The 71,070-nt window shown below is 43.9% G+C and overlaps 5 protein-coding genes across 7 annotated transcripts; all 5 read left to right on the forward strand.

Moving 5' to 3' along the window:
- Positions 1-18,783: 18,783 nt before the first annotated feature.
- On the forward strand, positions 18,784-22,714 carry LOC124654285 (probable glucan endo-1,3-beta-glucosidase A6). Of its 2 annotated transcripts, XM_047193300.1 has the most exons (4): positions 18,784-18,859; positions 18,969-20,321; positions 22,412-22,480; positions 22,525-22,714. In XM_047193300.1, the coding sequence occupies exons 1-3, from the start codon at positions 18,784-18,786 to the stop codon at positions 22,447-22,449; spliced, it is 1,467 nt and encodes a 488-aa protein (XP_047049256.1). In that variant the 3' UTR covers positions 22,450-22,480; positions 22,525-22,714. The 2 variants fall into 2 exon arrangements, with proteins under 2 accessions (XP_047049256.1, XP_047049255.1); XM_047193299.1 differs by having other exon boundaries at positions 22,412-22,714.
- Positions 22,715-28,592: 5,878 nt separating this feature from the next.
- LOC124657254 lies at positions 28,593-34,423 on the forward strand. The gene is made up of 5 exons (XM_047195835.1): positions 28,593-28,794; positions 28,924-29,052; positions 31,201-32,556; positions 33,250-33,670; positions 33,716-34,423. The coding sequence occupies exons 1-5, from the start codon at positions 28,593-28,595 to the stop codon at positions 34,287-34,289; spliced, it is 2,682 nt and encodes an 893-aa protein (XP_047051791.1). The 3' UTR covers positions 34,290-34,423.
- Positions 34,424-41,909: 7,486 nt separating this feature from the next.
- On the forward strand, positions 41,910-44,819 carry LOC124653027 (peptidyl-prolyl cis-trans isomerase FKBP15-1-like). Its single transcript, XM_047192082.1, has 6 exons — positions 41,910-42,026; positions 42,111-42,160; positions 43,528-43,590; positions 44,025-44,115; positions 44,192-44,296; positions 44,490-44,819. Exons 1-6 carry the CDS (start codon positions 41,966-41,968, stop codon positions 44,579-44,581), a joined length of 462 nt encoding a protein of 153 aa, XP_047048038.1. The 5' UTR covers positions 41,910-41,965; the 3' UTR covers positions 44,582-44,819.
- A 386-nt stretch (positions 44,820-45,205) lies between these two features.
- LOC124652917 (60S ribosomal protein L32-1) lies at positions 45,206-47,229 on the forward strand. The gene is made up of 4 exons (XM_047191964.1): positions 45,206-45,252; positions 45,374-45,463; positions 46,575-46,756; positions 46,901-47,229. The coding sequence occupies exons 2-4, from the start codon at positions 45,374-45,376 to the stop codon at positions 47,028-47,030; spliced, it is 402 nt and encodes a 133-aa protein (XP_047047920.1). The 5' UTR covers positions 45,206-45,252; the 3' UTR covers positions 47,031-47,229.
- Positions 47,230-61,794: 14,565 nt separating this feature from the next.
- Positions 61,795-64,029, forward strand: LOC124652216 (transcription factor BHLH089-like). 2 transcript variants are annotated; one of them, XM_047191237.1, is made up of 8 exons: positions 61,797-62,226; positions 62,317-62,571; positions 62,693-62,758; positions 62,853-62,921; positions 63,018-63,092; positions 63,179-63,367; positions 63,461-63,554; positions 63,636-64,029. In XM_047191237.1, the coding sequence occupies exons 1-8, from the start codon at positions 61,933-61,935 to the stop codon at positions 63,674-63,676; spliced, it is 1,083 nt and encodes a 360-aa protein (XP_047047193.1). In that variant the 5' UTR covers positions 61,797-61,932; the 3' UTR covers positions 63,677-64,029. The 2 variants fall into 2 exon arrangements, with proteins under 2 accessions (XP_047047192.1, XP_047047193.1); XM_047191236.1 differs by having other exon boundaries at positions 61,795-62,571.
- The last annotated feature ends 7,041 nt before the right edge of the window (positions 64,030-71,070 follow it).

Below are 71,070 nucleotides of genomic sequence, written 5' to 3' on the forward strand. Positions count from 1 at the left end.
GCGGCCCAAAGTTCTTCTCTAACAATATGCATGCTCCAACCATGAAGGTGGTAGATCTCTCTTGCTTCGGACAAGACGGACATGCATAGCAACTCACATGATATTCAACAAAGAATAGTTGATGGCGTCCCAGAAGCATGGTTATCGCACAACAAGCAACTTAATAAGAGATAAAGTGCATAAGTACATATTCAATACCACAATAGTTTTTAAGCTATTTGTCCCATGAGCTATATATTGCAAAGGTGAATGATGGAATTTTGAAGGTAGCACTCAAGAAATTTACTTTGGAATGGCGGATAAATACCATGTAGTAGGTAGGTATGGTGGACACGAATGGCATAGTGGTTGGCTCAAGGATTTTGGATGCATGAGAAGTATTCCCTCTCGATACAAGGTTTAGGCTAGCAAAGTTATTTGAAACAAACACAAGGATGAACGGTACAGCAAAACTCACATAAAAGACATATTGTAAACATTATAAGACTCCATACCGTCTTCCTTGTTGTTCAAAACTCAATACTAGATGTTATCTAGACTCTAGAGAAACCAAATATGCAAACCAAATTAGCAAGCTCTAAGTATTTCTTCATTAATGGGTGCAAAGTATATGATGCAAGAGCTTAAACATGAGCACAACAATTGCCAAGTATCAAATTATCCAAGACATTTTAGAGTTACTACATGTAGCATTTTCCAATTCCAACCATATAACAATTTAACGAAGAAGAAACTTCGCCATGAATACTATGAGTAGAGCCTAAGGACATATTTGTCCATATGCTACAGCGGAGCGTGTCTCTCTCCCATAAAGTGAATGCTAAGATCCACTTTATTCAAACAAAACAAAAAACAAAAACAAACCGACGCTCCAAGCAAAGTACATAAGATGTGACGGAATAAAAATATAGTTTCAGGGGAGGAACTCGATAATGTTGTCGATGAAGAAGGGGATGCCTTGGGCATCCCCAAGCTTAGACGCTTGAGTCTTCTTAATATATGCAGGGGTGAACCACCGGGGCATCCCCAAGCTTAGAGCTTTCACTCTCCTTGATCATATTGCATCATACTCCTCTCTTGATCCTTGAAAACTTCCTCCACACCAAACTCGAAACAACTCATTAGAGGGTTAGTGCATAATAAAAATTCACATGTTCAGAGGTGACACAATCATTCTTAACACTTCTGGACATTGCATAAAGCCACTGGACATTAATGGATCAAAGAAATTCATCCAACATAGCAAAAGAGGCAATGCGAAATAAAAGACAGAATCTGCCAAAACAGAACAGTCCGTAAAGATGGATTTTATTAGGCCACCAGACTTGCTCAAACGAAAATGCTCAAATTGAATGAAAGTTGCGTACATATCTGAGGATCATGCACGTAAATTGGCTTAATTTTCTGAGCTACCTACAGGGAGGTAGACCCAGATTCATGACAGCAAAGAAATTTGTAACTGCGCAGTAATCCAAATCTAGTACTTACTTTACTATCAAAGACTTTACTTGGCACAACAAAACACAAAACTAAGATAAGGAGAGGTTGCTACAGTAGTAAACAACTTCCAAGACACAAATATAAAACAAAGTACTGTAGCAAAATAACACATGGGTTATCTCCCAAGAAGTTCTTTCTTTTTAGCCATTAAGATGGGCTCAGCAGCTTTAATGATGCACTCGCAAGAAATAGTATTTGAAGCAAAAGAGAGCATCAAGAGGCAAATTCAAAACACATTTAAGTCTAAAATGCTTCCTATGCATAGGAATCTTGTAAATAAACAAGTTCATGAAGAGCAAAGTAACAAGCATAGGAAGATAAAACAAGTGTAGCTTCAAAAATTTCAGCACATAGAGAGGTGTTTTAGTAACATGAAAATTTCTACAACCATATTTTCCTCTCTCATAATAATTTTCAGTAGCATCATGAGCAAACTCAACAATGTAACTATCACATAAAGCATTCTTATCATGAGTCTCATGCATAAAATTATTACTCTCCACGAAAGCATAATCAATTTTATTAGTTGTAGTGGGGGCAAATTCAACAAAGTGGCTATCATCATATATAGGAGGCATATTGTAATCATAAAAGAAAATTTTCTCCTCAATGCTTGGGGGACTAAAAAGATCATGCTCATCGAGCCGGCTTCCCCAAGCTTAGAATTTTCCATAGCATTAGCAACAATGGTGTTCAAAGCATCCATAGTAATAACATTCCCATTAGCATGCATATAAAGTTCCATGGGTTTTTTAATTCTCTCTTCAAACACATCATGTCCTAATTCAAGATAAAGTTCATAAAGATCTCTCATATTTTTGTCGTTTTCCATTATGCTTAACTAGTGAAATAAAAACATGCATGATATTAAGTAAAGTAAAACAAGTAACTAATTTTTTTGTGTTTTTGATATAGAAAACAAGATAGCAAGTAAAGTAAAGCTAGCAACTAATTTTTTTGTGTTTTGATATAATGCAGCAAACAAAGTAGTAAATAAAATAAAGCAAGACAAAAACAAAGTAAATAGGTTGGGAAGTGGAGACTCCCCTTGCAGCGTGTCTTGATCTCCCCGGCAACGGCGCCGGAAATTTGCTTGATGCGTGTAGTTGACACGTCCGTTGGGAACCCCAAGAGGAAGGTGTGATGCGCACAGCGGCAAGTTTCTCTCAGTAAGAAACCAAGGTTTAATCGAACCGAGTAGGGAGTCAAGAAGCACGTTGAAGGTTGATGGCGGCGGGATGTAGTGCGGCGCAACACCGGAGATTCGGCGCCAACGTGGAACCCGCACAACACAACCAAAGTACTTTGCCCCAACGAAACAGATGAGGTTGTCAATCTCACCGGCTTGTCGTAACAAAGGATTAACCGTATTGTGTGGAAGATGATTGTTTACGAGAGAAAACGAGTAAAACAAGTATTGCAACGAGATTTGTATTTCGAGTATTAAAGAATGGACCGGGGTCCACAGTTCACTAGAGGTGTCTCTCCCATAAGATAAAAGTATGTTGGGTGAACAAATTACGATCGGGCAATTGACAAATAGAGAGGGCATAACAATGCACATACATGACATGATAAGTATAGTGAGATTTAATTGGGCATTACGACAAAGTACATAGACCGCCATCCAACCGCATCTATGCCTAAAAAGTCCACCTTCGAGGTTATCGTCCGAACCCCTTCCAGTATTAAGTTGCAAAGCAACGAAAAATTGCATTAAGTATGGTGCGTAATGTAATCAACAACTACATCCTCGGACATAGCGCCAATGTTTTATCCCTAGTGGCAACAACACAACACAACCTTAGAACTTTACGTCACTCTGTCCCAGGTGTCAATGCAGGCATGAACCCACTATCGAGCATAAATACTCCCTCTTGGAGTTAAGAGCAAAAACTTGGCCAGAGCCTCTACTAGTAACGGAGAGCATGCAAGATCATAAACAACACATATGTAATAACTTGATAATTAACATGACATGATATTCTCTATCCATCGGATCCCGACAAACACAACATAGAGTATTACAGATAGATGATCTTGATCATGTTAGGCAGCTCACAAGATCCAACAATGAAGCACAATGAGGAGAAGACAACCATCTAGCTACTGCTATGGATCCATAGTCCAGGGGTGAACTACTCACTCATCACTCCGGAGGCGACCATGGCGGTGTAGAGTCCTCCAGGAGATGAATCCCCTCTCCGGCAGGGTGCCGGAGGAGATCTCCGGAATCCCCGAGATGGGATCGGCGGCGGCGGCGTCTCGGTAAGGTTTTCCGTATCGTGGTTTTTCGCATCGGGGTTTCGCGACGGAGGCTTTAAGTAGGCGGAAGGGCGAGTCGGGGGCCTCGACGAGGGGCCCACACCAGGCGGCGCGGGCCCCCCCTTGGCCGCGCCGCCATGTGGTGTCGCCACCTCGTGGCCCCACTTCATATGCTCTTCGGTCTTCTGGAAGGTTCGTGGCAAAATAGGCCCCTGGGTCTTCGTTTCGTCCAATTCCGAGAATATTTTGTTACTAGGATTTACGAAACCAAAAACAGCGAGAAAACAGGAACCGGCACTTCGGCATCTTGTTAATAGGTTAGTTCCAGAAAATGCACGAATATGACATAAAGTGTGCATAAAACATGTAGGTATCATCAATAATATGGCATAGAACATAAGAAATTATCGATACGTCAGAGACGTATCAATTGGCGGCGGCGGCGTCACAGTAACTTTTCTCGTATCGTGGCTCTCGGTACTAGGGCTTTCGCGACGGAGAGAATAAATAGGCGAAGGAGCAGAGTCGGGAGGCGGCCGAGGGGCCAACCCCACAAGTCGGCGCGCCCCCCCTCCAGGCCGCGCCGCCCTAGGGTGTGGGGCCACCTTGGCCCCTCTCCGTCTCTCCTTCGGTGTTCTGGAAAGCTCCGTGGAAAATAAGACCGTGGGCTTTTGTTTCGTCCAATTCCGAGAATATTTCCTGTGTAAGATTTCTGAAACCAAAAACAGCGAGAAAACGAGAGCCGGCGCTTCGGCATCTTGTTAATAGGTTAGTGCCGGAAAATGCATCAAAATGATATAAAGTGTATATAAAACATGTGAGTATTGTCATATAACTAGCATGGAACATAAGAAATTATAGATACGTTTGAGACGTATCAAGCATCCCCAAGCTTAGTTCCTACTCGCCCTCGAGTAGGTAAACGACAACAAGGATAATTTCGAAGTGACATGCTACTATCATAATCTTGATCAATACTATTGTAAAGCATATGAGATGAATGAAGTGATTCAAAGCAATGGTAAAGATAATGACTAAACAACTGAATCATATAGCAAAGACTTTTCATGAATAGTACTTTCAAGACAAGCATCAATAAGTCTTGCATAAGAGTTAACTCATAAACCAATAGATTCTTAGTAGAAGGTTTTGAAGCAACACAAAGGAAGATATAAGTTTCAGCAGTTGCTTTCAACTTCAACATGTATATCTCATGGATAATTGTCAATACAAAGTAATATGATGAATGCAAATAAGCAAGTATGTAGGAATCAATGCACACACACAAGTGTTTGCTTCTAAGATGGAAAGAAATAGGTAAACTTACTCAACATAAAGTAAAAGAAGGGCCCTTCGCAGAGGAAAGCAGGGATTACTCATGTGCTAGAGCTTTTTATTTTGAAAACATAGAAACAATTTTGTCAATGGTAGTAATAATTCATATGTGTTATGCATAAAACATCCTATAAGTTGCAAGCCTCATGCATCGAATACCAATAGTGCTCGCACCTTGTCCTAATTAGCTCGGATTTCCATGGATTATCATTGAATTACATATGTTTCAACCAAGTGTCACAAAGGGGTCCTCTATGTCACCTGTACAAAGGTCCAAGGAGATAGATCGCATTTGATTTCTCGTTTTTGATAAATCTCAACTTGAGGACATCCATACCGGGACAACATAGAAAACGAGATAATGGACTCCTCTTTAATGCTTAAGCATTCAACAACGAGATAATATTCTCATAAGAGATTGAGGATTAATGTCCAAACTGAAACTTCCACCATGATACATGGCTTTGGTTGGCGGCCCAATGTTCTTCTCTAACAATATGCATACTCAAACCATTTAATCATGATAAATCACCCTTACTTCAGACAAGACGAACATGCATAGCAACTCACATAATATTCAACAAAGGTGACAGTTGATGGCGCCCCCAGAAACATGGTTACCGCTCAACAAGCAACTTACAAGAAATAAGATACATAAGCGACATATTCAATACCACAATAGTTTTTTAAGCTATTTTCCCATGAGCTATGTATTGCAAAGACAAAGAATGAAATTTTAAAGGTAGCATGCAAGAAATTTACTTGGAATGGCAGAAAAATACCACATAGTAGGTAGGTATGGTGGACACAAATGGCATGGGTTTTGGCTCAAGGTTTGGATGCACGAGAAGCATTCCTTCTCAGTACAAGGCTTTGGCTAGCAAGGTTGTTTGAAGCAAACACAAGTATGAACCGGTACAGCAAAACTTACATAAGAACATATTGCAAGCATTATAAGACTCTACACTGTCTCCTTGTTGTTCAAACACCTTTACCAGAAAATATCTAGACTTTTAGAGAGACCAATCATGCAAACCAAATTTCAACAAGCTCTATGGTAGTTCTTCATTAATAGGTTTAAACTACATGATGCAAGAGCTTAAACATGATCTATTTGAGAACTTAAAACAATTGCCAAGTATCAAATTGTTCAAGACAATATACCAATTACCACATGGAGCATTTTCTGTTTCCAACCAAATAGCAATGAACGAAGCAGTTTTCAACCTTCGCCATGAACATTAAAAGTAAAGCTAAGAACACCAGTGTTCATATGAAACAACGGAGCGTGTCTTTCTCCCACACAAAGAATGCTAGGATCCGAATTTATTCAAACAAAAACAAAAATAAAAACATACAGACGCTCCAAGTAAAGCACATAAGATGTGACGGAATAAAAATATAGTTTCACTAGAGGTGACCCACTATGCACATGCTACTGAAACTAACATACATAGTGGAGAGGAGACGAATAATATCACCAAGTATGCACCTTCCATTATATATCGCACAACAAGAGGAATCATATCGCAAGGATCCCACTCAAGCTCCCCTTGCTTTTGGTGACATAGAAATTTAGAGAGGTCATCATATTCATGGCATATGTAACATAATAGAATTTGTCACATGAGATATTGTCAAATGTTCAAGGACCAATGCATTAATCTGTCAAAATGCCCGAGGAATTACATGTCATGCCACCTTTGCAGCTTCGAAGACATGTGGTGTATTGTAGTGCCCTAGTCCAAAGTAAATATCTTAGCACCAGCCGATTATTTGGTTTTACAGGTTATGTGCATCTAACCGTCATGCTTTTTTTTATTGCAGAAAGGTACATTACTGCAATGAACATAATACATTCCAAAAACATCGAGAATCTAAAATACAATGAGAAATACTGTTATGAGCATTTTCAGAACATGAAGGACCGACTCTCCATTACTATTTTGCTCACCGGCTAAGTACTAGCCGGTGGCAGAGATCACTTAGGCGTATAGCAAATCATTGTTGAAATGCTTGTTCTTCAGGCCGGCTTCGTATGACTTTGGTGTTATCCTTTAGAAGCAAAATTTAATTTAATTTTATACTAAACAATTTTACTTCACCATAATTAATCTAGGCACTAAATATATGTTGCTTTCATCAATACATTTTTGAATATGCTACCTTAGGTACTATTTTCAAGTAACACACGCTCATCTATGTTAAAAAAGATTTCTAGTGTTAATCACTGCAATACAATTTCCTGTGACAAATAGGAACTTTGTTTTGTTGTTTTTTTTATTATTTAATGTAGTTTAAGATGATTGAGGAAAAATCTTTACTATTAAATGGGAGTTGGTCGTTTGACACTCAACGCACTTTGGTGTCGTCATTGGAAGCATCCTGTCCGTCCAATCAATCCCACGGTCTCCGCTTCGTCTGATTTAATTTCACCATCTTCACGGGATTGCATAGTCCCAGGAGCAATCATAGCATTTCCACTCACGGAATTGCATAGTCAATGTATATGGAAACCAATCAAGCGGTAAAGTAATCAGCAAGGTAAGTCAATCAGTCACATGCATAAATGAGGCACGGGAGATCAGTCTATCAAATCAATCAGATCTTTCCTACTCAAAGTAATCCTTTTGCCGGGTCGCTTGATTAACTATCGAGAGAATCACGGCAGTACATGCCTCGTAGGTCCGATCCTCGACATAATTTCCTTCAGCCTATTTTTCTGCCAGATCCAATTTCCTCGCATACACCATCGTGCTTACCATCTCTACCAGCTCTCTTCCGCTATCAGCTCCTGCCCCAGCCGGCACCCCGTTCCCCATGACACACCTCACCCTTCGCATCTTCATCTACCCGCGTCGCTGCTCCTTCGGCCTCCTGCCGCAGCCTACACGATGGAACTTGACGGGAGGTCTGACTCTTCCTCCGGCGCGACGCCCGTGCATGCGAAGCGGCGAAGGGTACCATCGAGCGACCGCGGTTCAAACTACGGATGTCGAGCGAGACGGGCAGCGGGAATCCCCAATTCAGACTCTGCATGTGTCTCATGGTCGAGACGGTCGCAATTGACAATAATAGAATCGGTATGTGATCCTCATATATACGTAATGTCACTTTGATGATTGTTGAATCCACCCTAGCTTGCTATCCACCACTTCCGTCTCTCATGCCTCCACCCACCATGCCGCCGTCGCCCCTCTACCCCCTCCTTCCTGGCGCGTATGATGCAAAGACGGGAAGGACACGGCAGCGGTGTGGCCTGCAGGGCACGACCTTTGGCGGGAGCTGTGACGATTGCCGGCCGTGCGGCTCCGGCGATGCATTGACGAGGGCGTGTAGGAAGGGATAATGTTGTCGGAATGAGTAGCACAAAGGCAACCTGCCTCTCCATGATGATTTAATGATCTTGTCGTCATTGCTGCCCACGTTCCATCAAACAAATCAACCGAAATATGAGTTTGGACCTGAACTAGACACTTGGAGTGTGGGAACGTTGTCACCTAGAGCTTGATCTGTCAACTAACAGGTGGAGCAAAAGAGCCTTCTCGCAGCAGCCGCACGGCCGGGATCCATCAAGCCAACACTATAAGTATGAATTGTCGTACGATCTGACACCTTTCCTCAGTCCCACGTCCAATCGATTTCAATCCAATGCTGAAATAGCAAGTTACTAGGTGCATACAAGAGTGTTTACTTCTTCTTCTTTTTTGGATTGACTGCTTATATGCCGTTGAATATTTGCACCATCGACTTGTTTCATTCAGCTATGTGTTTTGTTTAGATCATACTTGAAATAAGCAGGAAAACAAGATTACTCAGTAGAGTACTATACTAGCATATGCAATGTTCTTGCTATCGTAATTCTCTTAAAATCTTGACCATGTCCTACTACATATTATTTGTGCAATCTTCGAGTTACATTTTCTCTCCCCGACACTAAACACACAATCATTATCTGCTAACATTTGCTTTTTCCCTAACTTCATTCAGAATAGCCTGCTACGGTTTTTAGTATTGTACAAAATCACGACCCTAGAGCAGAAACAAATATAAAACGAGAGAAGAAGTTGGGCCCGGAACATGGAGGCATCATGAAGGGGCGTTCAAAATAAATACATCATTGGTTGTTTCCATCCTTTTACGTGTGTTTTTCGTTTGTCGTTGTCATTCACAGTGTATGGTTTATCCCAACTTATAGTTTCCTGTGCTGAACTATGAGGTGTGTGTATGGTTGCAACGAGATTGTGCGGCAGCTGCCTTCGCCTCCGTCGCAAGTATCACCGTTTGTATTTGCTCACAAAATCGAGGTTATTTTCTAGAAACTTGAGGACCTCTTTGCATTTGCTTAAAGTATATATGTTAATGGGCTGCTTGAAAATGATGATGATTCAAGCATTAAGAATGCTACGGTTGTGCTACTTACAGCTGTCAAATCATGCTTCCTGAACTTAAAACTCACACCACCATCATCGCCTATACTTGCTTCTAAGGTGTGTTTTTTATGGCACCCTGTGCCCATGATATTGGCACTTACTTTCTACTAAAAATCTGAATGTTAAATTGTTTTTCATGTCGATCGGAAAAGCCCTCAAGATCTTAAAGGAGAATGTTCTGTTTGGGGTTAAAACTTCAGCCATAAAAATCTGAAATATAATGAGAACTGAGAACCAATATAATAAAATGTATGAAAAATGTAAGTTTATAATTTCTGTATCTGCCTGATTGATTTAAGTCCTTTGTGAGCACTACATGGGGTTGTCGGATGGCATGGTTATTTATTTTCGTGATTGGCAATACGATGACGATTTGGTAGTAGATGGTGGTCATGATTAAAAGAACATGTTCATCAAACTTTCACGTTCCTTCTGTGCATGAATATATAAATATGTAGCAGCTATCCTCATTTTCCCAGTGGATCTAAAACTTTCAGAATTGGGAGTCCTTTATGTGCAGCACCATATATGTCATGTCTATTTTGTTCTGAACCTTACTAATGTATTTAAAGAAATAAAAAAACTCTTGTGGTTTGCCCAATTTTCTTGTTTTGTACATTCTTTGTTACGATACCTCTTAGTTGGTTTGGCGAGGAAAAGAAGTTTAACTTACATGCAAAAATTGCTTTTGCCAGGTGACATGCTACTGTATATGCTTGCAATTTTCATTTACTGGCAAATTTTATCACCCTGGCATGCAAATCCGCATGGCCTGAAAACTTGAAATGGTTCAGTTGGGACTTGAGAGTGAGTGTGCATGCGGAAAATGGCACTTGCAGACCTAGCGAAAAACTTTCCGGCATCACAAGTTGTGTCAGGATATTTCTACTCTCTAAAGAGTGGTAAATGATGGAATGGAAACACCTCAAGAAGGATGCGTCATGGCCAAATCTAGAATCAGGTCATCATATTGCAACATGCAGGGGTGGCTTGACGTCAAGTTACCTTTGTTGTTTGCAGGGGTACATGACATAGTACAATTTGATCAAAATATTTATGTATCTTTGTTGTTGGCTTAGCAACACACATGTTGCTTGAGGTGCGGATATCGATTTGTGTCACGACATGGTGCAAAGTGAACAACAATTTTAGTAATTTCTTTTTTCATATTATTGTTTTCCTTAGCTTTTGGTTCTCTGAAGCCGTTTTGAGTGGTTTTGAGTGGCACGCCAATTAGGTATGTATAATACAAGAATAATAGATATTAAATACGAGTTATATGTGAGAATCTATCAAAAAAAGATATCAAAAGTTCTCAACATTTCATCTACCAAAATCCCAAAAATAATAAAGAGAATAATAAGAAAAATTGAAAATTCATGAAAATGCAAATGTATACATGGTTACTTTAGTTAGAAATCAACAATAAACAACGTAAATTTCATATTATAGTAAGAATATTAATAATATGCTCTTGTATTTTGAGTAACCCAAACAAAAATGATGTCCCCATGGGCTGGTTAGTATTGCCGTAAAAATGGTGATTAAAAAATGTCTTCATTTGCAGCTCCTTCACGCCACCATATATTTTACATGGATTATGTTTACATTAGCATTGACAGTTAATTTAAGAAACCGTGGCAACGCACGGGCATTCAACTAGTTGTATAAAAATAACTCTAAAACTAAGAAAATTAAAGCTATGCTTATTTGATACGCATTAGTCTATGCCAATTAGTATGTTCAACTGCACTTATAGGTGTACTTGTCCTATTTTCTGAAATATAATAAAAAAAATTGTGTTTGTAGTCTATGTTTGAAAGATTCTAGAGTATAAGAATATCAAATTTGGGTATAACTAAATCGTGAATTCTAAAATTAAAAAATCTTGAATTCTAATGTGCCACTAGTTAGTCCTCGAGTCGTCTCTTTCCGTTTTGGTTGCCAAACACAACAGTATAGAGAGTATTGACGTGTTTCTTATCAAAACATGCACACCGCTTGTAATAACGTGTTTCTTATCAAAATAATATATTAGTATCGCTAAGATACCAATTACATCTAGCATCAGATACGTTAGATGAGCCGTGTCCCGTTTTTATGGCACTCTTTAGTCGGTGGTAGGGGTGTGGTATTACCTACGACCGTAGCATTATACAAGTAGCTGGTAATTTCCTCTGCCTTTTTCAGAACAAAAAAGCGATTTTGCATCAGACAAAAGGCAGTAATAACAACACTTAGAGCATCTCCAGCCGCGTCCCCCAAAGCGTCCTCCAAACCGCGCCGAATTGAGTGTTTGGGGGACGTGGTTTGTTCGTGCCGCGTTTGGGGGACGTCGCTCCCCAGCCGCGTCCCCCAAACGCCGCCCCCAAACATTTAAAATAATTTTTTTAACACATAAACCATTTATATCAAATGTAGCATATGAATAAAAATGTTTGTGAGGACTGTTTTCAAATTAAATTACAACAAACAATAAAACAAGTAATCAAATATAATAAATAGGGCTAGATGCTACATCAAGGTGCCACGGTATTTCCTTTGATCCTCCACAAATGCTCAACGAGATCAGCTTGAAGTTTCTCATGCACATTGCTCGTCACGGATCTATGCGTGCATGGCGAGAAAATCAGCAAAATCTGCAGGCAACTCATGATCAACCTCCGCGAGAGGGCCTTGACACTCATAGGGACCAACATGTGACCTAACATGATTCTTGCGGTCATCCTCGATGATCATGTTGTGCATGATCACACAAGCCTGCATCACCTCCCACATTTGGTCGTGAGACCAGCTTAGAGCAGGTACCGGACAATGGCAAATTGTGCTTGAAGCACACCAAATGCCCGCTCGACATCCTTCCTGCAAGCCTCCTGTCGCGTAGCAAAGTGAGAATTCTTCAGACCTGATGGATTCGAGATTGTTTTGACAAAAGTGGCCCATTTTGGATATATACCATCGGCTAGATAATAGTCTTTGGTATATTGGTGGCCATTGATCTCATAGTTGCATGGTGGAGCATGCCCTTCCACTAGTCTGCTGAACACCGGAGACCGCTGCAACACATTGATGTCATTGTGTGACCCCGCCATGCCAAAGAAAGAATGCCAAATCCATAGGTCATAATCTGCCACAACTTCAAGCACCACACTGCAATATCCATGACGGCCTTTGTATATACCTTGCCAAGCAAACGGGCAGTTCTTCCATGCCCAGTGCATGCAATCGATGCTTCCAAGCATTCCAGGAATCCTCCGGCAGCATTTTGTGCCATGATCCTTGCGGTCTCTTCCTCGCTTGGCCCTCTCAAGTAGTATTTGCCAAACTTTCCCACCACAGCCTCGGCAAAACTTGTACATGCACTCAATGGCAGTAGACTCACTCATGCGAAGGTAGTCGTCCCGTGTATCGGCAGGTGCTCCGTATGCAAGCATCCCCATGGCGGCGGTGCACTTCGAATCGACGAGAACCCGAGAACGCCTACAGCGTCGAGCTTGAGCTTGAAGTAGGGGTCGAACTCTCGAACGCCGTGGAGGATATTCATGAACAGCCCCTTGCTCATCCCGTACCGGCGCCGAAAATTGTCAGCCTGTGTTGCATCGTCGGCGAAGTAGTCGTTGTGCAGCATGGCATGCCCCTCCATCCTCTCGCCGGGCTTCGACTTCCTTCTTCCCGGCCTTGATCCTCGCGGCGCGCCTCTTCCTCTTCTCCGCCTCGCCGTCAAGCATGTCCTGGAGGGACGCGATGATCAGCAAATGCTCCCGCAGGTCGTCGTCGAACGCTTGCTCGTCCTCCAGCAGCAGGGCAACCATCTCATCGTCGCTGTCCATGGCTAAAGCAAAATCAATGGTTAAAATTGCGCCGAGGCAGACGACACAACAAACAGCGGCCAATCACGCCTACCTGGCAAGTCGTCGAGCACCTTCTGTGCGTGGAGGTGGGGCGGATTTGACGGCGCGTTCTGGGACGCGCTGGCGACGCGGCGGCGGCGGCACGACCGGCGTGGAGCCCCGCCCGCGACAACGGTGCCGACTCTCGGCAGAGATCGACGCCCAAACGGCCGGGAAATCCAGCGGCGGCGGTGGGGTGGGAGGCGCGGGAAGGAAGGAGCGACGAGAAAAGAGGCGCGAACCAACGGTTTATGCAAATAGTCGCCGACATGTGGGAGCCCGCCTCGCTGCGTTGTGTCCGGCGTCCCGGAGCGTCCCCTGTGGGACGGGGACGGGCTCCGGGCGCCGGACACCGTATAGGGGCTCGCCGGACAAAAAAGGGCTTTGGGGGACGCGGCTGGAACGCATTTTTCGTCCGACGCGTCCCAAATCCCTTTGGGGGACGCTTTGGGGGACGCGACTGGAGATGCTCTTAAAGTCTCAAACTGAAAGCAAGCAGCGGCGAAGTGAAAACGATTACTCCTTGATACTCATCGCAAAGCCAGCCTCATCCACCGGCCGAAAGCTTGTCGCCAGACTTTGCAGGGGTTTTTTCCCCTTGCTATTTTCTCCCTCTCGAATGCCGCGGCATTGGGCAACAATACCGTGGTCAGACTTGGGTGAGGTGATTTTCTGTCAGGTGGCACGTTATTACTCAGCTGTGCTCGTCCAGGTCAGACTTGGGAGAGGGGTCGGGCCGGTGTATTGCCTGGCTCGACCAGGTCGAGTCTGTTTGGACCAGGCCAGGTTTGGGCCAAACCAGTTGGGCCAGTCCATTTAATCATTTAACCATTATTAATTTAACTTATTTATTTATCTTCTAAATAAATCAAGTCATGAGAAACTCAAAAGCTAGGTAAATTGTTCATAAAAATAAGGATTTATAAAAACACAAGTGAAAACAGAAAACAAATACCACCAAGGTCAAAGAAAAATAAAATGAACTTCTCACCAATTCTAGGAAATCAATTTTAAAATCTTAACTATAAAAACCTAATTAATAAACCTATAATTTCCTCGTTCCTATTGTCACACCAAGAAAATAGTAAATATTATTTTGTGTTAAATTTCATATAATACAACAATTGTTTCTTTATGGTTATGTTTAATCATTTGAAAATCCTAATTGATCATTACTTCCACCATTATTTAAAAACCCTAAACCCTAATAGTATTTATCATATTTTAAGTCTTTTAACAATAATATAATGTTAAATCCATTATTATTATTTCAAAGTTATCAATCACTTCAACTTTATAATGAAGTTATTATCTTAAGAACTATATAGTAGATTTGGAAAACCTAGTTCCATTATACATAACATAGTAGTTCATAATTTTATGTGGAATCCTAAAACCCTTATGCCATTAGGAACCCTAGCTCCATTAATTCATATGAACCCTAAATTGTTCCTAACCCTAACCCTAGGTTAGAACATGTGATCTTGATACTTTCTTTTGACTCGTAGCACAATAATAGCAAATAAATACTTGCCATGTCCACATAAAATGTAGGAACCCTACCACTAAGAATTTAGTATTCCATGTGTTCATATTAATCAAACCTAAATGATCAAATATGATCAACCAAGTATAAAACCTAGATCCTATTATCAAAGCCATCATCCTTATTTATTCCTATTTAGCATCACATTATTTTGATGAACTCTAATAGCAACTATGCTAATATTGACATCATATCCCATACACACCAAACCCTACTAGTGTTAGATACTCATAAACTATCCTATTTAGGAATCAACCATTCTTTACTTAGGGGATCATGCAACAAACCATAGACAACCTCAACCCTAATTGATATACTTCTTAATACTTATGAAGTATGTTCTTCAAAAGTTATTCTTTTGAAGTAAATAAAGAATCATCATCAACCTGCTCATTAGGACCTATAAACTCTAGCCGACTCTCACCAGTAAGATATAACCCATCTTAATAACAACCATGTGTAATTAATTGCTTAAAGCTTAACTCAACCCTACAAATTCTAGCTATTAATGAATCCAACTTTGTTGGGATCCATCTACTACTTACTCCAGAAACCAATTAGAACCATAGAAAACCATAGAACCCCACAAACCTAATTATCATACTTGTTCTTTATTAAAGAACATGTTCTTCAAAAGTTATTCTTTTGAACTATATAATAAGTAATCATCAACCATGCACTGTAGGACTTAAAATTGATAACTGCTCTTTACTTATTATACAACCCCTATCCCTTGATGTATATGATTGTTACTATACATCTTACCGCTTGCTTATGATTCTAAAACAACACAAACCTGAATAAGAACCTTATTTGAGAATCACTCTAAAAGTGCAACAGACCCTGAACTAATCATTACCACTCACTAATCCTATATCATCGGGGTTAGGTCACGCTTAGAACGATTGCATCTCATACTTATGCATTACTGCATCCTTGCCAATCTTTTAAACATCGTCCTTACCGGACGATGATGTTATTTCAGAATTTGGAGTTATTGCGTATCGAAGACCTTGCCTCGCATAATCTTGCGAGTCAAGAAAGGCAAGTTCATCGCTTGCTCATGTCATTTGAGTATCTTTATCAAATTACTTGCAAAGTACTATAATTATCACTATTGCATAAAAACCAAAACCACTACTTTCATAACTATGAATATGACTATGTGGTGGGCAATGGAACCATGGATTGTGTTGATATGGTGGAGGTTCCATTGCAAGGGTTAATATCCATCTAGGATTAAACAACAAATGTCGTCCAGTGATTCGTGTGCCGTAATACCCGTGTTAACCATAAGATCCGGAGTGGGACGGAGTAGTCAAAAGTGTTTCCACCTCTCGTTCATCAACGGATGCGCTTTACCGTAGACACTTGTATCTCTCAGGGCAAGCGGTTGGCTGGGGAAGCCTTAAGTCCCCACGGCATAGTCCTTAGACACTTGTCGCTCGAAGAACAAGCGGTTGGCTGGGGAAGCCTTAAGTCCCCACGGTATTGCGGTCTATGATGGGTTGCATCTACCGGCGAAGGAGTTTGGTTAACGAGTCCCAAACTATTGTCGTGGTCGGGGTCCACCCGTGAGTGGGAATAATGGGACCGGCGAGGACCCAGGGTCGGGGTATGCAACAAAGGGTGGGTGTGCGAGGTAGCGGAGGAACATGATTGGCTAGACCTTATACCGGGCCTCACACCAAAGGAAGTGTGGACGAGCACGCAACTCCGGTTGGCACCAAGGTTAAGATCTCTTATGGGTAAAGCAACACACCTCTGCAGAGTGTAAAGAACCGTGACCTGTCACTCCCTGTTCCGGGATATGGAAGCTGCGAACGCTGCCGGAAAGGAACTCCATGAAGTTCTAGTAAACCGGTGAAGGCTGACGGACATAGTTCTTCCGAATAAAAGCAACCTTTTGAAGAAATGGTTATGAAAACTCGCATTGGTATTAGACTTTCTGGTCTAATGCCGTAGCTAGTGCATTAAACACCGCTTTCCTATAATGAACTTGTTGAGTACGCTCGTACTCATCCCACTCTTAAATCCTCGCTAGATATGGAGGCATCGAAGGAGGATCTACCGGTGCAACTCGAAGACCGAGGAGTCTACAAATACTTCAAGGGAACAGGAACCCGTCGAAAGAGTCAAACACCACAACTACCATGGAGAAAACCTAGATTAAGTAGTAGAAGGGAACTAGCTTCCTAAACCTAGCTCCTATTTAGCTAGAATCTATTCATAGCCTCTGTAGCTAGTTAAATACTCTTCAAACAGAGTTCGTGTTAGGATTAGACTACGAGTCGATCTTCTGGAGTTTATTTGCAGTTTTACCTCATTGTAAAGTAGGAGGCTATGATGATCTTATGTAACGAGTCGGTGTTGTAATTCTATAGACATGCCTTGGACCCGCATATGTTTCTGTTGTACCACTCTGAGCGATATAATACTAGTGGAACGGTGTTTCATTGGTGTTATATCAGACTTGCATACTACTCCATGCAGTGGTATGCCGGGTCACCACACCTTGCCACCCTACGCTCATAAGGCTATCGTGTCTTAGTATTCTTCTCGTGGGGCTATCTCCTTCATCTCGCCTGAGGCACGAGAGCACGGAAACGACCCTCCGTTGATCGTTGCCTGCCCAATGAGGCAAACCAGCAACCCATGCGAGGTTCTAGAGGTCCTTTGCGCTCAAGAATGGCGTAGGTCCTTGCGCTCGAGAATGGCAAAGGTCCTTTGCGCTCGAGAATGGCGTAGATCTTGACCGTTAAACAAAGGCGGGCGCTCCTTGAACACGAACTCTCAGACCTCCTCTCAATCTTATGGGCTATGAACTCGAATGAGGCAAGGTATTCTCGAACAAAGGCCCATCTTTTCTGGTCAATGGTGATGACCCGCGATATACATGAATGGGGTGGTGCGCACTAGCGGAAGGTTTAGACGGGTGCGGGAGATATGACGGACAGGGCTGGAAGAAGGGGTCGTGGGAGAAGCAGCTGGGGCGGCGCCCGAGGCAGTCCCCGGGGAAGATTCTGCGGCGGCGGAGAGAATAAAGAAAGGACGAGGAGGAAGAAAGAGAAGAGGAAGGGAAAAAATATGGAGTGGCTGACATGTGGGCCCCACCTCCATCTCATCTCCATGTCTAGATGTGTTGCTAACTCAGCGCGGACAAATGGGCCCAATAGGTCAGGCTGCTATCAACACGCTATCAAGCGACCATCGGCGCAATATGTGACTCCATGCCTCAAATTCGGTAGTTAAAAAAACAAAATAGATGCTGACTTATTAACGTAACCTAAACTATGCTAGTTTTTTTGTGGTAATTTACTCGAGGAGGAGCCCTGCGGAAAAGGCAACTTCACTTCACCCCTCCTACTCCAAAGCTTTCATACGGGCTGCAGGAACGAAGGATCCGATGTGCAAAAACCAAGAAAGCAAGTGAAGTAGGAGAGAGAGAGAGGCGCAACGCAACGGCACAATTTCCACCCCCTTTCCCTCTGTTGGCTTTGTTCCTCCATCTCATCAGTCACGGTACCCGAACGTGTTTTGTTAATTCAAAGTAAATATAAACTGAATCTTTTAAAAAATACTTAGTTCACAGTAATGTGCCGTCTCAACTCGCCACTTGTCCTAATGATGTCGCCCATGGCCACTCAAAAGCCGCATCATGTCCTGATTAGCGATCCGAATGTGCCGTTGCCGTCGTCAAAGCTTCGGTTTTTAAACCCTCTACTTAAACCTCCTCGGGTCCTCCTCCCTACACACGTCAACGCTCGGTCGCTCCGCCCAAACACTCCACACGAAGCAGAGCCAGCAGTCAGCCATGGCGGCTTCCATGGCCGGCGTCTCACCTCTCCGGCCGCTCCTCTTCCTCCTCCTCGCCGCCTTCGCCTGCCACGGTAAGCCATTCTTCCGCTCACTCACTGCAACTCCAGCTGAAGCTGCACAGAGCTGCCGAGCTAGCTAGTAGCTGACACGCCGTCGCTATCCGTGCCATTTCTCTTGCAGCAGCCGATGGGAGCAGCAGCCGGTACGGCCACGGCCACGCGCACGGCCTGGGCGTCAACTACGGCAGGGTGGCCGACGACATCCCCTCTCCCCGCCGCTCCGTCCAGCTGCTCCTTGCGGCGGGGGCAGGCTCGGTCAAGATCTACGACGCCAACGCGCCGGTCCTCCGGGCCCTCACCGGAACCGGCCTCACCGTCTCCATCATGGTGCCCAACGAGATCATCGTCGACCTCGCCGCCTCCTACGCCGCCGCCGACAAGTGGGTCGCCGACAACCTGCTCCCCTACCTGCCCAAGACCCGGATCAAGTACCTGCTCGTCGGCAACGAGGTGCTCTCCGACACATCCGCCGCCAACACCACCTGGCCCCGCATCGTGCCGGCCATGGAGAACCTCCACCGCAGCCTCCGGAGGCGCGGCGTCAGCCGCGTCAAGCTCAGCACCACGCTCGCCATGGACGCGCTCGTCACGGGCGCCTTCCCGCGCCCGCCCTCCGCGGCCGCCTTCCGGCCCGACATCGCCGAGGCCGTCATGCGCCCGCTGCTGCGCTTCATCGAGCGCACCAACTCCTACTACTTCGTCGACGCCTACCCCTACTTCGCCTGGGCGGGAAGCAACGGCACCGTCCCGCTCGACTACGCGCTCTTCCGCGGCGGCGACGGCGCCATCCGGTACGTCGACCCCGGCACCGGACTAACCTACACCAACCTGCTCGACGAAATGCTCGACGCGGTCGGCGCCGCCATGTCCAAGCTGGGCCACGGGGGCGTCAGGCTCGCCATCGCGGAGACCGGCTGGCCCAACGCCGGCGACTACGAGCAGATCGGCGCCAGCGTCCGCAACGCCGCCACCTACAACAGGAACCTCGCCGCGCGGTTCGCCCGGAACCCCGGCACGCCGGCGCGGCCCGGCGCGAGGATGCCGGTCTTCGTCTTCTCCCTCTACAACGAGGACCTCAAGCCCGGCCCGGGCACCGAGCGGCACTGGGGCATCTACTACGCCAACGGCACGGCCGTGTACCCGATCGACCTCGCCGGGCGCCGCCCGCTCTGGGCGTACCCGCCGTTGCCGGTGCCGGAGAACGACGCGCCGTACAAGGGCCCGATCTGGTGCGTGCTGGCCGCGCACGCCGCCGAGAAGCTCAACGAGACGGCGGTGGGGGACGCGCTGACCTACGCGTGCGGGCAGGGGAACGGGACCTGCGACGCCATCCAGCCCGGCGGCGCGTGCTTCCAGCCAAACACCGGGGCGGCGCACGCCAGCTACGCCTTCAACTCATACTGGCAGCAGCTCAGGAAGACCGGAGCTACGTGCTACTTCAATAACCTCGCCGAGCAGACCATCAAGGACCCAAGTAAGCTTCTGCTCAAGCTCACCACTGCTCTCTGTACATTCTGAAACTTATTACTGGCACTCCAACTTTTATACTACTACTGCATGATTAGCAACGCACGAACACAGTAATGCTAACTAGTTAATGAAACTGTTCACTCTAGACGTTTGGTTAGTGATAACTGGGAATGGAACAGATGGTACATTTTCCAGATGAGCAAAAAAAGTGATGCCTTTGGTTTCTTTAGCTGGTCGTGGTGATGAACTTTCTGAGACTAGTCAAGGCTACAGTTTAGGAAAAGGACCAAGTTGCCTGATGATTGTGAGGGGTGACAACGATTAAATTGTCTTCACGTGTCACCCGAGATTATATCGGGTCATTCAAACGACCGGATCTGGATCAAATCGTTTCAAACTTATACCTAACTTCTGTGGAGGTTGACTTCTTATTTACTTACTAGTGATGATGATTAGAGCGATGAGTCAAATTGTCATAACGTCTCTCTAATATTATACTGGATGTGTCTGTTGTGATCCATCAGGTGTACTGCACAAATTTGCCACTAAGTTCACTAAATAAATTAGGATCCAGATATCTGAAAATGCTTTCCACTCTTAAGTAGTTGCTAGCCTGTAAGCTTTAGCTATCTGTTTCCCATTAGATGATTGATTCCTTGGAAATTTTATTCTGGTAATGGTAATATGAGGATTAAGCGCCCAATAAGACATCTCTCTGCCAAGAGAGCTGAACCCCCGTTTTTGAGATTCAGATATCGATCTTCACAAGATATGAATGAGATCTGTTGTTGCCAAAATTTAAGCACCAGCATTGTGTTGACCCAGTACATTGGGATCTCAAGTGCTTCACATATAGTTTTATTACAGTAGAAGCTTGTTTTCTGACCCAGATACATCTTATGCAATGAGCACATGATAGTGGTGCTCTCTTTAGTGAACTACCATTTTTTTTGCGATATTAGACGTCTTTTTTTAGGCGGTCATCCGTTATAGGGCATAGGTGTTACAACCTCCATTTCGGGAAAAAAAATAACGAGTACTTGGTTTTGCATTTAGGAACATTTAGATGATTCCATTTCACCTAGGCTCCTAAAGTGCACAAAAATTCTTAGTTTAACACCTATCTCCAATTCACATTTTAGCATAGTGTTATGCAGTAGAGAACAACACCTTCCTGAGTATTTGTCACAGAGAACCGTACCATTGCGCTATGCAAAGTTTGCCTGCCTGGCTCGCTGACAAAAGAGGTTCTGAACTTATTAGGTTTCAGTTGCACACTTGCTCTGAAAGATACATTCAGATAGCACAGTATAGTTGGTTGTAATTACTCGATTTGGACAGATACCTGCATGTGCACTGTGATCTCTGAGTCAGTCAAAGTCCAACTGCACATTTGACATAACCTTGGATACCCTGCATCGCCGTCTGCTATTAGGTATTAACATGAGTGCAAGCATTTGCAAGGGCAATGTTGTTTGAATCTGCAGTCCTTGATTCGTTTGGGCATTTGCCAGTAGGGTGAATGCAGACCTTAGGTGTTAGCACAAAAATGCAAACTTCAGGGTTTAGCATGCAAATCATTTTACAGGTTTATGCTTATTTTCCATTTGTTCTGCAGATTTGATTCTTGAAACACTTGATTTACTGCATTAGCATGTTCTGCATAAGCCGAGATGGCTTTTGTACAGTTAAAGGTGAAATGTCTGCATCTAGTTTTCCTTTCAGGATGAAACCCATCCACGCACTCCTGCTTGCGCATCTCTTTGCCCGGTTTGTCACTTTAGCTTAACCTGATAAAATATGGTGTTGCTGGATGTCACTTTGGTCTGAAATTATGCAAGGCCTTTCCACTATTGCTAAATGGAGAAATCAGAATCTCCAGCTGCATACTGTAAAATCATACTCTCCAGCTACGAACCACGTACTATGAATATCAGTGATTCTTGAGGATTTCATTATTACACAAACCATTTCCAGAAACTTTACTCGATTGGCAAGTTTCTGCCAGCTCAAGCGACTAGTTATATTTCTTCTGATGTTGACATGCAACTGCTTTAGCCTTAGTTGTTAACTGGTTAATTCTGGCATCTGCAGGCTACGGATCCTGCAAGTTCCAAAGTTCATTGGGATGATTGATTACAAAGGGGAGAAGAGGACAACAGGGAGGGGGACTTCTGATCCTGATCACTCTAGTTTTATCAAAACCTGACTGAGTGCATTGCGCAGCATGGATGGCTTACTGAAACTTTCTGATGTAACAATGGTAATAGCTTACGGTATGTTTGACTTTGATGTTCTGTTGTTTAGGTGTTCCTCCTGTCGTTGTTTCTGAAACATTCACGTACATCATCTATTGACAGAGATGAAATGATAGCCACTGATTTTATATGGCCTCTAGCTAATCTTGCCATCTCTACTACTGGAATGCAAACTCGGTCTTTGCTGCTGGTATTTCATTTTCCGGCTGTTCTGGACAAAGCTAGGTGTAGTTACTGAACTTCTAGACAACCAAAATGCGTGTCTAACAGCTCTGAGAAAATCAATAAAAAATAATCCATGGCATGGAGCTGATACACATCTATCACGCTACCAATTGCAAATCAGATTCAATCCATAGCTTGAAAAACAAACAGAAAGGTAAAGCAATACGGATTGTGTGAAGTCAAATCCTGGACTGAAGTGTCATGATGGTTTCATAGCGAAACTTGTCTTCTGTTGATTTTGATCTAACATTTTGTACGGTTTATGCATGCCAAATAGATGTTGTAAGAAAAAAATTGAAAATTTTCAAGACTATCGAATGGTACTGGCTATCGTGCATCCAATCTGTCCAACGCAAGGATAACCTTGTTTTATCGATAGGAATGGCTGTTCTAACTAACTACTGGTCTTATAGAAGGTTTTAAGTATTGAGGTAATAGGTGATATCGTTTTTTCATCAACAGTATCGTACCGTATGATCATGTTGTACGTAGTATCACGATACAATAAGATTCCTACTACCTCTGGACGTATTTAATTGACGCTAACCACATGCTAATGATATGCATCCATGCCTCCCTCCGCGTCGACTAAATCCAACAGGAGGGAGTATTTTTTTTAAATACAATCAACTTATGCATTAAATAAAATAATTATCTAGCACACTTTTCTAGGAAAACATAGTGACACGTCATATTGTTCTCATAAGGGAGTATATCATATTCTAAATTTAGAGCATGCAACTCAACACCACAAGAGAGATAGAGAAGTGGCAAATAGTATCGGTGGCATATCACTGATGTCATATGTTACTTAATTTTTTGATTAGTTTTATCTGATGTGTGGTAGCGCTTGTGTCAAAGTATCAGTATACTATGATTCAAGGCATAGTATCACACTCTGAACAACAATACAAACACAGATTAGGATAAGATACAAGTGTGATACGTATCCTTTCAATCCGTTAAGATCTTAGAGTCGTAAGATACTAGAATATTGCTGGCCTAGCCCTTTGGGCCGCTTGTAGAGTTTGTTGCAGCAGATTGCATGTTGTCGGCGAGCGGCGTGGAGGATGCTCGCACAGGTTGAATAAAGGTGGTGGTCATAGGGTTTCTCTCACCAAGACCAAGACGAAGATCTACTTGATGCATGTTCTACTGGATTTGGCTGGAGTGTTGATTTTCGGAAGGCTCCGCCGGCGAATGCAACAGTGCATGTTATGTCTGGAACTTGGTGGATCGGGTGATATTCGACCATCCGTCCCAATGCTTTTATTCTGACCGTTTGGTACTGAAGGGAGAGGTGCAAAGCTTTGCTCTGTGTTGCCATCAGATGACATTCTAGTCCGGTAAATCAGAGACGGAGAATGTCATGATCACCGGTTTAGAGGACTAGCGATGGAGGTCCGAGTCACTACGATAATTTTGTACTGACTATTGTCCATCCAATCCGCACACCGCATCAGAGACTTGCAGAGACTTGTTTATTCAACCGTCCGTAGCTCTCGTAGGACTTGTTTACAGCACCAAAAGAAGTGCAGTTTGCGGGTGCGATTTGCCTGAACTGTAGCATATTTTGGTTCTGAAAAAAATTATGGCGTGCATGACCTCTGACGTGGAAATAAACCCGGAAGTGAGCACATAAACTAATAACTCACTCGGCTGGAGAGTGGGTTTAATTACGCGCCCCTGACTACCGCTATCCAAGGGCTCACGGATTTAAAATTCGATTTTCTTTTATACATTTTATTTAAAAAAACACGTGAATATAAATCAGAAATAAATTGTGTGATATTTCAATTTTTCACGAGAAAACACATTCAAACCCAGTGTTGCGATTTTAGGGCTCCATTGATTCATATGGTTATATATAGAAATTTTGTAGGATTTGAATGCTTTGGAAAAAATTCTACATAAACTGTTTGATTCATAGGATTGTATCCTAGAGAGACTATTTTTATAGGAATCTTGTATTCTTATCTTATAGTGTAAATCCTATAGAAAAAAGAATTAGATCATGCTTCATAAAAAAATTCTTTGCTACAATTAAATAAAATCCACCTTCCATACATAGGACTTAAGTAGCATAACATCTCAATCTTATGTTTTTTCCACTCCTACGTTTTTCTTCTATGTTTTTCTTGTGATCCTATCTACTACGTCAATTTCAAATAATAAGACCTATATTTTTACGAAAGGTCAAACTACATAAAATTTGACCAATTTTAGGAAAATGTTAATATATATGTATAATCCAAACTCAACACCGTTAGATTCATCATGCAATATATTTTTATATGTTATCTACATATTATCGTGGTTCTTGATAATTTTTCTAGATGTTTGGTCAAACTTTACTTAGCTTAATTTTTTTAAAAAGCTTTATACTACGAAACGAAGGCAGGAGCCCTGCACATTTATTGGCTGTATGTTTCCACTGTACTACTGTAGTACGGTCAAGTTTAGTTGCGTACTCCTAGCATACCACTGGAGTACGTCCTAGCAAACCATTAGCTTCACCACGAGCGAACTAGCTAGTATGCCACTTTCAGAAAGAGAAAATGACATGTCACAAAATGGCTCGAAACGTAGAGATCGTTGAAATGATCATGACAGAATGCGGTGCATGATGAGCGATTTATGTGCATAGTACCAAGTCTCTAACTAGCTAGATAGATAGTAGATCCTAGAGGGGTTGGCATCTGGAGAGTGGAGGTCAGTCCTGGGTCGTCTGGACAACCACGCGCACTTCAACTGCACCATGCTAGCTTAGCTTTAACCACATTTCTCTCTTGTACATCCTACACGTAACGGCACGCGTGGTTACTTACAAGTAAATTAAGGTCAGTAGAATAGTAGATGGCCGGATACCAACAAAATTCCTGCAGATGTAGTGTGGTATCAGTTGGCACGTCGCTGCTTCTCGCGGGACACCATTATCCTTATCTTGCCATATACAAAGATAACAAATTTAGTCTCGATGGCAAAAGGTAAAAAAGAAAGGATGTTGCTATTTCTCAGTCAACCGAGAACTAACTTCGTTCTCAGTCAGATGATGTCATCAAATCTTAGTTGCAACTCCTGTTGCAACTGATAACTAGCATGAATCGCGAAGCAAATCTAACGATGTAGAACTTAACTGAGCACGGACTTAGTTTTCAGCTAGCTGAGAACTAGCAAATCCTAAGAAAATATTACATGTAGATATTCATCACAAATCTTATGGCTAAATCAGTAGCAAACTGATTGGCCACAAAATTTGTGCTACCGTATATAAGTGGCTGCATATAAAGTGCATAATTTTATCATGCCTATACGCACCTAAGTGAACATCACGTACATATCCAACGAGTAGGTATATAAATAATTTGCAATAAGTGAGTTATCTTTTCTATTAAAAACAAGATCAATTCGGCAAATAAAAAAAATAACCCGGCCAACATGAAGAAAACAGCCTCACAATTTAAAACAATCAATTTTTACGCATATTAGATATTTCCAGCAACACAACCCGCCACAAAAGACATGCAAAGGGGCCAACTTGTTCGATTGTTTCATCTTCATCAAAATGAAACACTTCTTGTCACAATACCATTTGTATTTGGCCAACTTGTTCTATCCGAACCTTGTATACAAACCACTTACCACGTATATATCTTTGATTTTCAAAGGAACCTTGGGCTTTCAAAATATCTGTCTTACGAAAGAGAGATGATTATTGTTCACCATGTCGACAGGCATTGACTTGATCAAGAAGAAACCTGAAACATATCACCTTCATCGCAACACATACGGCTTGAGCAGATGATGGACACTGAGGCCCCGTTTGAAATGTGGTGCTGGCAAAAATGCAGGAATTGCAAACACAAAGAGATGAAAACATGAGGCGATATTTTTCCTCTAATTTTTTCATGAATAGCACATTTCATATAAATTTCAAAGGAATCTATTCCTATTATTTTTCCAAACTACACCACAGGAACTTTTCCTACGGAAATTTATCCTCCAAAAATCCTATGTTTATCCTTGTTCCATACAGGGCCTAAAAAGTTCAAAAATAAAAATAAAATGATTGGAACGTGATAGCTGATCCATATGGAGCCATGCCATCCATTTTATCGCAATCACGGGGATCTAACATTCATGGATGCTTTGGTTGATCCGCGATCGACTGAGACATGCTTCTGCTGAATGGTGTGATCCAAAACATAGACTCATGTTACACAATTAGAATGGAAATTGCTCCCTCCAATCTATATTAGTTGTCACAGATATGGACGAATAAATAAATAAAATATCCTCTTAATCATGTCGATACGACGATACCTTTTGTTTCTTTGGCAGATCACGCCTATAGAGAGTACTGATGATGGCAGGCATGAACACACTCATCCTCGATCCTCCGAAAGCTCCTACCGATGCATCTACGCCGATCAGATCCGATCTAATCGGAATGATGATTAAATCAGGTCGAAATGTAATTCTTGGCAGACTGTGATCCAGTAGAATTTACTCCGCCGCATCTCAAGTTGTAGAAACTTAGAATTCACAACATCTCGAATCCAACAAAACCTCACATCGACGTGCTTGGGTCGAGAGTGAAATCTTGAATTCTTGGCAAGACGAATAACACTTCGACCATCACGACCCAATCAAAATCACCGCTCTTTCTTTACAACCCTCCAAAATCCACCACATTCAATTTTCCAATATGAAGGTATGGAGCTTTCACCTAGAAGAGCGGAAGGTTGAAATTGCGTATTCCATGAAAAAGAAATAACCCGTACCCAAAAATATTCAACTTGGGGATCTAGGATTTGGCCAAGCATTCAAACGACGGTACATGATAGCGAGACACATGTTGTCGAAGGCTATTGAACCTCCTCATAGAAAGGGATCGGCTTCAATCACGTAGAAAAACCAATGAAAGAGGAGCGCCGTGAGAGATCGTGCCTAGAAGGGATATTTGCGCAAATCCACCATGAACAGAGCCTCGCCGCCTGATAGTGGTAGCGAGGGTGACAACACAAGAACATACAATATTTTTTTTCTAAAATAAAGAAGCATGTTTGCAAATTCGTCCTCTTGCGTGTCCCCGTGACAACATATAGTATAACATTTCTCACTCAAGATGATTTCGTGTAAAACCTTACAAGGAGTGATCACATTTTTGAACATCACAAGACAGTTTGTTTCTTTCAAACCTAGCAAAGGAGTACTATGCATAGAGTCTATGATTAGCAGGGTCTATACACCAATTAGCTCCTTAATCAAGCTAATCCAAACATCATAGGAACCTGTGTAAGTAAAGCACAGAAACCACCTTTACTAGGGCTTTACCCAGCGAACAAAAAGAACAAGACCCCACTTTCCGCCCCCACGCACCACTTCCCCAGGGTCTCCCGCAGCAGCCCACACCACACCACGCTGCTACACCCCACGCCCCAAACATTTCCCTCCACCAGTGCCCTAGAACGGACCCGAGGGAAATCACTCCACCACGCACATGGCCCGCATTGATGGCGCCACCGCACGGGCCCTCCCACTCACCGACGTCCCGGCCCCACCCGTCAGTCGCTAAACCAGTTAAGCCTCGGCACCGCAGGTCCGCAGCACGGCCCGTGGCGAGGTCTCTCTTTTAACTCCACCCAAACCCCCGCCGTTTGTCTCGTCTAAAATGGAGCAGGAGTAGCACTTCCCCCGCCGTTCCCCACCATTCTCCTCTCCTCTCTCTCCGCGTTCGTCGCCGCCGCTCGCTACCTCGCCGTACCATTGCCGTCGGCCGACCGAGCGGCATGACGGCGGAGGGCGCCGAGGCGCGGCGGGGCAAGGACGCGCTCAGCCTCAGCGGGGGCCACCTCTGCCACGTCTGCGGCCACCAGTACCCCAACCCCAACCCCAGCGCCAAGCTCCGCCGCTCCCACCGCAAAAACTGCCGCAAGCCCGCCGCCGCCGCTTCCGGGGACCGCAATGCGGCGGAGGCGCGGCTCGCGCTAGGTACGTTGGGCCGGGGACCCGCGCCGTGCGACGCCATGTTTTCATTTGCTTCTGTTCTATTTTGTTTGGGTTTGGATTCCGTGGTTTCTGACGAGGTGTGCTGTGCGGCCTGCGTGTGCTGCGCTGCAGGTGGTGGTGGCGCGGGAGGGCCGGGATACGGGGAGGACCCTGGCAATGGCGCGGCCAGCGGGGGCTCCGCGTCGCCCGGATCTGCGGAAGGAGGCGGCGATTCGGCGGAGGACAAGGAGCACGACGCAGGTGTGCTCTACGAGTCCTCCCCTCGCCAGTACTTCTTTTTTACCCTGCCATTTCTGCCCACTGTCGCATCTCTCGTTACCGCGTTGATTTGCTGCTGGTTGCAGCCTCCTGGTCTGGGGAGGACCAGAAACTAGATTGCGGCTGATTTCTGTAAATGTTGAAATCGCACGAATTTGCGGTTTCCACAGCTTTGGTTCCACCGTGCGCCATGTCCTCTCGATGTTGCGCTGTTTGTTGTTTTGCTTCTCCTTTGGTAGAGGTTGAAAAGGCGAAAGGATTGCATGCCTTTTCCCCATTCGTCCTCCTTCAGAGAGTTAAACGCAAAGGCTCACATGGCAATGGCATAGTGAAAATTGTACTGCGGTGGGGGACCTCGAATACTAGCAATACTCCGATTGATTGATTCATGGGTTAGCGACTTTGCGTTAAAGCTGAATGAAAGCGCAGGCACTTTGCTGTCCCTCTCGGTCTCTGGGGGGCCTCGCCCAATATATTTTGGTGATAACGATGTGGGACACTTTGAGTGCCCTGTTTCTTTATTTTCATTTCAAACTGTAGATCTGAGCTTTGCTTGGGTTAAACACTTACCCTTCAGTGGGTAACAATAAACTAGTGTGTTCCGGCGCGGTAATCGCTGAGGCGCGAGTACACGGCTCCACCTTCTCCTCCTAGATTATCATTCCGTGTCCCGTGGCAAGTTGCTGGTACCCTGAGGTCGGTTGTCAGCGATAAGAATTGTCTTTGTGGATTGCATTGGATCCTTTCCCTGGTCTGTCTGACTGACCGCCAGCCAGGAATGGGCGAAATGATTTGTTGTTGGTTTCTTGGTTTATCCAGATTTTGTCATGGAAATCCAACATATCTGTCCTTAGTCGTCGTGCTGTTGGGTACGATATCTTGGAACCTGTCGTTTCTACATTGGTTTCTCTTTGGTTAAGCTTGGGTTTAGTGGGCTTCCACCACATGATGTGTTGTCCTAGTCACATGTGCGTTTTGTTTGTGCAGAGTAGTTTAGTCCCATTACCTATGTCTCTATCTGATCTCTCAAAGTTTGGAATGTATCTTTGTGTCTATACACATTCTTAGTTTATTTATCTACTAGTACTTGGGAAGATCTCATATTTCGTGGCGTTGACATGAGTTGCCCTATTTTATTAGTACCTAGTTGTCGCCTATGCCCATGTTTTAATACACTGATACCTCTCAGTTATGAAGTCACCGTCCTGTTAGGTTTCTAACAATCACGGTGCTGCAATGGTGAGCATTCAGCTGCTAGTAGGTGACTTTAATTTCGCACCCTATATGTTCACAATGTGACATTTCAGGAAAACTTTTGCAGTAGCTGCTTCAGACTCTTTTTATGAACTTGATTGCAAGAGATGCACTTGTAATATAAAGATTTTTGCGATGATTTCCTCGTACTATTTTAAATTTTATCTGTGGTATAGGTATGTATTCAAATATTCAATGCCCTCTGTCCATTCTTAGATACTTTTATTTAGTAACAAGGGTGAAGGATGCCCATGCCATTAAAAAATTACTAGCACATAGGCCCTATGAGACAGCATCCCATCATCCAATTGCATTATTTACTTTTACTGTAGTCAGTTTTGCTACCAGACTGCCTAAGTCTGCAAAAGGCATTTTTTGCATGTTGCAAAACCAATTTTCTTGTTTTAGTTCTCTTGATTGTATGACCTTCTAGTTAGACCTGTTTATGAATTTTCTTATACCCTTACTGCTAACTAGAATGATCATCTGTACCTCATTTTTTGTGCCCCTCTATTTTTCTTTGTTATTACATACTCATTTGTTACATCGTGTTACAAATTCCTTGGAATTTTACTGATGTTTTTTGCCGAGGCTTATAGTAGGAATGTTATTAACTTGTTATGCCGCCTTTTCATCTGTTTCTGCTTATGCCGATGTGACAATCGTATTGTTTTACTGGTTCGTTCAAAGATAAACAAGTGTGTCTTCACTTGTTTACTATCACTCTGTTCCATAATATTGGACGTTTTGGCAAACTATCTTACATTATGGAACAGAGGTAGTATTCTTTTTAGTACAACTTGTTTTTCCTAATGCTGCTGGAATTCAAGTCAGCACAATTAGCTGTGCTAAAACTGGCCTGATTAATTACTGCAGATGAAGGCGATGGAACCAATTTAGCAAAGCCTTGCACCAATGGAGTTCAACATAAAATTCCTAAAACTTCCAGTGAAATTGCACCACTTGCAGTTGCACACACAGTTGAACGAGAAGATAGTTTTGATGAATACCAGGATGCATCTTCGTTTCTTCATCAATCAGATCCAGAAGATGGTGCAGCAGTAGCACCTGAGTCAGATATTCCCAAGGAAATCAAGAATCTGGACAAAGGCTCAATGGGTACAAGTATAGCTGCAGATGTGATCTCCGTTGAAATGAATGGATTATGCAAAGATGAGTTTTCAAATGGACCAAGCATGCCTGATTTTGCTGCTGGTTCCAAAGTTGAAAACAAAGCTGAATGTTACTTGGGAGTTTTAACTCCTGGATTGGTTGGGTGTGAAGATGGCCTAAACCTCCAGAGTACAGTTGAATGCTCAGGAGACATCGGCAGCAATGATACAGACAGAAAACCTGGTAAGACATCCGGCTATTGCGAGTTTATTGGTGATTTGGATTCACCATCTCTCCAGAAATGCTCTCCGCTTATATCCTACCCAGAATTGCAATCGGCATGTCCCAGGAAGGTGGACAGCCTCTTGATTGATGGTATGGACGCTCTGGATAGTATGTCTGAAGTATCACCAAGAGCAGAAATAGCAGGATCAGATAATAATGGATCTGAAACAATATCTAATTCTGGAACTGACTCTGTGCCGACTCAAGATGAATTAAAGGTCATTCACACTGAAAATACTTCTGCTGATTACTCCGTGGAGCACTCTTCACATAACTTGTCTGTTCAAGATACATCAGATGCTCAGCTGCCAGTTGACAATTCTTGCCTGTTAAATTTAACATGCTGTAAACCTGGTTATCAGAATGATCTTGCTGTTGCTGAAGTCGATGGCATGCTCAAGTCCATCGCTGAACACAACTACAGTAATGACATTCTAGTAAAGGGCAGTGAGTTGGATTCTTCCTGTGCGTTGCCGCCTCAACAAGATGTTGAGCAAATTGTTACTGCAGCAGAAGGTAATACTTCCTTGGAAAAACATAATGGGGTCTGTACAGAGGAAGTCTGCAACAGGGAGGGTGACACCGAGGTTCCTACAAAATATCAAGTTTCGTCAAGTCAGGAGCATGTCACTTTACTAATGGATCAAATGTCTTCTATCAAGAATCCATTCAATCTCGATGACACCAGGAGTGAGGACTTATTTGAGCTTTCTTCTGGAAGTTACAATTTTGAGGAACCAAATGTTGTTGAATCAAAGCAGCGTTTTGAATCTACAACTCAGACAGTTTCCAGCGTTGCTAGTGTTGCTGACCGGCAACACTGCCTGATCCCAGGTGATAATTCTGAGTTTTCACTTTCTATCCATGTATTCTTGGTACAAGATGGTGATTATTATTTCTTTTGTAGTACTAGTAATGTCCCAGTTCGTTGGAGTTCAGAAAGTTCAAAACAACACTTTATTGGACATATTTGTACCATTTTTAGTTCTTCCAGTCTGACCCAGTTTGGTTTTTGGGTTGGGAAGAATAAACAAGTAAAAGAGGCAATCAACAGTAAAATGTAAAGCCGTGGAGGAAGTTCATCTAAGTTGTTACTTGTTTAGTCTTGTTTTGGTTGATTGATGTATTTAAACACTGTCATATGGTCGTAGCTGTTTTCCTTGCAAGTGATATACCACCTTATATACCTTAATATAAACACCATCAGTTGTACACTCTACTTCCTGCACTAATCTTCACATGCATCAATCTACGAACAACTTTTAGTTACACAATTGTTTATCACATTGTCCCCCTTCCACATGCCATATTGCCATGTGTTGCCCACATCCCGCTGCTAGGATGAGTAGTGGATGATGGTTAAAAGTGTTGTGTAGACACAAACAGCAGGACTAGTGACATCTTATGTTCATATTTGAAGTTACTTCCAAGTTTGTTGCTGCACTCTTGCTGCATAATTCTGTCCAGATTCTACAAGTTCGGATTACATGATGCTATGGACTGAAATTTATGGAATATTTCTGGCAGATGATCGTGACAGCATGCTAGCTGTGTCAAGTGAAAATGGATATGCAGTTGGTGCAGAAGATGTGTCGGACAGTAGTAGTGCAGATCGTACGAAGAACATTGTCTTGCATGATGCCTCAATGAACCATAGCAAGCAAGGAGGTGAACCACATACAAATGGTGCCAGTTGTGTGCCGACTCCAGTACTTCCGACAGAGTTTGGCACAATGCCTGTTTCTCAAGAGATCAATGCACTCAGCACATATGTTGGAGCCATGATTGAGATTGAAGACACCGATGCAAAAGCTATGACTGCAGTAGAGAGCATAGATAACTTTGAAGAAAAGAAACAGACTGAAGATGCTAGTGCTAAGGAGCTGAATGCAGTACTGCTTACAAAAAATGTTGAAGAAGAGAAGCAGGCTGAAGGCAGTGGTGCGAAGCAAGTGGTTAATGGAAATAATCAGAGTGAATCCACTGATTCAAGGGAATTGAGGGCAGTACAAAGCACAGTAAATGTTCATGAAGAGGATCAGACTGAAGACAGTTGCGCAAAGGGGGTGGACACAGAATTTAGTATCAACCAGCAAATTGATGGCACCAACAAAGAAGAGATGTATGAAGGGCAACATGTAGATGAAGCTGAAGAAAACAAGCAGGCTCAAGAAACACGTGCAAAGGAGATGAACAAAGATAATGTTGAAGGGCAGAAGCAGGCTGAAGGCACATTTCTGGAGGGAAACAAGCCGAATGAAGAGATCGCGGCCATCGGCTCAAGGCTGAATTCAGCAAGGATCTCTGTCCCCTTGAAGGTCCTCCTCGCCGAGGCGAGCCTGGAGAGCAAAGAAAAGAAGCCTAGCACAAAGGAGCGGGTCCTGTCGTTCAGGCGGCGAGCATCATCAAAGGAGGACGCCTCATCGGCAAAGCCAGGGTTAGCTGGTTCGGGTGACCTGTACTGGAACTCCCCAGCGAAGCTGCCCCACGATGGCAACGTTGACAAGAGATCCAAAGTGAGGAAGCAGCCGTGGATGCCGTTCATCTGCTGCCACTCGGTGCACTGATGCTGCCTTCTTTCAGCTTCACGCTTTTGTATACGCCATGCGCATCTTGTTGAATCCGTGGCAACTCTTTAGTATACTTGCGTGAGGACTGGATAAGCTTTTGTTTTGCATTGGTCGATATTTTCTGCTTGAACTAGTGCTTGACGTTCGTGTAGATAGTCCGTATAATTAAATTGGCGTGGTATGTGACCTGATACTGCAGAACTGCGTTGCTGTTCAAATGTTTTCGATCGATCAGTGCATTTATTTTTGAAAAGGTTGCCCCAATCCATTAATTAAGAAAAAGTGTTTTACAAAATAGTCTGAACATAATGATTTCTAAGATTACCGGGGGTGGGGCCGTGCTTGTTATGGAACATGCGAGCATTCTCTCGTTCCAAACTTACTAAGACTAGTCATAGTGGGGAGTAACATAGAGTAGTAACATGGGGCATGTTACTACCCTATGTTACTACCTTCATAGTGGGTAGTTACATATATGTGGTATCATGCATGTTATATTTATTAGATTATAGACTCATCTTGTCTTGAGAAGTGTGATGTTATGGTAACATAGCTAGTTAGAGCAATTCCAATAGTGTAGCCAGCTGCTAGCTATAAATCAAGTGCCATGTCATCTATAGCTAACTTAGAGCCAACATATACAATAGTGAGTTATAAAAGTGTAGTACTTTTACAATACATGGCCCACTTTTTAGTCTCACATAGTGCCTAGGAGCACGTGCTAGAGCTGGCTACAAGATAAGAGCCCACTCCTCTTCTCTCTCCTAATCTCTCTCTTCCAACTAAGCAAATTTATAATATTTTATCTCTTATAGCCAGCTGACTGTACCTTATTGTACTTGCTCTTACTACCCCACTCTCTTTCTTCATTTATTATCATGCCATGTCACCAAAATGCTTTGGGGTGTATGATGTTACTACCTATGTTACTCCCACTATGAGCAGTCTAAGTGGCGAGAAGGATAGAGGCAGATGCGTAAGTGACAGGAAGGATAGAGGCCATGACGTTGCGGTTTGGGATGGAGCTAGCCGTCACCATGCTCCACCAAATGTTGATCGAGAGCCCCGTCCATTGTGTAGGTTGTATATTGTGGATGCCCATCCAAAGTTTTATAGATTCTCAAACGCGAATGGTGTAGCGGTGATTGGTAAAAAGGTGTCAAATGGACTCTGTAGTTTGTTTGCAAAGTGAGCATAGAGCGCAATTTGGCCACCCTCTCTTTTGCAACCGGTCCGCAGTCCACACTCTATTTTGCACAAAAAACCATGCAAAAAATTGAACTTTAGGGAGAGGCCATTACACACCGGTTTGTGCAAGATGGATAGAGTGGAACCCAAGAATTGCACCGTATATGCCAACTTGGCGGTGTACTTCCCATTTGATGTGAGCTTCCAAGTATTGGTGTCGTTGCCTATTCGACGGTACCACGGAGGAGGGATCCTCACGAGGGGGAGAAGAAGTAGGGGCCATAGGGCGGAGTGCACTCGGGACGGTGGTACGCGATTTACCCATCTTCGGAACACCTGCACGAGGACAGGGCCTACTGCTGCTTGTCTGGAATTATCTGGGCGCTTTCGCGTTGTTACAATGAGTTGTGGTTGTGTCTAGGGCTCCCGGGATCCGGCTTATAAAGGCGCACGGATCTAGGGTTTACACGGAGAGTCCTAGCCGGAACACAAGTCGCCTAACTACGGTACAATATCTTGCCGTGTACGTCAAGGATCCGCCTTCCTCTAAGAACGTGCTGGATCCGAATACTTCATGGGCCTTCACGGATCCGGCCTCCTTCGTAGGTCGGTTGGGATCCGGCTTCCTGTTCCTGAACTGGACTTCATCCTTCAGGATCTATAGCAACTTGGCCGCCCGATGGGCCACATGCCACATCACCATCTGTGGGCTACCCGGGCTTGCCGGATCTAGGTCATGCCGTTGATATACCCATAAAGTATACCCACAACAATTGGCATCCTCCAAGTTATCATGAGGTTGTATATGTTGCAAAGTAGACCAAAGCTCAACCAATTGGGCTCGGTGCTTTTGGGAGAAATTTTCATCAAGGCAATTTTGATGTAGCACCACCTGACTTCTTTCATTATTTACTCTCACTTCTCGTGAATGTGGCTTTAGTCTTGAACACCGATGATGATAAGGATCTTCTTGCAAGTTATTTTTCTCTCAACATGTTTTTGTTAGACAAAACAAGATATTTGTAAGACAAATAAATACCCATCTATTTTGCGGTGTCTATACATATGCTCCTACGTAATATTAAAAGCATTAATGTTTCTTGCAAAAAAATAATCCCCTAAAAATAAAAATAAAACTACCCAGTCTGATCCATAATAAGTTTTGGAGATTTCATACTAATCTAATATAAAGTTTGTACTAAATTGCCAACACATATTTTGGATCGAAGGGAGTAGAAGATTTCCTAGCCACGTGAATCATCTTTCGAAAATCCAGAGGAAAATGCTTACAAAATAAATGCATTAAGTATCAGTTAAGACGGTTGCAAAGAAAAATAATGGTCTGGTAATAAGATAACATCCATTGTGCAACTATGTGTAAAATCCACGATTTATAGGAAGATAAAATGTTTTCGGCATCAAGATGACATATATGGTAAGAACATGAAGCTTGAACTACAAAGTTAAGCTCTAATGCAAAGGAAGGTGACATATAGTGTGAGTTATGAGCTGTAAGCTTATCACACTATCTTTAACATTGCATTGACCTTGATAACAAATTTAGCCAATAAATAAGGATAACCACACGATTGTGTCATCACTTATCACCTGGATACCACATGATTGTGCCGTTACTTAGATTGCATTTTATACAATGTAGGTAAAAATTGATAGGTATCATATAATTAGAAAAGTTTGATAATTGTTTTGGGTATTCAGCTGAATACCTATAGGCCCGCCCATGTATATAACTTTATTTGGGTATTTCTACCTTTATCTCCGGCTAAGTTTTGGAGGCCGAGGGAAAATATCCAACTTGGGTACATGATTTGGCATCTGCTCCGATGACTCGTTATGATGATCGTGTTTGGTGTGGTAAGCTATTTCTGAACTAAAATTGATAAGTTAAAATTAGAAGAGATAAGTTGGTATATAGTTTTATTTTATTTTCATTCGATCAATCAACATCTATATAAGAGATTGAATAATAATACATAATCATTTTGATTGGATGTGTGTATCTCTGTTATGTATAGGTTGTGGAGAAAATTCATTATTTATATTGTCTTGATGCGATTTTGAGGCAAAAATGGCCACTATGTCGCAAAAGGTTACTTGCATGCCAATTTCGTTCACGATCATGTGTTAGAAAATACTATAGGTGATCAATAAGTATAGCGTAATAGTGAGGTTTTATAGACGCATTACTCACTTTGTAATTTTTATCTTTGTTCCAACTTTGGTAAAACATAGTTGTGTGCATCGTTTGACTCTGAGGTAGGAGGTTACCCCCTTCGACAAACAAGGTAAATCAATCCTACTCTAGAGCTCGGTTAGGATATTTGTTAGATTCACCCGCTATTTGAATAACATGATATATGAAGATAATAAATACACACAACACATATAAATACCCAAACTACATATAAGCGGTGTAAACCATTTGTGCTTGTGTCATCTATTTATTTTTGATCATTTATTTAGAAGAATATTGGTTCAATGGAAGGGTCACCATTTTGTATAAAAAGAGAATATATACTTTCGCTATATTTTGCATTGATGAATTTGGATTGCATAATAATGAATTATAAGCTTTTATAACTTCAAACATTATTTATGACATCATGATAAAATTGTATCAAGTAAAAAATGTTTGAAATTTAGTGACAATATGATCTAGAAGTAAGTAAAGAAGTTCAGTATAAATAGTTAACCGTGTTTTGGCTTTTAAAAAAATGGGGCAAGCCCGGGGTCATCACTCCTATGTTCATGGTTTGAAGAGTGTCCCCAACCCTCACAACCAACCACGGACTTTGGCTATGCATACTAGTGCAAAGAAAAACACCATACAAAGCATATAAACAGGAGAATCAGACAAAAACCATAGTTGCTCTAGAGGAAAGATATCGGAATACAGAAACTACTGCCATAGGCTCAAGGCTGAATTAAGAGAAGAACAGTGTACCATTGGAGGTGCTCGCAACATCGGAGATGCCCATGTAGACCCAACTAAAATCTCAGGGCAGATGTTATGACGAAATCATGCAGAATGGTGCCAAAGTGGAGATAGCTCAAGTAGAAAGCTAAGACCTTTTCTGAATCATATCATGATTATGTCTTTCATGTGTAAAATGTTCCGGCTTTGTGAGGATAGACCGAGGTGAATTCAATTAGAATATGATTAGTCATTACTCGAAGCAAGGTAGATACAAGCCGAACATCTTGTTGGTCCAGTGCGTGCATGCCTTCTATGTGTAAAAATAAAAAAAATCTAATTATATAGAAAATATTAGGCTCTCACGTGAACTTGTTATTATTGTCCTTTTGCCAGCCACACAGACGTTTACCACGAAGGAGGTCACGTAGATTTAATCTTCCGTGAAGAAAAGTACAACATTAATATCATTGAGAGGCTCCGTTGATCAACCCTTGCCCCAGAAGGATGGTAGGGTGTTTGGATCTATAATACACATACCCACACTATGATAAAAAATACCTACGTACCCTGCTTGCTAAGCGATATCTCATGGAAAAAGAGGCTCTCGCGATCTAGATCTTCCTCGCCTCCTACCGGCGCCGCCACAGATCAGCCCCGCCTCTGTGGCCTTCGGGCCATGGGGGTGCGGTGGATCGCGGCCCTCGTCGGCGGGAGGGATCCACCTCCTGTTTTGTGGGTTCCGTTCTCCGTTTGTGGGGCCAAAGTTTGTAGGGGTGGCGCTCAGGTGGTGGTGGCGTCGCCTCGTACGTACAATAAGGTCTCCTTGGCTTCAACCCCATCTCGGTGGCAACGTCGAGAGGCTTGCGGGAGTGATGTCATCTTCGAGGTTTTCGTCTGGCTGTGGGGATCTTCGGATCGTCAAGGACCTTCAGAGGTAGTTCATCCTTGTTCTTCGTCTTTGAAACAGATGTGGTCTTCTTGACTCGTTCGGCGACTTCCCGTCCGCAACTAACAACGTCAAGCCGACTCAGGGAGGAGCGGCAGCGGCGACGCGCCGTCGACACGGTCTGGAGGTTGAAGATGAAGGGCTTCTCAAGGATCGCCTTATAATTTTTGTTTTTCTTGGGGTGCTTTGTACTGTTCGCTGTTTCTTTTAATGTCAGTGTCCTATTCGCAAAAAAAAGCGATATCTCGCTTTCCTATTGAAAATTAAACAAGAATAAGCAAAGAATTTGCAAGTCTTCTAGTTTTTCTCCAACATATTTATTAGTGATAAAATTCATCTATTTTACAGTTTGAAAATAATTATATCTTTCTTAGTGAATTGATGGCAGTATTTTTATTTGTGGAAGTTTGATTCATGGCTAATGAACTGGTTCCTGGCATGGTTAAGAGCATCTTCAGTAGATGAGCTGTTTTAGGGTACCCAAAACAGTCTCAAGCACCAAAATATGGGTTTTAGGGCACCAAAATAGCTCCTCTATGGCAGATGAGGGCACTAGTACCATCACAAAAGATGTATTTTACGGCACCAAACATTCGATACTTTCATATTTAATGATCATTGCATACTTTGAATTACAAAATGAACTTAAAATAGCCGAAACTAAACATAAACATTCAACCATCAACTCCTACAGACACATACTACTCCTCAACACGAGTAAATAACACATTCTAGTCAACGCCGTTAGATTCCTCGCTGGACTCAACCTTCATCACCGTTGAGGGGCTAGTGCTTCCTGCTATATTTTCTTGTTCTCCGCGGCCCTCTTAGCAAAAATGTTTTACTCTGCGTGAATGGGGTGCGGATTAGCCTCGATGAACTTCGCCATAGCCACCTTATCGATCTCGCGAGCCACATGCATTTGCACGGTGCAGCAACGCGGGTTCAAAATCGATGGTACGATGAGGTGACCCATGAGCACGGATTTGCGGCGGCCCACGACGTTTAGTGCGAGCCTGGGTGACGATGGATTCAGCAATGCCGGCCGTGGAAGAGTGAATAGAAACCTCACAGACAAAAGGCACACACTCACCACTATAGAGACACGCCATGGATCCGGATGCTATATGGTGCGAGACCGACAGGTTAGGCCAAAATCAACGATGGTGCGGGCGCGCTGGAAGCGGCCATGGGAGGGAATGTGAATTTTCAGCCAAGCTTGGGCTGCACATGGATACATGTTTTGTTTTGTAACTTCATATGTGTATTAATGAAGAACCATCAGCGAAGCAGTAGCTCTTTATAATCACTATCTCGTGACAAATTTGCAAGGGTGGTTGTGGCCGTTTGGTCCATTTGGTACGCAAGAAGGAATATTATCGACGATGAGGAATTTTAGAGCCCTCTTTCAACTCACCTATTTATCCAAAACTAATTTCAGGATCTCTCTATCTCAAGCCTGAAAGGATCAAAGGAAAATTTGAGGACGTAACGGTTACCTAAATGGATCTCCCCCAAGATGGATGTGTGAAGATCAATGTCGATGTCGTTGTGGTGAAGACGAGCGTCGAGGGCTCGGTGGTGGCGATCTGCAAAAGTGAGGAGAGTGCTTATCTTGGTGCGTCAACACTCACATTCCAGGTATCTATGACCCAACGATTTTGGAAGCCATGGCATGTCGGGAGGCACCAGCGTTGGCAGAAGATCTCCAACTTCGGTGGCTTATTGAAACAGATTGCTTTGTGGTAGTGAACCATATGAGACCACCGTTCGCGGGTAGCTACAACAACGTGTTTGCTGAAATAGAAGAAGAGAGGTGGCTGTTAGAGATTTCTTTCATACATAAAAGTAGAGATTTAAATAGGGAAGCACATCGGAAATTTGGCATGATCCGTAAGTTTTGGACGTTAGGTTTGGCTGCTTTAGCCTCTTGACAGTCTTTGTACCATGAACAGTATTTTAGTTCAATAAAGTGTCATTTCCCCTTCAAAAAAATCTATGGCAGCAGCAATTTTTGACCCAAAGTACTGTAAGACATAGTTTTTTTTACACAAAAGCTCCATTTTAGTGTTTTTTTTTGAACGGGAAAGCCCTACGTTAGGTCATTTTTTAGGGCAGCCCAAAATCCCAAAAATCAACCCATCTCAAATAGGCCGCACTCCGCTGCTGTATAAAGAGAAAAATCCAATTTACCCACAAAATTTGTCTCAAAGTTCAGCTTATAACCTCAACTTTATTTTGGTTCAACTTTCAACTCTAAATTTTAAAAATAGTTCAGAATCATCCCTTGCATTGTATTAAGTTGGTTTTTCGTGTACTGTGTATGTTGTATGTTGATGAGTTGACACATTATATAGGAAGAAAATCCGCTGAGTGGCGAGAAAAACCGGCTCAAAACATGTTAAAAAAGGGCAGTCCAATTTCAAACGATTTATAGAATTTAGGGTTGAACATTGACCAAAATAAAGTTGAGGGTTATAATCGAACTTTGAAATGAGTTTAAGGGGTAAATTAGACTTCTCTCGTGTATAAACACTCCCAGGCCCTGAGAGACAAGTTCGGCCAAAATCCTCTCCCCCGAACAAACCCCCAGCTGCATCCATGGCGAAGCCGCAGCTTCTTCTCTGCGTCCTCGTCGTCGCCGCCGCGCTGCTACTCGTCGGTAAGTACGCCCGCCGTAGCCTCGATCCAAGGGACCCCCACCCGTTCGCAGCTCTCTGATCCGATCTGGCCCCGTTCCTTGCAGCCTCCGCCAAGAAGGCCGCCGACGTGTCGGAGCTCCAGATCGGCGTGAAGGTACATGTCCTTGTGCTCTTGGCTCTTATACCAGCAATGGATTTTGCCTGTGCGCGTTCAGAATTGTATGTTTGCGGCCCGTATCCTGGCTCGGCTCGGCTCGGTCCAGTTGTGATTGATGCCAGATGAGGTGGTGCTACACGGTCATGTGTTTCGTTAGATCTGTGGTATAGTTGGCGCGGGTTGTATCATACTAGATCATTTTGGTTACGTTCTGGATGAACCGAATTTTGAGAAAAAAACAAGTTTTTGTGAGAGTGATTGTTTCTGGGACTCGCGGCTGCCTGCCCAGCTAGTCAACTGATTTCGTATTTGAGAAAGAAAGTTGTGCTGTAAAATTGAGGTATCCTTGTGGAATTTAATTGGGGAACTGGGCGACAGATAACAGTGTCTGAGGGTAGTAGTTGGTTCTTTTTCCCCGAGAACACATACTGATCTACTGATCCTGATTTGCAAAGGCTTCTAAAGGAGTTGACATGATACATTTTCGGTGTGTGTAATTCTGATTCCAGTGTGATCTTTATTACTGTACCACAAAGCGCATCATCTAATTAATATGGTTGCAGGGCTACTTGTATTGTGGCTTAAAGGACTAGGTTTACATTGTCGATTTGATAGTACTCCCTCCGTCCCATAAAAGATGTCTCAACTTTGCCTAAATTTGGATGTATCTAGACGCAATTTAGTGCATAGATACACCCAAATTTAGACAAAGTTTGTGACATATTTTGTAGGACGGAGGGAGTATAGTTTTTTGAGAACTGAGTTCTAGCTCAGTGGCAAGGCAAGCGAGTGCGCAGCCAGCCCACCCGGGTTCGAATCCCCATCCGCGGTAATTTCGCAGGAGGGGCGAATAAACCGGGTTATCATCCATCCGCGTCCATCCGCGGGGAGAGTCTCATCCTACCTAACAACGTATAGCCAAGGGAGGGATCATTCCCCCGTTGGTCAACGTTTTTAGTTTACTACATATGCCACTTAACAATTCAAGTTTTCAGGGACCTGATAGGCTGATAACCTAAAATAATCAGTATAGTGAGTAAACACTTACGTCTTTCTCCCAAAAACTGAATATGCTACCAGAATAAGCTGAAGCCAGTTGCCTAAAAGTATTAAAAAAGCCTTGTTGTGAAAAACATTATCTAGAATTTGGTGCAATACTGATCCTAAACATACATTGTTATAATCTAGATACTTTGAAGAAAACAATTTCTCTTAGCAAAACAAACAGTTTACAATGATATTGAATTTCAAGCTGAACTGCCATTGAGCATAGATAATAGCACATGCTACCTTCATTTCCAGAATTCAGTTATTGATTTTATGAGACTCTTGTATTGATATTATGCACGTGTTGCAATTTTCAGTTCAAGCCAGTGTCCTGCAGCATTTCAGCTCACAAAGGTGACAGAGTTAAAGTTCACTACCGTGTAAGTTTGATATTCTGCTGCGCAACCTGTCATGTTATTTCTTCTTGCAACGGATAGCCTTGAAAATTTATCCTGAGTAGTGATGACTTAGATTCTTTTTGTTTGTGGAATTTGATAACTATATTGTGGAATTCAGTAACTTGCATGCTTTAATGTAGTCCTTCATTCCATTATAAAAACTTATTCCTTCAGTACTCCTAAGATTTTTGCCAACTGCAGTATGTGTGATAGTTTGGTTTGTTTTAGTAGAAAAACCGTGAATTTTCTTTGAGGGTGTTACAGCATAATTTTATCCATGGTGAAGATAGCTAGAATGTACACTAGAAATTCTTACCACCCCCTATGTTTTTCTAAAGTATTTTTAACGCTAGATGATATAGAAATTTATTTCTGACGCGAGTTTTTCTTCTGAGTCATATTTTTTCTGTCACCAGGGAAAACTTACTGATGGAACAGTCTTTGATTCGAGCTATGAGAGGGGCGACCCAATTGAATTCGAGTTGGGCACTGGTCAAGTGATCAAAGGTAATTGCCCGTTTGTAACTAGTTCCTTCATTTGTGGTTCGGTTCTATGCCTGAATTTCCATACTTCGCTCTGTAGGATGGGATCAGGGTATCTTGGGCATGTGCGTTGGTGAGAAGCGGAAGCTGAAGATTCCTTCAAAGCTTGGCTATGGGGAGTCGGGATCACCTCCTACCATTCCGGGTATGTGATTTTACACTTATTTTCTTTAGAGTTTGCTGTTGCACTGATGTTGGACTGGTGTCTAGTGTTCACTATTACAATAACCTTTCCCCCTAGAATTATCACAGTGAATTAACTTTAGGCTCTCTTCACTAGTCAGGCCTCTTTTCTGTCTCTCATATTTCTGATCTGAACCTTTCTTTTCTGTGAGCAGGTGGAGCAACTCTGATATTCGATACAGAGCTCGTTTCCGTCAATGGTGAGCCATCCAGCAAATCGGACGAGGATGTTGGCAGTGAGCTTTAGACAGCCAGGCGCAGCGCGGATCAAGCAAAGCATAGTTTTCAATGTGTCGGATTCTTACTTGAGTAGGGCAAACACTGTGAACTGAGTAGAGACAGGAGCTTTCTCTTACCATTATTATCAAACAGAGGAGTCTAGTTGTCATAAACGAATAGATCAAGTGACTTTTGGTATCCTGTGGAACTCTTGCCTTCCTGAACTATTCTCCAATCTATACTGTTACGTTTGTTATCTGCTGTTACGTTTGCCTTTGTTGAATGGATCCAAGTTCAGATGGTCATGTCATTTTCTTTACAGTATGACGCAAAATGGTTGGAAGGAGTTAGCGAATTTATGTACCTCTTAACTGAGTCATATAATAATTAGCTGAATTGAGATGTTTTTTAGCGGAGTTTTGCTGAAGATACCCGTAAAACAAACTGACGCGAAGATGCATTCAACCTTGGGCCAGGCGAGGGAAAATAGACCAGGCCCAGAAGAATGGGCCCATGTGAGGCAGATCCATTCCACGCGTCTCGGCCTTGTTCGTGCGGCCCATGATCGCTGAGAGTGCAGGACCGAGCCCAGCGTCTAGGGTTTATCTCTTCTCTCGGTGCCCACCACCAAGATTCCCTCTCACTCTCCTCAGCTCCGCCGCCGCCGCCGCTAGCCGCCTCCGTCGCTCGCCTTGCAAGGTACATCCTCCGATCTGCCGCCACGTGATTTCCTTTCATATGTCATCGAATCCATTGTTGTCGTCTGGACCGAATAACTGACACCCTTCCCCCTTCTGCTGGTCTCCGCCGTGCTGTGCAGATGGCGGTGCCGCTGCTGACGACGAAGATCGTCAAGAAGCGGGTCAAGCACTTCAAGAGGGCGCACAGCGACCGCTACATCGGCCTCAAGGTAGCTCGCTCGCTCCTCACCTCCAGAACCGCCACATTTTTTAATGGACTTCCCCTTAGGTTTGTTCATGTGGGATTCGGGCCGGCCTCAGCTGCTCGCGATCGATGCGTGATCTGGTTTAGATGTCGCGTTAATTTGCCAGTGCTGCCCGCATAACCGGGGGTACAGAGATAGTCTGGTTGTCGGTGTTCAGTGAGCACATAGAGGGTGGTTTTCTTGTTCGATGAACTGTAACATGGCCACTCAGGGTCGTGTAGACGTCACTCCACGGATTAGTATGGTGTGCTGTGATTCTGTGAATGTGGTACTTCCTCCGTCCATAAAAGGATGTCTTAGTTTTTATCTAAATTTGGATGTATCCATACACTAAATATTCTATAGATGCATCCAAATTTTGACAAATTCGCGACGTCATTTTATAGTGTCTAGGTACATCCAAATTTTGACAAATTTGGACATCCTTATATGGATGGAGGGAGTACAAGAAATTTCCTTTAAGCTGCGTGGTGTTTGCTCTTGCGAGTTTGTTGCGTATGTTGCACGTAGCGTTGTGAATATGGTTAGGCGTGCCTGTTGCATGTAGCATGATATGAAATAAAATACAATGGAAGCTTGTTAGACCAGTGTTCGCTAGAAGCATCTCGCTCATCCTTGCTAAGATTTTATCGGTTTATCCTGGTATGCACGGCACTCATGCAATATTTATGAATAGCAAAGTCAGATACCCTATAGTCATGTACTATTATGTATTATTATCAGATCATGTCTGTTTCACCCATCTGGTGACAATATATGTATTTGCACAACCTCTTTAGCTATCTAACAGTTTGTGGTAATCCTGGTTGCTTAGTCAAAAAGGCTTATTCAATTGTTTGTTTGCAATGGTTGCGTGCTTATGTAATAGCATCATAAAGAATCAGTACAGTTGATTATCTACACACGTCGACAGTTTTTCTTCTTTGTTATGAATTTTTTGTCATCTTGGTAGTAATAATATACTGAATGCTTGCACGTTTCTGTTTTGTTTTCCGTTCCAAACTTGTCTTGCTATAGTTGCTGAAGCTGCTATCCATCATGTTAACTGATTCACCTGTACTACTCTTGTGTGTAGCCAAGCTGGCGCAGGCCAAAGGGTATCGATTCTCGTGTCAGGAGGAAGTTCAAGGGAGTTACCTTGATGCCCAATATTGGGTATGGTTCTGACAAGAAGACCAGGCACTACCTGCCCAACAAGTTCAAGAAGTTTGTGGTGCACAATGTCTCTGAGCTGGAGCTGCTTATGATGCACAACAGGTATGTATTGTGAAACTCGCCAAGCTGTTTGGTTGCAGTTATCTTCAATGCTCAGTGTTCACTGCCCATCCCTTGTTCGAAAAAAGAAATTTCAGTGCCCATTCTAGTACTGTTTTCCTGATACCAGTCTCTTTCCACGAACAGGACGTACTGTGCTGAAATCGCACATAACGTGTCCACACAGAAGCGCAAGTCGATAGTCGAGCGTGCTGCTCAGCTTGACATCGTGGTCACCAACAAGCTTGCCAGGCTCCGCAGCCAGGAGGATGAGTGAAATGTTTCGAACAGTAGTAATTTTTGGATGGATTCGCCTGTTGTAGACCTAATATCCTGCACCAGCAATTCTGATATCGTTTGTATTTGCCTCAGGGATTCGACACTGTTAATCATCTCGCTATCGATAATGATTATGCTCTCTTGCTCTAAGTACAGCTGTTCGGATATTAATGAGTGTGGAGTGTCTTTGTTTATCATCCGTGGAAAGATTATGGCTGCCACCTTTTGCCTGCCTTTTCTTACTCATCTTACATTTTTTAAGCTTAGTTTTGCCATGGTTGGTTATGAACCTCGTGTGACTATGATTGGATTTGAGCTCCATTTGCTGCACCACACATGCTTACTACACTTGCTGAATTTTTTTACCATTCACGGTTGGTCTCTTTGCATCCATCCTCTAATTGGCACAGTGGCGAGCTCCATGACGCTTGATTTAAGTCATGGGCAAGCATTTCTGACAGAGCATGTTAAACTAGGTTAGGGTAGGTCATGGAGTGGAGTAGTTTGCAGGGATCCTTGCCTCGGTTTCGTGCGTAGTCAAGTTGTACTCTATTGTTTCGGCAATGTACAGCCCCGTGTACTGCAACTGCAAGTCTTGATCTGGGGTTTCCAACTCTTTCAACGTAGGAATAACGTGTAACTATGACAGTAGCTTGCTGTTGGCTTTTCGGCCTAACAATTCATGCACCTTTGGGGCCAAGACGAAGCACACGTGGCATAAGAAGCAGCCGTTTCCAACCCAGGACTTGAAAAGAGGGCTTCTTTGATTTGATTAGTAGAGAAGTGGAGGAATAATGTGGGTGTACTTATTTGTTGGCCACTACTTCATCTATTTGAATTTGATTCAGAGATTTTGTTCGAACTTTAAATGACACAGGAAGGCTCTGTTTGAGTGTAAAGTTTGTGTGTTCTCTTGTATTTTGTTCGAACTTGAGCTAAATATGGGGGAATGAGCACGAAATTTGCACTCAGTCTAAACATTACAAAACATGTTGGTTTCACTTTTGCCAGTGATTTGATTCTGCTTATTAGTATATTCATGTGTTCCCTTTATTCCTTTGGGAGAAAAGAAGAAGATAAAATGCCTTACCATACGCTGATCCAGCAGGGCACCAACCCACCCTTTAGCTGTTAGTTGAGATCCAACCACCACTAAACCAGCAGTAGCGACACGGTTAAGCGAGAGCATACACCAGAAGAACAACCAGCGCATATCTTCTTTATTATTGTGCCCAATTGCCAGATTAGCGACACTACTAAAATACTAACTCCGGTACAAAAGTCTCGTTGAAGCAGAAATGTTCTCTTGCTCTACCGCAAGTCGGTAAGCACAATCCAAATTTTTAAGTCCTGAAATGGATTGGAACCCACCATTTTATTTGTTTATTTATCTGAAGGCCATGATTCTTCCTTCTTGCCTGCCGAAATGATTGAGCGGAGGAGTGGCGATTAATCAATCAGATGTGGCCCGTCCTTTCCCATGCAAGTTCGTAACCGAGAAGACGTAGTACTGTACACGATTTGATTAGATATTGTGTAATCCAGAGGAGACACCTAATCTCTGTACTATATTCCCAGCGGTTGGGTAGTTTTTATACTATAGCGGTACCTAGACGACCTGTTCTTCTCCCCCTAGCAGCAGCATCTCGGCCAGTCAAGTCCCATGATTAACAAACTAGTTTAAAAAGGTTCACAAACTCTAGAAAAAACAGAACTTGGAAAGTCCATGGTAGTGAAGGTTAGTGGTATTTCTTCCATTTCTAAACAACACCACTTTCTCTCTTGACTTATGTATTAATGCAATTCAGGTATCACCGGATTAAAATTTTAAACCCATTGTTTCTTATTATCGTGCCACCTTTTCTTGTTGACAAAAATGGGATCAAAATGGCCTTGGGCATCTTTGATTCGCAGGATTCTCAAAACATGGGAATAGGAAAAACGCAAACTTGGAGTATCATGTCTTGTCCTACAGAATTTAAAACCTACAAGAATTTTCTTCGTAAGGGTTTGAATCACACAAAAGCAATGGAATTGTAACACAGGGTTTGGATGGATGAAAATTTTCCCCGTGAAGATAGTACAACAAAAATCCTATAGAAAGAATTTCTAAGGAGAAATCGAAGCATTATCAACCTCCAACTCCTCGCTAGAGCCCGTTTGAAACCTTGCTCATTTCCAACACGTTTCATCGAGTTTCTTGGGTGTTGGTTGTTTCTGCTCCTGCTGACTCTTTGATCTCGACGGATATTTCACAACGGTCTAATTTGGAGGGGTGCACTAAGAAATTACACTCTGGGCTCCTCGACATGGCTTCATTTCGGCTTGAGGAGACGTTTCAACCTCTACCCACTAATAGAAAAACACCTATCGGTGGGTTTGGTACCAGTGGCGCACTTGGTTTGTGGTGCGCTACTCCTATATAACAGTGGGGCACCACAAACCAGTGCGCCACTAGTAGCAACTTGGCAGTGGCACACTATTTGAAGTGGTGTACCACAAGTATGTCTAGGACGGATTGGCTGGGGTTGCCACACTTATTATTGGCGCACCACATCTTGGTGCGCCAGAGGTAGATGTGGTATCAAAGAAAATGATAGAATCTTCAAATTTTAAAGTACATAACCTAGCTGTTAGGAAAACTTACAAACATGAATTTCGACATATTTTCGAAAAACACGTCATGTTTCGGTAAAACGCATCTGGATTTTGCATACGACGTCGGATGACGAAGTATCTATAGAAAAATTTACATCCGATTTTAACTACCTATGGTTGTTAACCAATTTTTTAGAATCTTCAAATTCAAAAGGGAAAATATAGTTTTCTATGGTTTTAGATTCCCTTAAAAAAAGTTCAGAAGGAAAGAACTTAGGTGTGACGCGCCAAGATGTGGTGGGCTAGTCGTAATTTTGAAATGGCCACCTACCCCAACTTCCCTTCATCCACACATCCCTTATCCACCTCTCTTATTCCTCCCTCTATCTCACAAGAAGGTCCGCATCGACCTTCTTCTCTTCTCAACTCTTCCCGGCCACACCTACTCCAAACATGCTCCATCGACGTCGTTGCTAGCTAGACCTCGCCATTATGCGCCTATGATCGAGCTCCTCTCCTATCCTCCTCCTCCTCTCCGGCACCCGGCCCCTCCCTCCTCTCCTTTGCCCTCCCTTCTTCCTCCTCCTCTACTCCTGGCCGTTGGCCCCTCCCTCCTCTTCGTTCGCTAGCCCATCCCCCTCTCTCTCTAGCCATCGACTAGGTTAAAAAAACAAATAATTCAAAAAAAGAGCAAAACATGAGCATTTTTTTGCGAAATATATATGTCCCGCACCTCGAAAATATACGCCACTAGTGCGCCACTGGTATGTGCCCTAGCAGTGGCGCATTAGAAGTGGCGCAGGTCTGGGGCGCCACCGACACCAAAAGGTAGTGCGTCATTGGTTGGTGTTTTCCTAGTAGTGACCTGATTTTATTGACTCAATGCAAGGCTCAATGCTACAGGTTGAGAGCTTTCTAGATAGGGCTGGGGCTGAACTTGGTAGTCTCTCCCCTTCCCCGCCTATGTTATATAGCGCTTCGGAGTTGTGCCATTTGGTTGTGACTGATGTTGGATTTGAGAACGAGAGTGGAGCGGGCCTTTATGACCGTTTCTCTGCCCGTGCTTGGGCTAGCTCGACGGGGTTGACTTGGATGCTGCAGATCATGTCCAAGCTCCAGGAGTTGGGTGGGGAACCGCCTCCGTCCCATGAGCAAGCAACGATGGACTCACTCACGATCTCAATTGTGGCTTCATCATCGAGCCAGACACTAGGCTTTGAGTAGAGTGGTGATGTGGACGGTGCAGACTCTCTCTCCCCCCCTCTCTCCATTGAGTCCGGTTTCTCTAGGTGATGTGGTTGCTAAATCTGGAGAGTTGAGACTTGCGATTCCTCGCCACTTCGGTATGTGCGAACCCTAGATCTGGCAAGACGATTGGGCGTCTCTCGAAGGAAAATGCCATGACCCATTAGGGATAAAAGCAAGAAAGGTGGTGCTAGCCCTAGACGAGTCACTCTGAAGGAGAAATCAAGCAATTGTAGGAGCAAGAAGACTAGCGCTCCAGAGAAGGCATCCATAATTGATTGATGGGTTCCTCTCAGCGTCTTGACTTTCCATCTTGGCCGCTCTCTTATCGTTGCCTTTGATGATGTGTTTATCTCGAGTTACCAAGGGTTTATGGGGAGACTCTTTTGGCGGTGCTTGATTGGAGTTTCGTGTTGGGAGCGTCTATGCGTGTGGCCGCATGTGTTTGGGATAGTTCGCCTAGGGTTGTGGCTTGGCTGACTTTCGTGGTCAAGTTTGTAATGGTTTTCGCGATGTTTTTCGTTTATAAACTAGGCAACTTCTTTTTTTCTTAGTTAATGGATTGAGAAATTATATTCTGCTTAAGTTTAAAATAAAGCGGCACACAAAGAGAAAATGCCCAAGGAACAAAATCCCCCAAACTTCCTATGATATCCCACGGTATGATTGCTGCACCCCCATGGGGCTCTCACAGGCGTTTGGATTTTCGGCCGTCCGATCAAGCTGACGTGTCGCGATCTCGGCCGGCCGTTCGTCCAGGGCGCTGAGTTTCTTTGAATCGGAGGAGCCCGTAGAGAGCACGTAGCAGTAGTAGTAAGTACTACTTTGCCGACCGATTTGCAGCTGGCGACGCGAGCGCCAGCGCCGCGGCCACCTACGGGGCCGCGTTAGCGCGCCGCGAACAGAGCTGCGTGCGTGTGAACTCATGCGATGACTCGAGGGATCCAGCGGAAGGACAATCCGGTCATAGATCGATAGCGGGACGACGCATGAGATGATGCGAAGGGGATTAACTGATCAAGCTTACTGCCGCACCACGAAGTCTCCTCCCCTCGGCGACTAACCAATTGAAAACAAGAAATACATATGCAGTATTCAGCACTGCACAAAGTGAAACGCAAATGCTAGCAGCAGGGGAGCGACGTGTACGGTGTACGTGATGATTCATGGCGCATCTTGCATACGTTTCAGCTCCTTTTATTTTAGAAATACGCAGCGGCATCTGGGTTCAACGGAACCTCGTTTACTGTGCAGGCTAGAAATCCGTAATTTTGGAATTTTTGCATGTAAAGGACGTACATATGTACGTAAGCGCGCGCTATTTTTCATATCCAATTTTTTTTAAATATAGTTTAGATAAAAATGAAAAGTTTCAGATGAACAATCTAAACGAAACTTCACTCTCCCGATATTTTTGTAATCTAGTGATCAAGTAACTATATTTTTCTTTTGATAATGGACGCTTTATTACTCAAAACAAGCAATTACATCCGGCATCTGCATAACAAAGATGCACACAGCCGTCCAAAAATCTCAGATTTCACAAGGTGTAAAACAAAAATGCGAAGTACATATCAGTCATGAAAAATTGTACAATTGCCTAGGTAGCAAGTGGTAGACCGATCTGTAGATTATGCTGCCACTCATGTTGGGAAAAACTATCCCTTGTCGTCGCCTCTAACCGTGTACATATCTATGTAAAGAGGTCGCGGTTCACCACCTTTTGCAGTGCAGATCATGAACAGAGAATAGAGGTATATCTATAAATAACCTGCAACAGAGAACAATTCTTATCATTAAAACCTTGTCATTTCTACACAACCAAAACGACCATACAATGCCAAGCACTCCTATCCTAATAATCGTTCTAAAGATATTGGCAACACTAGTCGGAGGATACAGAAACTATTTAGATGCATGATCATATAGACCTTGCAAAGCGGTATTGGAAGAATAAGTGTTTGATCGTCTCATCATGGTGACAAAACACACACTGTCTACTTCCATGCCAATTACGCTTAACAAAATTGTCTTTTCTTAGGATCACCCCTCGACGTAAATGCCAATAAAAAATATTAGTTTTAAGTGATATTTTCATCTTCCAATGTTTTTTGTTATTATCAAATGATATATTAGGCTGGATAATCGCATTGTATAATGAACTTACAAAAAAATTCTCATTGTAATGTAAGTTCCAACGAAATTCATCAGGACCTTCCGAAAGGTGAATGGATTCCAAACGAAGAAGTAAGACATTTCACGCAGCTAATCTCGAGCCATATAAATCTCGCCTAAGCGTCGCAGACGGAGGTGAGGTCGTCATACTATAGCAATTGTATCACTTTTGCGATAACAATACCATATAACACAGGATATTGTTCCCTGAGAAGTCTATTTCCTAACCATGAGTCCTCCCAAAACCGTATATGCGATCTATCCTTTATCGAAAAAGTACCATATTGGAGGAAAAAACTTCTTCGTAGCCATTAGGCCGGCCCAGAAATGCGAGTCCCCAGGCTTCCATAGGATTTGGAATAACGCTTTCTCGCTGATATACTTTCACTTAATGAGTGTCCGCCATACCCCATATTCGGTAAGAAGCTTAAACAATCATTTACCCAGTAAGTCTGAGTTTTTGACCTCAAGGTCATGGACACCCAACCCACCGTGATCTTTTGGACGACAAACTACACTTCATTTAACCAGACGATATTTTTTCTTTTTGCTATCCCCTTTTCAAAAGAATCTTGATCGATAATAATCGAATTTATGTAAAACACTTTTAGGCAAAAGGAAGAAAGATATCATATACATTACTATATTAGTAATTACTGGATTAATGAGTAGGAGAATAGTTTACATTTCCAACTACTAAGCCTCTTCTGAGGTCTTTCCTCTATAAGTTTTCATTCAAACATTGTTAATTGCCGATAATGTATCAGAATCCCCAAATAACTAAGGAAACTGGTCTTGTCCACATCCAAATAACTCCGCATATCCAACTGCTGAATCCTGATCTTTGCCGAAACAGAAGAATTCACTTTTATGAAAATTTATTTTGAGACCCGACAATTGCTCAAAAGGTGTCAAGATTAACTTGAGATTTCGCGTTTTTCAAAGTCATGTCCCATAAATAGAATTGTATCATCGGCGTATTGAAGTATTGATAAGCCACCATCAACAAGATATGGAATCACCCCTTCAATCTGACCATCAGCCTTAGCGCGTTCGATCAAAATAGCGAGCATATCAGCCACAATGTTAAATAACAATGGTGATAGAGAATCGCCTTGGCGTAAACCTTTTCATGTCTGGAAGTATCAGCCCGTGTCATCATTAACACGGATAGCAACACTACCTCCAGAAATAAAACCATTGATCAACGCACACCACTTTGGTGAAAAATCTTTCATCCTGAGCATTTGCTGAAGAAAATACCATTTAACTTTATCATACGCTTTTTCAAAATCAAGTTTTAAAATCTTTTTGGAATGAAATTCATGGACCGCCTCATGTAGAACAACTACCCTATCAAGGATAGTACGTCGTTGCATGAACGCGGTCTGTGAAGGCAGTACCACATGATCAGCCACCGTATTTAATCTAATTATGGTCACTTTTGTGAAAATCTTGAAACTTACATTAAAAAGGCAGGTAAGTCTATATTGTTGAATGCTTTTTGCCTCCTTAACCTTTGGTAACAAGATAACCTCACCAAAATTTAGACAAAATAATTTAGTAGTAGAGTAAGTTTAATCAGATTCCGCGGTACCTAGATTCTAAAAATACAGGTTATATTTTAAAAATACGCAGCGACACCCAGCTCCAAGATATCTTCCAAGATATCTCTGCTACGTACAACGCGCCAGGACGGGAGAAAATAAGCACCGGATGTCGCAAAACCGCAGGCCGGATACCCACCGTTCATGCGTCTCAGAAGATGGTCAGTACTGCTCATTTATTTTGTCCTTTATTTTGTTTCCTTGTGTGCAGTGCAATATCCTGGGCGTACGAACCTGACCCTAGAACTAAGAATGTATACTGTAGTAGACCTCAAGTTCTGGTTCGCTTTCTTGTGTTTTTATGATGTACGGGCGCATGATTGATTGACAAGCATATCGTGCCATTTCTTTAAGCATGACTGGCTACAGAAAACTAGATCGTCGCGAGAAAGAAAACAAAAGGAATGAGCAACGGAGTGACTTGATTTACACACAATGCCCATGAACACCATGTTTGTTCCTTTGAATCAGTTCGGCCTCACTTTCTTATTGCTTTTTAACCGCATGATCTGGCCACCAACCAGGAGTTATTGTGCACTACTCTCTCGTTCGTGAACAGATGGAGCTTTACACTTCAGTCATTGTCACGATGATAATAGTCTCTAGTATGTTCTTTGATCAAGCTATAGACACTGACTGATTGAAACGATGGCGCAGTCTCTAGTATATATGTGCTACATGCTAGTGGAAACTTCTGAAATTTATATTTCAGAAAATATATAGAAATACACAAATATTGGAACTAGAATTTTACAAATCAAAAGAGAAATGACTGTTTCAGTAAACCATAGCTTCTGGGGCAACTATTTTTAGAGACCCAAATTTCACGATTTAGTTAGTTTGAAACTGTTTTGATAGATGAAGAGACGGCTGTCTCGTTTTATTTTTTTGTTGCGCATGGAATCGGAAATAGACAGAACTTGGACCAAGTGTTTTATCTTTGCAGTGGTGCTCTGCGAGTACCACGTCTCTACCTCCAGTGTGAAAACATGAGGTCTCCGAGATAAATGAGTTATTTAGCCTAAGTAGTTCGATTCGACGACGGCCGCACCCATGCATCATTTTCAATTTAGGCGTTGTTTTTAGAGAACCTTTCGACCGTACGGGTGCCGACAATGATAGTAGTTGATTTGATATTTTGCTTCTCGCTACGCCATGATTTTTGGGATGACATTTCCTTAATAATCTAGCTATATATGTGTGTCCTCGATGTGTCAACTAGCTCTTGACATTATGTGGCTGCCTATACCTTAAGTTTATGTATTGAAGTATCATTTTCATAGGATCCACATTAGCTCAACAAATGATAAATGGTTCCATTAATCATGAAGAAACAAAGATACCAATGTAAGCACCGCTACCAATTACTCTCTCTCTCTCTCCCTAGCCCGGACTCGTGCAACTCATGCCTATTTGCGGACTGCCTTGCGTGAGCCGATACTTCATTCGAATTAAGTGGAAACATAGGCATGCTAATCAGGGCAGCGATATAAAACCCTATCGACTTTCGGTAGCTCTACACAAACCCTCGAAGCGGCAAGCATGCATTCATTTTCATATATAGCCTCCTCGTGCGGTAGCTTTTGCATCCGAATCCCACTTCAAGCGAAGCAATTTGGCTGGTGGGTAGCCGGGCCCATTCAATTCCGTTTCAACCAAACAGATAGCTTACCCAGTACGTATAGCTTGCGCCAAAAGAGTTCGAGTGAAACTTACAAACTCGAAGTGATATGGCACACCAGAGCCATGTCCTAGCGGGGTGGTTGGTCACCATTTACACACGCACACGCGTGACTAGGCATCAAATATGATTTAGGCTGTGAGATTTAGTGATTTTACCTTTACTCCGTTTCTCTGCGGTTGTAATTTCCTGACTTCCGGCTGCTAACTTTGGGTGATTTTAAATCACGACTCCACATACGGCGGTCTCACATGTCAGTGACTTCGGGGCTGGTAAAAGTTGTGCCCATATGTTGCGTAAGTTGAAAAAGATAAAACCCTATTTGGAATAAAGAAAAATAAACGTGTGCTACGTGCTAGGATCTTGAACCTATTATCCTAGGAAGAGTGCCTCAGATTGAATAATTCTTTGGTATTTCGTGCTCTATTTTGTTATCGTTACCTAATTTTTTTGAAGGGTGGTAGAATCCCATGTCGACACTAGTAGAAACAAGGGCTTTGGTTTTTTGCTACAAAGAGCTTTTGCACCGGATTTGGCACGAACCGGTGCTAAAGGGGTCATTAGCACCGATTCGTGCGGTCTGGATATCCAGGGGACCAGCCGCGGCATTAGCACCGGTTCGTGCGGGAACTTTTGCACCGGTTCGTAACACGAACCGGTGCAAAAGGGTTGGCGTCAGCCGCGAACTCTTTTGCACCGGTTCGTAGGGAAAAGGTTTTTCTGCTCCCCAGGCACCTCCACCCCTCCTAGATTTTGAAAATTCCAAATGAACATATGAAAGCAGGAAGATTTTAGCTTTTTTTCAGAAAATTAGGATTTTTCATTTTTTATATTAAAATTAATAATTGCATCCTGCATAAAGATTGCTATTACTTTTAGCAAATTATAAGATTTTCAAATTTTTAGGTTTTAGGTTTGGAAAAAAAAATTAAAAAATTGAAAATAATTAAAAATAATACAAATTGTAAAGTTAATGTTTATTTATTTATTCAAGATTATTATTACAACATTACTTTGGTTTATTAAAATAATTATTTGAAATTCGAACAATAAAGAAATATGACGTCGACCGACATGTTAATAGGATTGATATGATACTAGTATCACATACATGCGCGCGAAGCACTTGGATGTTGGATGGAAAGGAACTTGAAAGTTAAGCGTGCTAGTGCTAGTGCTAGAGTATTGGGAGGATGGGTGACCGAGCGGGAAGTTTGAGCACGATTAAGTAATTGGACTAGAGATAAGGGTAGTTGGAGACTAAACTTGTGAAATAACTAAAATATTAGAAATTCTAAAAAAAAGAAAAAAAAAGAGGGAGTAGAAAATAATTCGAAAAAATGGGGGTAGCGGGGTTCTACCGCGGCAGCGTTTTGGGCCGTTTTTCTGCCGCGGCAGACCCTTTAGCACCGGTTCGTATTACGAACCGGTGCTAAAGGTCCTCCCGCTCGGACGCCCGACAGCCGCCACGTGGTGCACCCTTTAGCACCGGTTCGTAACTGAACCGGTGCAAAAGGGGGGGGGGGCTTTTGCACCGGATTGTTTGCACCGGTTGGGCATCCGGTGCATATAGCTCTTACCAACCGGTGCAAAAGGCCCGTTTTCCACTAGTGCGACATGCATATTCAGCATCTCCTAGGTAGAATTTATCAGACAATCAATCTTTGGTTGGATGGTTAGGAGGATAGTAACGTCTATGATGACTTCGTCAGTCTCAAAACCCATTGGATCAGTTTCTTGGACTCAGTCTCTCCGAGGTGCTCATAAGGGTAAGGTGTGCGTGCGCTCATAGAGGTGTATTTGTGAGCGTCTACCTATGTATTGTGTTTCGTAAAAAAGAGGTAGAACTTACCATCACAAATGTTTAACCCATCAGCCCTAAACAAGCTGTCGGCAAGAATGTTTGCATCATGAGCAGATCCTTCCCAACAGGCTAGCATATATGTGAACTGTAGATAGAAATCAACAATAACCGACACATTCTAGCTGGTATAATGCTCACTTCCCATGTATGCCGAAGATTGTTCTTTGACACCCTAGCTGTCACATGGGTACCCTCGATTGCGCCTAATACGAGCGTGTCAAGACTCAAGAAACAAACATAGAGTCATGTTTCTGACCATAGTAGTTGTATGTTAAAAAGAAAGAAAGTTAGTGCTCACTCTCAAATATGGCTATCATCTAGCTGTTCTTGATCTTGGGAGGTGTGTGACCAGTTGGTGGCTGGATCATATATCCTTTGAGCTCTCCAACTGCCCACAACACCTGCTTGGACTACATCGTTGAAGTTGTACATGCAGTTTAGATTTGATATCCTCTCCTGAGTGTATTGTAACATATGCCCTTATGTGGGCCGAGTAAAGGCAACATGCCTAGCCGCTCTCTTGTGTAGCAGAATGATCTAGGCTTGAATGACAACAATGAGTGTTGTTGCCTGAGGGATAAACACCTGCTGGTTGACCTAATCAAGGTGATCTAAAATGAGCACACATCTAAATCAACCCTGCACAATACTAGCTAAATTGATCTACGGTGGGGACAAAATAGTAGTTGAGGACCGTGTGCTTTACCTCCGCAATGGCAGACAAGGTAGACGTGTAGGCTCGGAGAAGAAGGAGAAGAGATGCTTGCCTTTGGTGGACACGACGACGCGGATCCGATGTTGATGCATGAGACGAAGAAAATGATCTCCTCCTCCAGAGGACGGCAACAGTACGCCCAAAGTAGAAGGAATCGACCGGTTGGTAGATCTACGTTCCGTCGCCGGTGGTGAAAAGGAGATTTTCGGTAGAGGCTAATGGAGGAGCTGACACTCAGCTTTGACGTGAAAACGGCGTCGGGACTTTGCGGTCTCCCGCCATCTCTTGCCGAGCTCCTGCCAACACAACGTTGCCGCTATTTTTGCATCACTGAGTTTAACCTGGAAAAGATATCGATTCGGTAGCCTGCCTATCCCTAAAGTTCTTTTACCAGGGTGCAGGCCAAAAAGCAAATCGTCTCTACCCATTTTTCGTGTTCAGCGAACCTCTTTGAACTTTGCGTTCTGAAATTAGTCAAAGTCAATTTTGAAGAGTTTTACCGAAACTATAACAGAGGAAAAATACCAGTATTCATAGTATCAAACGCGAATACTACGAAAACATACTTTATAACAATTGTAACGCAACCGATTTGACATTGTGGATTTTCTTATTTTTTTTATAAATATTAAGTTAAAGTTTATAAAGATTAACCTTTTTTTTTGAGATGAGATTAACCTTGAATAATCCTAGAACGTGAAGTGATTGTGACACGGAGGCACGCCCTTGCGATTGAGAAGTTTTTTTTTTTGAGATGTGCGATTGAGAAGTTTTTTTTTTTTGAGGGAACGGGCTAGCTTTATTCCATACCAAACAAGCTTACATCGTTTATCAAAGAGGTGAGAATAAAACTAGGAGGATCATCGTCCCAAATACAAGAATTGAAAGTCTGAAAACAGTTTCTAGCTAACTCATGAGCCACCGAATTTGATTCCCTTGGACAAAATTCATACGACACTTTGCTGAAACCTGAAGCTAAAAAGTTGCAATCAAGAAAAATTGCAGCTGCAGCGGTAGCCGAGAAACCACCATCCAGCATTGCTTCCACCACTTGAATATTATCAGATTGGATGATAAATCTATTGCAACCAATATGTTGTGCCAAACAGAGTCCTTCTCTTAGCGCATATGCTTCTGCCATCATGGAATCCGCAACAAAAGGCAGACTTTTGCTTTGAGCTGCAATAAATTTCCCTCTATAATCTCTTATGACAACACCTGCACTTCCTCTACCTTCCTCTTCGCTATATGCAGCATCAACGTTAATTTTCAGGAAACCCTCCGGCGGGCACTTCCATGCTTCCTTGTCACGACATGCAGGCTTCTTCTTCGATCTCCAATAATTTGTTGCTAGAGCTCCGATAGCCATGGCCGTTCGGTGAGGAACTGGGATGCTCTCTCCATGTGTGTACTGTCTACGCTCCCACCATATATACCAAGCACCCGTCAAAATAATTTCTGGTATACCAACACTATTTAAAGGGTCCCAAGATCCTCCTTTAATGATGATGTGTTCTAGAGCAACGGCACCAGCTCTATCCACATTTGTAGCTTCGTGTATTACCAACTGAACACCTAGCTTCTCCCAGACTTGCTTAGCTCTTAGACATGTGAATAGAGAGTGCATAATATCTTCACATCCAACTAAGCAAACTGGGCAACCGCTTGTTGTTGTAATATGTCTATTAGCCAGTACTCCCAAACACGGTATAAGACCATGTAACGCTCTCCAAGCAAATATTTTAATTTTTGCTGGAATATTAAGCTTCCATAACTTTTTCCATACTGGACTAATTTGAGATCTGCCAACACCGAGAGCTCTTCTTTCCCTTCTACCAAATTGATAGTCCCACTCAGCATGATAAGCTGACCGAACACTAAATATTCCATTATTTGTATAATGCCAAGCAATGAAATCATCCATTCCCGCCGGTGCTATAGGGATTTCCAAAATCCGATTGGCATCAATGGACCAAAAAAGGTTTCGGATCAACTCCTCATCCCAAATCCCCGTGATCTGGATTAATAAGTTCGGTGACCTTACTAACCACCAGATTTCCTCGTGGCGTAGCCATCATACGTGTCGGACTAGAAGGGATCCAACAATCCTCCCATATATTAATTTGGGTGCCATCACCAACACGCCAAATGCAACCTCTCTTAAAAATTTCCAGACCCGCCATAACACTTTGCCAAGTGAAAGAGCTGCCGGGTTTAAGTTTTGCCTTCAGCAGATTACCCTCCGGATAATATTTAGCTCTCAGAACCCTCGCACACAGTGAATCAGGTTTCTCCATCAATCGCCAACACTGTTTTGCCAACATCGCCATATTAAAAGTATGTAGATCTCTAAATCCCATACCTCCTCTGTTCTTTGGGATACACATCTTCCACCACGCTAACCAATGCATTCTCTTATGGTCATCATCATCACCCCACCAAAGCTGCGAAATACTCTTATGTGCGATTGAGAAGTTTGTCTTGCGCTACCGTCAAATCGCAAATCCGAGGCCGTGATATGGGCAGAGCACCCGTTCGTGCTATCCAATCAGGAGGCCACACGTACGCTCGTCGAAAAGTAAAAAAAAAAACCCCACGATTATTTTTCTCCGTTAGCGCGGCGCGGCGGCGCGCAGAGACCAAGAGCGGCGCGCAGAGGGGTAAAGCCGTAAAAAACATCACCGTCTCCGCAGCGAAAATCCCGGAACGCTGTCTCCATTACTGCAAGCTGCAAGGTTACCACCATTACCTCGTCTTGTTTTGACCTGACCTCCACCGGTAGCCCACCGCCGCAAGCATCTCCGCGCCGCGCCGCGCTGCCCTCCACCGGCACCGCGGCCCGAAGCCTTTCTATAAATCTATCCGCGGAATCCCCTCCCACCCACCTACCGTCCCTCCCTCCTCGCCCGCACCCACCACCACTTTCCCCAAGTCCACTTCAGCTTCTACTCTCCTCACCCCCCTTTGCTTCCTGCGCAATCATCGCGGCTGCCGGAGACCAGCCAGCGCGGATCCATGGACGGGGACCTCGTCGCCAGGCTGCTCATGGGCTCCGCGGGGCTCGACTTCGGCGTGCCCGGCCTAGACGGCGCCTTCTTTGACAACCTCTGCGCCGGCGCCGGCGCCGGCTTCGGTGACCGGGCAACAGGCATGCCCGGCTTCGGCGGCGGTCCGTTCGGACCGGCAGAGGGCGAGCTCGGCGCCGCGTCGCGCGAGGGGTCCTCGGTCTCCGACCCGGCCTGGGCCTACGGCGGCGCGAATGCCAAGAAGAGGAAGGGCAAGGAGGCCGCCGCGGCCTGTTTCGCCAAGGTGGGGGAGGGCGCAAAATCGATTCTTCGATTTTCTTTCTACCGCGCATTATTAGTTTTGGTTCTAGCGGAACCTGACGCCGGTTTGCAGGTCGGGGAGGAGACGAGGCCGGACTCGAAGAAGTGCAAAATTGAGGAGGCCGCGGTGAGGCCCAAGGTGGAGGAGGATGCGGCGGCGGGGGCCAGCGACGGCTCCGCCGGCGGCGAGAGGGGCCGGAAGCAGGCGAAGGGGAAGAGCTCTAGGTCCAAGCAGGCCGCGGCGGCGGCGGATGAGCCGCCCAGGGACTACGTCCACGTCCGGGCCAGGAGAGGCCAGGCCACTGACAGCCACAGCCTTGCGGAGAGGGTACTGAAATTTCACTCTCAAATTTCACTTGCCCTTTTGCTACTTGTTTCAGTTGTATGAACAAATTTGTGCTTGATTGCAAAATCGACTACTCACTGCTCTCAATTGTGTTATATAATAGGTTAGAAGAGAGAAGATTACCATCAAGATGAAATTCCTCCAGGACCTGGTGCCAGGATGCAACAAGGTAACAACACTTTTCCAGAATGGGATATATAGCAGACAGAGTGTTGTCAGTTGTGACCATAGTTTGTCTAATTTGAACAAATTACCTTCTGTAGGTGATTGGCAAAGCACTCATGCTCGACGAGATCATAAACTACGTGCAGTCGCTGCAGCAGCAAGTCGAGGTTAGACGCCAGACACAATTAGCTGTTTCGCAAAACCACAGTTTGTACCAATTCTCACTGAATTCTAATAATCCTACCGCTGCTTCACTCTTTCAGTTCTTGTCCATGAAGCTTTCCACCGTGAACCCGCAACTCGACTTCAGCACCTTGTCCACCCTCCTACACAAAGATGTAAGCTTGAATTATCTCGTTTCTCGCGCTTGGGCTCTATGGAACAATCTGCCCTCTAACATGCTGTTTCATCTGTGTACTCTCAGATGCAGCAAGCCCTCGGTCCTTCATCGAGTTCGGGATTTCCTTTGGAGAGTTCCGGTGGAGTGTTTCCGTTTTGCGACCAAGCAGACCTTTTCCAGTCATTCAGTTCCGGTGCTATGGGGAACCAGTGTTCCATGGGTCTGTTAGACATGGCTGTGCCCGACGCAGCGCAGTACCCTTTTCAAAAGCAGGTGATTGTTGTCTGAAAATTGTACTAGTATAACTAATAGATGAGAGTTAGTAATAAGCATCTTATCTTAATACTCGGTATCTCGGTTTTTCAGCAACAGGATTTCTGGGAGGCGAATCCCCAAAACTCGTTGCAGTTGGTCCATGAGCAAAGCCAGGAGAATGGGGTTTCAGCACCGAATTTCGATGGTTCGTATACCGGACAGTAGTTCACTACTCATTGCACTGCTTGGCAATTCACCTTAGACTAATAGCTTGTATTGTTCGCAGGTCATTTACAAGGAGCAGATCATCCAGAGATCGAGTTCTAGATGACGATCACTGATAATCACGAAGGCCCATATTTTTGTACAGAAGAAGTATGGCGAGTGCGTGAAGCTCCAAAGCTAACGGTCTCTAGACTCCAGGACTGAAACTGATTTATCCATCAGACGCCGAATGTACCAAGAGACGGCCCGGGTCGGGGATGCTAGAAATTCCTGCTGAACCAACATCCAACTTTGATTCTTCCCGTGTTGGCGGAGATTATATGGTCTCGAAAGTAGTAGATCATGTACTAGATATGGTGACAATATTTAGAATCACCATCTCTCTTCCAATATGTATAAGAGCCGCTGGCTGGCATATACTGGTCTGATACTATCTATTTTGCACTTTGTTTTGAGATGGGAAGTATGAACATGTTTATCCCTATGATCTGCACTTATCGAACATTTTGAATGGGCTCATCAATCTAATTGAAGTATTTTGCTGGAATTCTCATTACACCATCACCGTGGCCAGCGGCATACCCTTTTCTAGATCACCTCGGAATCACATTTGGTGGTACTACTTGTGTGTGTTCATGTCCTGGTCTATGTAGAAACAGACGGGCGTCACTGTCGCCCAGCTTGGGTAGGTTAGCCGTCCCTTTTATCCGCTCTTTGCTGGATCTCATTTCCTGGCACTCAAACGGCGGCCCCGTCATTCTTTTCCCGCGGTAGAATCCTGTACCAGGTCCAGAATTTAACCGTTTTCCACCAGATTCAAACCGTTTCCCGCGAAAATTTCACAGAGATGCTACAAATCACCACGGAAGCATCTTCTCACACATGGTGGCCGTAACTACTCCGAATGGTATACGAGCGCGGTGTCAGCATCAGGTTCCTGAGGCTTTTAGCTGTCTCCCTATAAATCCCTCCAAAGGAACCCCAAAAAGGGCCGGCGCTTGCTATACCCATTTCTTCAGTTAGGTTCCACGTCGCGCTCGGCTTCGTTTTTCTTTACCCCCTGCAGAAACCCCCACTGAATCGCGCGACGTGCTGTAGCCTTGTCGTCTCTGAAGAACAGGCTGTGCGGTGCCTGCCTGAGAAAATATATTGATGGCTGCGTACATACAGCTGGACCTGCTGCTGAGTAAGCTGGTTATGTGCACTGCATCCATGGAGCCCCTTTCGTACAAGAATGGAATACCTACGGGGCATCTGTGCGTGGGACCCCCGGCTTTGTACATGGAACGGAAAGATACCTTCTCTGTCTGTCAGTGTACTGGTACTGTACTTGCATACATTGGCCACGCTCAGGGGCGATGGAAGGAAATTTTGCTTCGAAGCATGGTGCTCGTTTTTTTATTCAGCCGAGACTTCGCAGCGGTTTCAGGAAATTTGGGCAGTATCTGATGAATCTCGTGTGCGTCTACGCTACCTCCCAACTGTTTTACAGTCTGCGCGCGTCGACCAAAGGCTTCAAGGTTTGTTTGACCATCCGTTCAGAAAATTAATACAGTAATACATTTTCATGAAATTTGTTATTTCGATAGACATATTAGTACAGAAGATGATGATCAGGAAAATTTGCTTTGCAATTTGTGAACCAAGTCAAATTTTGGCAAGGCAGTACTTAATAATATGGTAGTACTGAAACCAGCAAGCCGCAGTAGATAGAGTTTACCACCATATGGATCACTGAAATGTGCTCACAGTCACAGCCAGCACCATCATCCAGCCGATCACCATATGGCTAGCTGCCGATCACCATCACCCCGCCCAACTTGCCGATCATGGAGCTGGGAGTGCACCCCCAATTTATATCCGTTGGCCATGGATAGCTTCAAGGGCACGACCGCCGTCGCGTCGCCCCCTCCTTCCCCTGCGCTCGTCCTCTCGTGCCGCATGTTCACCCCGCTAACGGGCATTGCCGCATTATACGTACATGTCCCTCTCCCTCCCGCTACTCATTTCGGTTTCCATGGAGCGAAGCCGCGCGACGTGCCCGGTGGACGGACCGACGCGTCGACGTCGAGCTCCGACCTCCGATCGCGCTCGGTGCGGTTGCGGTTGCGGCCGGGTGGGCCGAGAGCGGCGATGGCGATCGGGCAGCGATGGGGTGCATGCTGTTGATCGGACCATGATCGACGGAACTGTAGCTCGCGAAGTGATCAGTGTGTCATCACTGTGCGCCGGATCTGAAACGCTGGAGAAACAGATCGAATGCCTGGTCCTCGCTTCGATCGGATCGATAATCAGGGAACTGAAGGGCCCGTGGCGTGAGTGAATGCGTGATGGCTCAGGTTTTGTCCCAAATATGTGTGTGAGTGATCCGGAAACGAGGTAAACAAACTAACAAAGTGGGAGGGCCGCTTTTGGAACACAGAGGTTCAGCCACATACATGAACATATAAACTTACGACAATGCGAAGAAAACTTGGAGAACGTCGTTTAGAATAGATTTCACATGCAAGAACTGAACTGTAGATGTTGGATAATTAGGTATAATTTTCATGATTAATTCCAGAATATCAAGCATGACGATAACGCACACTAACATGTGAAACTCGAACATACTAGATGCATTAATCAACATGAATAGTAGCAGGGAAAACGGTGCATTGATCAACATGCATTGATCATGGCGAACCCAGGATCAAAATCAAGAGGGGGCGAAAATGTGCTAATGAGGGAAAAATCTCATGCTAAGTGAGGGCAAATGACTGTTTTTAGCTTACTAATACAAAGGGACAAAAATTTGAGTGGGGGCATCTGCCCCCCATGGCTAACACTCTACATCCGCCCACGACAACATCCATCGCTAAACATATCGAGATATATCACACATACCGCTCTGGTGGAGGTGATGGTGGCGGTGTAGCAGTCGCCATTGCAGCAGTAGCGTTGTTGATGACAACATTGTTGACGACGGGTCGAAGTAGACGATGTTGACGGCGACGGTAGGCAGCATCGCCCGATTTGGACGGAAATCGACCCGTGATGAAAAAAACTTGAGCAGTCACGCAGAGCGCTTCCCAAAACCTAATCCGCCCTCTCACGTACATGATCATAAAGGCGAGCGATTCCGGAGACCTACTCTCCCATTTGCTAGTGCACACCGGCGGGCAGAATGAAGTAGGCTGCGATGGCGGCACAAGCAGAGAGAGGTGGCAAAACTCTAACTCGTGTATTAGATGTGTTTCTACGATAGCCAGGCAAGAGATTATATAGTTTCATGAAACTTTAGACAATGTGGGCCACACCCATGTCGGACATTTCGAGTCAGTTACAGAGCTAGACAATGTGGGCCACACCCACGTCGCACGTTTTGAGTCGGTTACAGAGCCCATAATCCGGGACCGACCTGAACCGACTAACTGCGACGCATCTATCTAGAACTCTATTTGTTTTCCTGACTGCAAAAAGAAAGGAAAGTCTCGGCTCGATGCTCAATTCACACAACGCGACGCGGCATGTCGAGTTGAGTCACACACGATCTGGGAGCGACCCGAACCGACTAACCGCGATGCATCAGTCTAGGACTCTATTCGTTTTACTGAACTGCAAAAAAAAAGTCAGCGAGGCGAGGTGAGCGAGGAGGAGGAGGAGGAGGAGGAGCGCCCGTGTACCATTCTTCTTCTCACTCACTTACCAGTGGTGGAACAACCCACCTTATAAAATGATCTAACTTCCTCTCAACTTTCCTTTGAGACTAAACTTTTCACCTCTTGTCAATCCCTTTTTGAGCTACCACCAACTTAGGCTCAAAATCACGTGAGCTTTGAGATTTATAAGAAAATCTGAAATCTAATATGAGCCACTTATATGTGCTAATATTTCAACAGTAGACGCGAAGAGGCGAAAAATGCAGGGAAAGGGCCCGAAGAAGTCTCCCCATGTAGGGACTTATATGGTTGCGATTGCTTTATTTATAAAACGGGACGAAAGCGTGCTACAGTACAAGTTTTTCCTGTAGAAGTTGACTCTTCTAAGGTTTGTACATTTATCCAAACTTTGTTTTGAAAGGAACGAGGCCTGGACCAGGAGGTCTCGATCCATGTAGGCACCGAAAACGAAGGAAAATTTGGCGGAGGACGCATCGAGGAGGGTCAGGATAAAAGGTAATGATTAGGAATCGAATGATTGAGATACGGATTCAGCAGGCGACCCGCCGGCCGTCGCCGTCGCAGCGATCCCGGGTCTACCCGACAGTAACCCGACCTCCAGGCTACAGCGAGAAGAACTGAAGAAGACGAAGAAATCTATCCATGTCTTGGACGCCACATGACGCAGCCGCTTTTCATCTCCCGTTATCCAGAGCCGAACCGAGGAGTCTGCAGGTGGATCAGATCGGTACAAGCCATGGCAATGCACTGCCATGCGAGCAACTTGAGTGCTTCATGCACGTCGAGCGATCCGCCATTCCGGCCGAGTATCACTTCTTATCCTGACCATGTGAAACTGTCGTCGTCGTCGTCGATTTCTCGTGAAAATCGCTGTCGGAGCCGATCCTCGCCGCGCCGGCGACGGCGGATCGCTGGATGAACTGAATCTGTGACATGTGTGCTCTGCGTGATGATATTCCAGCTGTGGTAATGAGGGACATTCCGTTTGCTAGTTCGGATTGCTTGTGATGAATAGTGCATGTAAAATGCACGTATTCATTCCAGCGGTGACTGCAAGTGAATCTGGTACATTCAGTCAAGAACAACGCAACAACTACTTTGATAGCAGTCTAGCCGAGTGAGCGTGGATCGGTAGGAGCCATTTGACTGCTTCATGACGACTGCTCCGCCTGCGGCCGGGCTTCACTTCATCTTATCCGGCGGCCCATGGGAATCTGTTTTTGGACGTCGACTTTCTTGCGAAAATCGCTGTCGAAACCGGTTCTCCCCGGCCGGCGACGGTTTTACTTTGGTGAACTGAATCTGGCGTCATGTGTGCTTTGCGTGATGATGATTCCGAACTGTGGTGGTGAGTGACGCTCGGTTTGCTCGTTCGGATTCCATATATTTCCTCCCAACGGTGACGGTAAGCCGGTAAGAGCATAGGCGCCAGCAACGCTATGAGTGTCGCCATCACCTGCTTCCTAATTTGGGTAGGGGTTGTACACGCTAACAACCTCAAAGAAATCCGGAAAATTACTTTTGACTAATCAACGACATAATTTCATTCAAATTTACATAAAATGTAAACTACAAACTAGACTTAACCCTAATCTACTGGTCGTTGGTTGAGGCGCGCGACGGGTCTACCTTGGTGTCGTTCTTCCCTTTTGCTGCTTGCAGCCGTGCCCACCTCTCCGCCCTTGCTTTCCACATCTGGCGGTGGAGCATGGCCGTCGGCGGTGCTACCCCCTCAGCGAAGCTAGCCACTGGCGAGACTCCTTGTTCTGGGCAAGCCTCACTTGTTCACGAGCGGTCGCCTCGGCATGGCACAGTTTCAGCCGCTCGGCCGCCATGAGGAGACGACCCGCCTCCTCCGTGGCCGCCTCCAAGCGCAAGATCTCGATGGTGTGCTCGAAGTTGGCGTCGTTGACGTACTCGAGTTGTTCCTCCTGCAACCTCCACAAGGGCTGCGCGTTGAAGGAGGCTAGGATACCCGCCTGCTCCGGGTCACCGTGGACCTGCTGCTACTCGTCCCACTGCGCCACCTCCTCCGCCGTTTTGGCTTCTACGTCTGCTATGAACGCCTCGTTCTACTCGTCGAACTGGGAGTCGTCGGAGCTAAAGTACAGTAGCTCGAACTCGGCACGGGGCTACAACGGGGCCACGGGCTCCAGCTGTGGTGGGACCATGGTCTCAGGCTGTGGTTGTGGCTGCGGTGGTGCTTGCGGCGCACGGCCGTTCTAGCCTAGCATCGAGTACGTGGTCGCCAGCCGCCACGACAGAAAAATTAACAGAATATTTCGGCATGACCTTTGCTAAAAATAGGACATATGGAGTTGGCAGAAATTCGCTGAAATGGAAATTAATTGACATTTCGGCAAAACATCAGAAACTCATATCAATACACACCATATAATCATCAATCGCAGCATTACAACACAAGCAGTAAAATTAACGGAAAATTTTGGCATGATCTTTGCTAAAAATGGGACATACAAAGTTTCCAGAAATTTTCCGAAATGGAAATTAATCGACATTTAGAAAAAAAACATCAACAACTCATATCGATACACACCACATAATCATCAATCTCAGCATTACCACACAAGCAGTAAAATTAACAGAAAATTCCGGCATGACATTTGCTAAAAATGGGACATATAGAGTTGCCAGAAATTTACCGAAATGGAAATTAATCGACATTTCGGCAAAACATCACCAACTCATATCGATACACATCACACAACCAATTCATCGAGCACGTTAAGGGCGCACATGATCATACCGGGAGGTGGAGGGGCGAGCGCGGCGTGGGCGGTCGACGCGTTGTCTCCGTGCCTGCTTCCAATAAGCTTACCCCTATAGCCATTTCTCTACTAGCGTATGATGCATAGCCGCACATCACCCACAATAAAAAAACAACAACATAAAATGTTCGATACATAAAACAACTTATGCTGCATCAACTCCTAAAATGGAACCAGTCCTAAGATTATGCTGCCACCCATATTGAATAATAAAATTCCTCTCCATATTCTCTAATTGTGTAGACACCCTCGTAAAGAGGTCGTAATTCTCCATGCACTAAAGAGACGACCATGAACGAAACAAAGTATTGCATGGTAGATAACCTAGATAAAAGATTTTTGTATCATCAAACATTTTATCATTTCTTAATAGCCTTAGCGAGCAAAAATAAGGGAAAGCGCTCCTACCAATTCCACCGAGTGGGCGTGGATCGGTAGGAGCAATTTGACCGCTTCATGTGGACTGCTCCGACTCCTGCCGGCTTCACTTCATCTTATCCGGCCCATGTGGTTTTACTTGGTGAACTAGTTATAAAGTGACAAGTAAATAGTAAAGAATGAAAAGGAAATCGCAGTAGAGACACTAACGTGGAAAATTCTTCCAACACAGATAGGGAAAAATCATAAGCATCAGCTAACAAAAACTTTCACTATATCAGAAGTATTTACAAACGTCATGAGTTAGGTATCACCCCCTACGCTTTGGCCCAAGCCTCCGACGATGGGTCTCGCTCTACTCGTCAGAAGTTAACCTCTAAATCATAATATAACAGAATTGAATATGTCTTGTTTCATTTGTATTCTACTAGATGATGACTCCGAGCTGTAGTTGTGAGGGACGATGGGTTTACTCGCTCCGATTGCTTCTGAGTACATGTGAAATGCACATTTCGTCCCAACGGTGGTTGTAAGTGAATTTGGTACATTTAGTCAAGAACAACGCAACATTAACAACAACTACTTTGGTAGAAGTAACTAGCGAGGTGATTACTACATATGCGCCACTAAATTTCAGTGTTGTTAGCCCTAAAAGAAGTGTTCTTAT

This window comes from Lolium rigidum, chromosome 5, assembly GCF_022539505.1.
Source record: "Lolium rigidum isolate FL_2022 chromosome 5, APGP_CSIRO_Lrig_0.1, whole genome shotgun sequence".
NCBI classification, from domain to species: domain Eukaryota; kingdom Viridiplantae; phylum Streptophyta; class Magnoliopsida; order Poales; family Poaceae; genus Lolium; species Lolium rigidum.

Excerpts from the sequence above, each read along its gene's own strand:
- LOC124654285 (XM_047193299.1), top strand. The coding sequence starts at position 18,784 with ATGGCGGCTTCCATGGCCGGCGTCTCACCTCTCCGGCCGCTCCTCTTC. Across the intron at positions 18,860-18,968 it reads CGCCGCCTTCGCCTGCCACG|CAGCCGATGGGAGCAGCAGC; the intron begins GTAAGCCATTCT and ends TTTCTCTTGCAG. Across the intron at positions 20,322-22,411 it reads GCAGACCATCAAGGACCCAA|GCTACGGATCCTGCAAGTTC; the intron begins GTAAGCTTCTGC and ends TGGCATCTGCAG.
- LOC124657254 (XM_047195835.1), top strand. The coding sequence starts at position 28,593 with ATGACGGCGGAGGGCGCCGAGGCGCGGCGGGGCAAGGACGCGCTCAGC. Across the intron at positions 28,795-28,923 it reads GGAGGCGCGGCTCGCGCTAG|GTGGTGGTGGCGCGGGAGGG; the intron begins GTACGTTGGGCC and ends GCTGCGCTGCAG. Across the intron at positions 29,053-31,200 it reads GGACAAGGAGCACGACGCAG|ATGAAGGCGATGGAACCAAT; the intron begins GTGTGCTCTACG and ends TAATTACTGCAG.
- LOC124653027 (XM_047192082.1), top strand. The coding sequence starts at position 41,966 with ATGGCGAAGCCGCAGCTTCTTCTCTGCGTCCTCGTCGTCGCCGCCGCG. Across the intron at positions 42,027-42,110 it reads CGCCGCGCTGCTACTCGTCG|CCTCCGCCAAGAAGGCCGCC; the intron begins GTAAGTACGCCC and ends CGTTCCTTGCAG. Across the intron at positions 44,297-44,489 it reads ATCACCTCCTACCATTCCGG|GTGGAGCAACTCTGATATTC; the intron begins GTATGTGATTTT and ends TTCTGTGAGCAG.
- LOC124652917 (XM_047191964.1), top strand. The coding sequence starts at position 45,374 with ATGGCGGTGCCGCTGCTGACGACGAAGATCGTCAAGAAGCGGGTCAAG. Across the intron at positions 45,464-46,574 it reads ACCGCTACATCGGCCTCAAG|CCAAGCTGGCGCAGGCCAAA; the intron begins GTAGCTCGCTCG and ends TCTTGTGTGTAG. Across the intron at positions 46,757-46,900 it reads CTGCTTATGATGCACAACAG|GACGTACTGTGCTGAAATCG; the intron begins GTATGTATTGTG and ends TTCCACGAACAG.
- LOC124652216 (XM_047191236.1), top strand. The coding sequence starts at position 61,933 with ATGGACGGGGACCTCGTCGCCAGGCTGCTCATGGGCTCCGCGGGGCTC. Across the intron at positions 62,572-62,692 it reads GCCACAGCCTTGCGGAGAGG|GTTAGAAGAGAGAAGATTAC; the intron begins GTACTGAAATTT and ends GTTATATAATAG. Across the intron at positions 62,759-62,852 it reads TGGTGCCAGGATGCAACAAG|GTGATTGGCAAAGCACTCAT; the intron begins GTAACAACACTT and ends TACCTTCTGTAG.